The sequence below is a fragment of the Haliotis rubra genome, unplaced genomic scaffold, assembly GCF_003918875.1.
Source record: "Haliotis rubra isolate DU_JTF1 unplaced genomic scaffold, ASM391887v1 Scf123, whole genome shotgun sequence".
Taxonomy (NCBI): Eukaryota; Metazoa; Mollusca; class Gastropoda; order Lepetellida; family Haliotidae; genus Haliotis; species Haliotis rubra.
Window position 1 is genome coordinate 572,384 of NW_025765148.1, and position 72,089 is coordinate 644,472.

Here is a 72,089-nt window from a genome sequence, read left to right on the forward strand (position 1 = left end):
CCAACGGGGGAGGAAGGAACAGCCGTGGTAGAGCAGCTTAGGACTTTGATCCCTACGGGAATCCTACATCAAACTGGATCATCTAGTCGAACTGCTTCATATCCACCCACTACTTCGCTGAACTGCTCAGAGCATTATGGGACCCAGTCGCCTCACCGTGATGTTTATCATTCACGTTCTTGTTTGCCTCATACAGTGGATACCAGGGTGCGTACTGACTCTAGCAGGTTGATTGGGTCTCGGCCCTCAGTTCGTCTTCACTCACCACCGGCGTCTCCTACGAGACGTCGTTACAGTTCGTTAGATAGACGTTTCCCCCCCCACCGTTCGACTGTTTTTGACTCATCGGTTGCTGCTCCAACTCAGATTTTACCGGAATCTTGGTTTCCATCTAGAGACACTGGATCTGGGCCGGAATTAGATATGATGCTAAGAGCTGTTACGGCAGCGTATCAACAGTATCAACCTTCTCGTGCTGCTTAGTCGTCATCTACTCCTGTCGGGTCTCGTTCGACTGATCATGCTGTGCGCGTGGATGAGATCTACTATTCTTCGAGCATACACCTTTGCAGGCTTGCCCCCTCCTACCTCATCCAACCCGCACGAGACTCATGCGCTAGCATTGACTATGGCGTTACACAACAATTGTTCCCTGTCTTAGATCATGGAGGGTTGTTTTTGGCGTTCAGACAGTGTCTTCTCATATCACTACCTACGGGTTGTTTTGGTGACGGACGTCCGGGGGTTGCACCAGTTCGGACTACTCGTTTTGGCACAACAGCTCACCTCGGCTCATCAACGCAGATAAAGGAAGTCCTGTGATCGGCGCTGTTTCTTGTAATTACTGAATAAAAAGATCAGCTTATGTATATCTTTTGTTCTCTTTGTTATGGGTTTAAGAACTACCTCACTTGGTTGGATACTAAGGCATTTAGATACCGCCACCAATTTTATTTAGTGGTTGATTTACTTGTGTCGCGATGCAGAGGTGTTTGACATTCTCGCTTACCTATCTCTACTCTACGGAGTAATTACGTCAGTGAAGTGGGTCCTTCCCGAATTCCTGTGGATTTCATTGACTCCTAAGTTGCCAGACTCATCCTTTGACTAAGTTTATGTAAAGGAGCAAGGGTCAATTTGATGTTGTTTGGAACTGAACGTTAAAACTTGGAGTTTTCTGATTCAGTTTGTTTGTCACCCTCTAATCGATGGTGGCTGATGGGTTGCCTCGAAGCAGGGGCTGTTCCGATTACTGGTTGCAAAACTGTAATTCATGGAGGTACCTTGAAAATCATGGTGACGCGAGGTCTACTTGCTGAGCTACGTCTCTTCATTTATGAAGATTGCGGCCGAACACCACATCGCTCGGGAGCACCAATCTCCATGGGAGTCATTGTGCTTAGTAATCCAAGGGGTCAGGAGACCCATGACAAGAATAGGAGATGCGTGCATGCGTAACAGGCCTCCCTTGTGCATCGCTATCTACGGTTGTCTTCAGGAGTATACAACTCTTGTTGTTCTTTTCTGTACAGACTTAGGGTAATCTGCGACCCGCGGTCCAACCGTGGGATAAGTGCAAGCCGTGAGATAGGATAAGTTTAAAAATTTGGAAATTTTAGCTATATATTGTATATTTATATACTTATCTTATCTCAAGCGTTGGATTCCCGCCCACCTCCCCTCTACTCAGATTACAGTGACGGCTCCGAGAATGAGAATGTTGAGTGAGCAGTAGTCATGTGGGTAGCTGAGGAGCTTGTCGCATGCCTCGCATGGATTGTGGTAAGTTGTCCATTGACGAGAGCGGCACGAGATACATGGGCGAGTGAACAAGAGAGGCCAAGGGAAAAAGTTTAGAGTCGTTCCACTGAGTGTCGAAGGAAGAGAGAGAGGTGCAAGCCGTGAGATAAGATAAGGATATAAATGTACAATTTATAGTTAAAATTTTCAAACTTTAGATCTTGCGGAATACAAGATTCTTCCTTTGTAATGACGTAAGTGTGCAATCTGAGATCGAAACCTGTTTATTCATGACTGGCAATAAACCACCATGCTTGGGGGATTTTACGGGACACTACAATCACTCCTCGCTGAGTTTGCACCCGATGGAGTTGGCTCCACAGTGATTGAATTAATTAGGGTCAAGCGCTTCATTTAGTGCCTCAGAGTGCACCCGTCTTGTTAACAAGAGATGGCAGGCTGCCTCGCATACAGGTTACATCTATCTGTGACTGGTTAATGTCCATGCGCCAGCTGTAGGCAGTATGTAGGCCCATTATAGAACTTAATGTTATGGGTAGGAGATCCACATATTTGAGAAGGGGTGGGGGTGACGGACAAGAGTCGTGATATTTTGTTGTAGTCACGAGTAGTTTTGGGAATTGGTTAAAATCTCACAATTGATGATTGGTTTATTGCCAATGAAGAGTAATTGAAAAAAGTTGGTTAACATGATTGTTCAGATTTTCCTGTTTAGGTTAGTATTGCAGATATGTATAAAGAAAAACCTTTGGTTCACTGATGCTTTTGTCTTTTATTTTGAAACTGCGCAAATTGCGAATTTCAAATCCAATGTAAATTGATGCAATTTGTTTCTTTAAAGTAAGGATTATTTCAGTTAATTGGAACACCACTAATCTCAAGTGGAGATAAGGAATGTTCCCTCCCCGGACAACATACATGATGTACGCAAACATTTCAATAGCTTTGTATAGTATTTTATTCATTTATTTCTGTCATTGACATCAATATGTATTTGCAAAGGAGGGAGTATTGAACCTCCCTTCATCCCACTACACAACCCCTCCCATGGAATCACTATTGTAGAGGGGCGGTGGGGTAGCTTAGTGGTTAAAGCGTTTGCTCATCATGCCAAGGTGCCGAGTTAGTTCGATTCCCCAAATGGGTATAATGTATGAAGCCCATTTCTGGTATCCCTTGCTGTGATATCGCTGGAATATTGCTAAAAGCAGCGTAAAAGCGAACTCACTTGCTCACCACTGTAGATTTTGAGTGTTTTTATTTTCCTGCATGCTTGTTGTGTTACAACCATCACAGTCTGTTAACCCTTTGTCAGTGTCGGAAACACCGTCCTGTTTGTAACATGCAGTAATGTGCCATCAGTATGTAAACATGCAACACATAGAGAGTTAATGCCTATTGCTTGTTCAGAAGCATGTCAAACATCAACAGTAACACTGTTATTGGATTGACGCTCCATTCCGATTGCAAAGTGTCAAAATAAAATACTCTTGGCAAGATGTGTTTGTATATTTCCTATGTGACCCCCCTCCCCCCTCTCCCCCCACACTATTGTCATATGAGCGAAATATTCTCAAGCACGACGTAAAACCCACTTTCACCTCACTCTCCCCCCACACAAACGACTAATCCTCCGATTGCTCAGGCCTTGTGCCCGTGGACTGGCTCCTGATTTTAGTGTATAGTGTTTGTCTGAGTGTTAATGGGAGGTGCAGTGAGGTTTACCATCTTGTTAAAAATATTGTGCCTACTGAGCAGTATGGAGCCCATTTCGTGTGTTGTGAGTCTCGGTATTGCTGGAATATGGGTTAAAAACTTGGCACCAGAATAGTGATCATCTTTAACATGTTATAAGAGCCGTTTGACATAATATGAATCAAAGTACATCATATTAAATAAAGAGTTTTATCTTTAACATGATCATTGTTTATTGTATTTTTACAGGTTCCGGGGAAAACAACCATGTTAAATACCATCGCTGGGAGAACAATTGCACAGTCAGGGGAGATAACTCTGAACCAACAGAAGCTCACCAAACTTTTGCGGCAAAGAATGTGCTATGTTCTGCAAGATGATCTCTTCTTCTCCAAGCTGACGCTGTGGGAGACACTCTATGTAAGTTTGTATAACTGTCCCACACTGCAGGTCCTCTCAATGCTTTCGTCACTTGACAAGGGATGCTCTGGAGGCCCTATGGCCGCTCTCACTCTCTGCAATGACTATGTTGTGTGACTTACACAGAGGCTACATTGCCCACAGACCCGTGAAGGTACGGGTTAGAATATTGCTCTTCAGTAACCCATGCTTGTCGTAAGAGGCGACTAACGGGATTGGGTGGTCAGGCTCTCTGACTTGGTGGGGCAGCCTAGTGGTTAAAGCGTTGGCTCGTCACACCGAAGACCCGGGTTCGATTCCCCACATTGGTACAATGTGTGAAGCCCATTTCTGGTGTCCCCCGCCGTGATATTGCTGGAATATTGCTAAAAGCGGCATAAAACCATACTTACTCACTCACTCACTCACTCACTCACTCACTCACTCACTCACTCACTCACTCACTCACTCACTCACTCACTCACTCACTCACTCACTCACTCACTCACTCTGACTTGGTTGACACATTTCATCGGTTCCCAATTGCGTAGATCGATGCTCATGCTGTTGATCACTGGATTGTCTGGTCCAGACTCGATTATTTACAGACCGCCGCCATATAGCTGGAAGAGCTCAGTGCTGTGTTTCAAACTGAAAAATGCCTAATTATCATGATCACCTGATTACCCAATTTTCGTCATTGATTCACTGGTTTGCTTATATAATGTGACTCCCCTCCTGATGAAGAGGGAAAGCAGCAAGCCGTCTGTCCAATGAATGTCCAGGTTATTACAATTTGCTGTTCATAGTATCAGCATCTGTGGTGATGGATTTGTCCTGATTATTATGAACTGGCTTTCAACACCAAAATTACGGTTGTGGATTTCACCATGGTAATACTGTTTGGGTTTTCTAGAGACATACCTGAAAGGATGTGTATGTATACTGGTGGAAGATACTGCAGTGTAATATCTTTACGGCAATATTACACTAGTGTAATACCGCTAGACGTATGACGTCATAATGGTTTACAGTTATGACATCACAATGCTAATACCTCGGTCACAATGGTATTAGACCTTGCAGAAAGCTGAGAGTCATCACACTGTAGGCAGTTTTCGTTTGTTTGAATTTTGATACCAACTCATTAACTCGTTTTATAAAAATGGTATTACACGGAAGGTCGTTTGGTATCCTCTATGTACTACACAGTTGGGGCTGCTCAAAGTTGTACAAAGTTGTACTCACCTGAAACAACATTTACACCTCGATTAATAGAATTTCAACTCATTTGTATAAAAAGACCAAATAACCATAAAGATAGCTTGATATTGAAAACCCAAAGAAAACTATCTATATCCAATGTAAATAGGTTCTGAGATCCTCAAAGTATTATCTGAAACCCTTTCTCTGTTATTTCGTTATGTTTTTATGAATGTCAAGTGTTAATGGGCCAATGGAAACACTTGTTCATTTTTAAGGGCATGCAACCCACCGCTGATAAACCGTTTTCTGTCTTTGTCAGTTTGCGGCCATGATCCACCTGCCTGACAAGATGCCTCGCTCAGAAAAGTTGTCAAGAATTGACCAGATCATTGCTGCCCTTGACCTTGAGGATTGTAAGAATACAGGTGTGTACGTGGCTGTTGATGTCTGTTACATGAATAGGGACTGTAAGTAGGTCACGGCACTTCGCGAGACCTTAGTACTTCCGATGACAAACAATGTTTCATACCTTTTTGAATGGTCTCATTGTTGTCTGTTGACAGTAAGGAATCGTTAATCCCTGCAGGAATAACAAATTTCCAGTGTAACCATCCCCAAATTAGCCAACTTAGCATGGTTGTACACTTGGTCCAGTCTTGTAAAGTCTTATTGGGCGTTCGCATAATTTGGAACTAGAACTGGTTCTCGTATATATACTCTTGTCACAGGAAATCTGATACCAGAAGTAATCTGGGCCCCGTCTCGCATATCGCATGTTGGCGTGCTCAAAGGGACCAGGGAACTAGCTAGGAATAGTACCGGAAGTAGTGCTTCGCGAGACTTAAAGGCCTTATTGGTGCATATTGCAATACTGGAGTCACAAGACTGGAGTCATAACTGTCTCTCTCTGTTCCATGTAGTGTTGCTATTGAAAGGCTATTTGTATCATTCATCTTGTTGCTTTAAAGGCGATGCATATATATTTTCATGATCAACTTTGTCTTATGTTATTTATGTCCAGTGAATGAGTAGGTAATGTTATTCTGAACATGATTTTACAAGCAGATTATGAGAAAATGATTATAAAATATAGGATACCTTGATTTACAACTGTTGTATTGCAATACATACGATATATGTTAACATACTGAATCCCCACATGGGTACAATGTGTGAAGCCCATTTCTGGCGTCCCTTGCAATGATATTGCTGGAATATTGCGTAAGACGAGTAAAACTCACTCATCTTATCTTTGAGCCTCTGTTGTAGATAAACTGTGATGGCCTGTATGTTTGTTTATTAATAATAGTGTGCTCAGCTAATGCACTCTGTCCTGAGTTTGAATATTGACTAATGTTCTTGTCCTGAGTTTGAATATTGACTAATGTTCTTGTCCTGAGTTTGAATATTGACTAATGTTCTTGTCCTGAGTTTGAATATTGACTAATGTTCTTGTCCTGAGTTTGAATATTGACTAATGTTCTTGTCTTGAGTTTGTATATTATTGACTAATGTTCTTGTCCTGAGTTTGAATATTGACTAATGTTCTTGTCTTGAGTTTGATATTGACTAATGTTCTTGTCCTGAGTTTGAATATTGACTAATGTTCTTGTCTTGAGTTTGTATATTGACTAATGTTCTTGTCCTGAGTTTGAATATTGACTAATGTTCTTGTCTTGAGTTTGTATATTGACTAATGTTCTTGTCCTGAGTTTGATATTGACTAATGTTCTTGTCCTGAGTTTGAATATTGACTAATGTTCTTGTCCTGAGTTTGTATATTGACTAATGTTCTTGTCCTGAGTTTGAATATTGACTAATGTTCTTGTCCTGAGTTTGAATATTGACTAATGTTCTTGTCCTGAGTTTGAATATTGACTAATGTGTCTGAGTTTGAATATTGACTAATGTTCTTGTCCTGAGTTTGATATTGACTAATGTTCTTGTCCTGAGTTTGTATATTGACTAATGTTCTTGTCCTGAGTTTGATATTGACTAATGTTCTTGTCCTGAGTTTGAATATTGACTAATGTTCTTGTCCTGAGTTTGTATATTGACTAATGTTCTTGTCCTGAGTTTGAATATTGACTAATGCACTCTGTCCTGAGTTTGATCCTGAGTTTGTATATTGACTAATGTTCTTGTCCTGAGTTTGAATATTGACTAATGCACTCTGTCCTGAGTTTGTATATTGACTAATGTTCTTGTCCTGAGTTTGAATATTGACTAATGCACTCTGTCCTGAGTTTGTATATTGACTAATGTTCTTGTCCTGAGTTTGAATATTGACTAATGTTCTTGTGACTAATGCACTCTGTCCTGAGTTTGTATATTGACTAATGACTCTGTCCTGAGTTTGAATATTGACTAATGTTCTTGTCCTGAGTTTGTTTGAATATTGACTAATGTTCTTGTCCTGAGTTTGAATATTCTTGTCCTGAGTTTGATATTGACTATGTTCTTGTCCTGAGTTTGTATATTGACTAATGTTCTTGTCCTGAGTTTGTATATTGACTTATGTTCTTGTCCTGAGTTTGTATATTGACTAATGTTCTTGTCCTGAGTTTGTATATTGACTAATGTTCTTGTCCTGAGTTTGTATATTGACTAATGTTCTGTATGATTCAGCTATTGGAGATCAGATCCAGCGAGGTTTGTCTGGAGGGGAGAAAAAGAGAGCCAGCATCGCGTGCCAGCTTCTAACGGATCCTGACATCATGCTGCTAGATGTATGTAGGCACGGTGATACCAGACATTGTCTTCTGTCTGTCTAATGGAGTGTATAGGCGATGGACAGTTTCTTGTAAGCTGTGATTGGATGATACAAAGCAAACAGTGGACTGTATAAAGTAAATAACTGTTGCCAAGATTTTCATGGCCAGATAAGGTTTATCATCCATATGAAACTTTGAAGGTGTAGACCTTCTCCATGTTTATTTATGCTTGTACGTTTGTTTGTTGTTTAACGCCACCCCAGCAATATCCCGGCTGTATGGCATATGTCTGTAAGTAATTGAGTCTTGACCAGACAATCCAGTGATTAATCTCTGGAGTTGGTGAAACATGTATGTTCATGACTAATAAATGTAACAGATTCTGCACAAAATGTGATGATGATGATGATGATGATGATGATGATGCTGGTGATGATGATGATGATGATGATGATGATGATGATGATGATGATGATGATGTGTCCAGGAGCCGACATCAGGACTGGACTCCAGCACGGCCTACACGTTGATGCAGCTGTTGAAGAAGTACACGGCGGAGAGCAACAAGGCCGTCATCGTCACCATCCACCAGCCAGCCAGCCAGATCTTCCACATGTTCAGCAGGCTTCTTCTGCTGGCCAAGGGCCAGGTAAATTCCTACACTTCTTTCTAGTAGTGGTTCCTCCTTCAGGATGGGCACAATGTGTTAAGCCCATTTCTGGTGTCCCCTGCCGTGATATTGCTGGAATATTGCTAAAAGCGGCGTAAAACCAAACTCAGTCAAACGAACAATAACTTTAGCACCACCAACATGGAGCTGACGTGTCTGGATGTACCCTGGTTGCTGTAAAAGACAAATGCTTATCACTCTTAAAACAATGCTCAGTCACTCACTCAATTCAAGCTGCAGCACAAAATAACAATAATAACAAATAGGGGAATATTGTAATGCATTGTGGTTCTTGAGTAGTCTTGAACATGATGAAACTTTCAATGATGGGGTGCGGTGGGCGAGCTGGCTAAGACGCCAGGCTAGTGATCCAGCGAGGTTGAGGTGTCGGGATTGAGCCCACCTCTGACCGGGTGTAAAAACCTTGGAGTCAACTTTGTGTGCAGACTCTTTCAGTGTTGTCACAACCCCTAGTGTACAGTACACAACCCTGTGCACTTAAAAGAACCCACGAATCTGTTGGTATATGACCAGATGGTGGCCACATGAATACATGCAAACACCTAGTTGCGGGTACAGTGAACTTCGACAAAGTACTGTGACTGTGTCCCAGTCCACCCAGCTGTGAATGGGTACGTCGTTAGGATGAGAAAGCCACAATAACTCAGTGCGCCTTGTGGCTGCAAGCGTTATATACTCCCCAGGTAGTTGAGATTGATAATACGATGTGCTGTTGAGATTGACAATACCAGCGCCTTGAGGATGCACTAGTTGCGTGGATATGTGTGCTATATTAATATCCTATAGTAACTTTTAACAATACTTGGTACAATGGGTGTTTCCTCTTTCAGGTTGCATATTTTGGGGCTGCAGAGAAGACTCTCGATTTCTTTGAAGGAGTTGGTCTGATCTGTGAACCTCACTACAACCCAGCGGACTTTATACGTAATTACCCACGAGAACTAATAAATAAAAACAAACAATTTTCCACTCTGGTAAAGTTTATCCCTTAAAGTTTTTGGCTTAACAGTTTTCAAAAGTCAAATTTCAGATGTGGAACAAAGCTTGTGTCTGTTGATGTAAGTGGTATTGATATATGACAAGAACCTACCATTAAAGTAAACATAAATATGTGTTAACATGTTTATTTAAGGCAAAAGCCATGTTCGTGACGGCATGTTATGCATATTCTCTTGTTGCTATGGTTACAGTGGAGACTGTGAAGAGGGATGAAGCAACAATGCAGACCATATTGAAAGCAGCTGAGGACAAGAGGTAGGTAACCATGGTAACAGAGTTCTGATTACACTTTTGATAGTAAGGCAGATGTTGAATTAAACTGAACATTTGTCAAGCTTGTACTTGTAGGTGATCGCAATAATACCACTCACATGAGTCTGTGTTAATGTGTGGTAGTTGATACGGTCTTAGCGCTACAATAGTTTTGTGGAAAGGGACCTTTTTGTGTATTGGGTGTCACGGCAAGAAAATGTAATTGAAAAAATAAACATTAATGGTTGTATGAAACATTATCTACATTCTGTAGGGGAAATTTCTCATGCTTCACTGGTCGGGTCTGAAGTCATACTAACACTGCCAGACTTGGATCTGAAGTCAGACTAACACTGCCACACTTGGGTCTGAAGTCATACTAACACTGTCACACTTGGGTCTGAAGTCATACTAACACTGCCAGACTTGGATCTGAAGTCATACTAACACTGCCACACTTGGGTCTGAAGTCAGACTAACACTGCCAGACTTGGATCTGAAGTCAGACTAACACTGCCTGACTTGGGTCTGAAGTCAGACTAACACTGCCACACTTGGGTCTGAAGTCAGACTAACACTGCCACACTTGGATCTGAAGTCAGACTAACACACTTGGATCTGAAGTCAGACTAACACTTGACTTGGGTCTGAAGTCAGACTAACACTGCCACACTTGGGTCTGAAGTCAGACTAAGACTGCCACACTTGGACACTGCCAGACTTGGATCTGAAGTCAGACTAACACTGCCACACTTGGGTCTGAAGTCAGACTAACACTGCCACACTTGGGTCTGAAGTCAGACTAACACTTCCTGACTTGGGTCTGAAGTCAGACTAACACTGCCACACTTGGGTCTGAAGTCATCTGAAGTCAGTCTAACACTGCCTGACTGAAGTCTGAAGACTAACACTGCACACTTGGGTCTGAAGTCAGACTAACACTGCCACACTTGGGTCTGAAGTCAGACTAACACTGCCACACTTGGGTCTGAAGTCAGACTGCCTGACATCTGACTAACACTGCCTGACTTGGTCTGAAGTCAGACTAACACTGCCACACTTGGGTCTGAAGTCAGACTGAAACTGCCACTTGGGTCTGCCAAGTCAGACTAACACTGCCACACTTGGGTCTGAAGTCAGACTAACACTGGGGTCTGAAGTCAGACTAACACTCAGACTAAACACTAACACACTTGCCACACTTGGATCTGAAGTCAGACTAACACTGCCACACTTGGGTCTGAAGTCAGACTAACACTGCCACACTTGGGTCTGAAGTCAGACTAACACTGCCAGACTTGGATCTGAAGTCAGACTAACACTGCCACACTTGGATCTGAAGTCAGACTAACACTGCCAGACTTGGGTCTGAAGTCAGACTAACACTGCCTGACTTGGGTCTGAAGTCAGACTTTGATGTCATACTTTGATGTGAAGTCATGTACCTATGAGCAGGATACACACATGCACCCAGATGCCCCTCCAATCCTTGGTGGTTGACCGGATGATGGACTCCCTGCCATGTTGTTGCAGGTGTAGCCTCCCCATGGGCGGGACCTGCCTTCAGGATGTAGGTGTACGGAGATCTCAGCCTCCTGGCCACTACAAGCTTCCCTGGGGAGGAGCATTTCTTAATGTAACTTAACGTGCCAAAATGCTATATCTATTTAACTGATTAATCTTATTCTCCTATGTGTATGCATTTTTTATTGCTTCCGACATATATTGATAGTGTTTAAATTCCAGAATTAATGTGTGAACACCTTGTCAGTGAATATGAGTGAATGATCAATATGTATGTATAGTACTAATGTGAAAGGAGGACAGGTGTTGGTAGAGAATAGCATCAGGGTCTGTTGTTGTTGGTAGAGAATAGGGTCAGGGTCTGTGGTCTGTTGTTTGTTGGTAGAGAATAGCGTCAGGGTCTGTTGTTGGTAGAGAATAACGTCAGGGTCTGTTGTTGTGTAGAGAATAGAAGGTCAAGGGTCTGTTGTTGGTGGTAAGAGAATAAGGTCAGGGTCTGTTGTTGTTAAGTAGAGAATAGCCTCAGGGTCTGTTGTTGGTAGAGAATAACATCAGGGTCTGTTGTTGGTAGAGAATAGCGTCAGGGTCTGATGTTGTTGGTAGAGAATAATGTCAGGGTCTGTTGTTGTTGGTAGAGAATAACGTCAGGGTCTGTTGTTAGTGTAGAGTAAGGTCAGGGTCTGTTGTTGGTAGAGAATAATGTCAGGGTCTGTTTTTGTTTGTTCGGATAGAATAGCATCAGGGTCTGTTGTTGGTAGTAGAGAATAACATCAGGGTCTGTTGTTGTTGTAGAAGTAGAGAATGTCAGGGTCTGTTGTTGGTGTAGAGAATGTCAGGGTCTGTTGTTAGTGTAGAGAGTAATGTCAGGGTCTGTAGAGTAAGGTCAGGGTCTGTTTGTTCAGAGGTTCAGGGTCTGTTGGTGTTGAGAATAAGGTCAGGGTCTGTTTTTGTTGAGGTAGAGAGTAAGGTCAGGGTCTGTTGTTGGTAGAGAATAACTTCAGTGTCTGTTGTTGTTGTAACGTTGGTCAGGTCTGTAGAGTAGAAAGTCAGGGTCTGTTGTTGTTAAGTAGAGAATAACATCAGGGTCTGTTGTTGTTAGTAGAGAATAACGTCAGGGTCTGTTGTTGGTAGAGAATAACGTCAGGGTCTGTTGTTATGTAGAGAATAAACGTCAGGGTCTGTTGTTGGTAGAGAATAACGTCAGGGTCTGTTGTTAGTGTAGAATAAATGTCAGGGTCTGTTGTTGGTGTAGAGTAAGGTCAGGGTCAGGTTGTTGTAGAGAATAACTGTCAGGGTCTGTTGTTGTAGAGAATAACGTCAGGGGTGTTAGTGTAGAGTAAGGTCTGTCTGTTGTTGGTAGAGAATAACGTCAGGGTCTGTTGTTGTGTAGTAGAAATAACAAAGGGTAGAAGAATAACATCAGGGTCTGTTGTTGGTAGAAATAAGAATAAGGTCAGGGTCTGTTGTTGGTAGAGAAATCCAGGAGTAAGGTCAGGTTGTCTGTTGTTGGTAGAGAAGTAATGTCAGGGTCTGTTGTTGGTAGAGAATAATGTCAGGGTCTGTTGTTGGTAGTGTAGAAAATCAGGGTCTGGTCAGGGTCTGTTGTTGGTAGAGAAGAAGTCTGTTGTTGGTAGAGTAACGCCTGTTGTTAGTGTAGAAGAGAATAAGTCAAGAAATAGTCGTCAGGGTCTGTTGTTAGTGTAGAGAATAACGTCAGGGTCTGTTGTTGGTAGAGAATAAGGTCAGGGTCTGTTGTTGGTGTAGAATAAGGTCAGGGTCTGTTGTTGGTAGAGAATAACGTCAGGGTCTGTTGTTGTTGGTAGAGAATAAGGTCAGGGTCTGTTGTTGGTAGAGAATAACGTCAGGGTCTGTTGTTGGTAGAGAATAACGGTCAGGGTCTGTTGCTGTTAGAGAAAGGTCAGGGTCTGTTGTTAGAGTAGAAAGAAAGGTCAGGTCAGGGTCTGTTGTTGGTAGAGAATAGCGTCTGGTCTGTTGTAAGGTCAGACCTTGTTTCGCTGATAGACTGAAGTCAGGGTCTGTTGTTGCTGGTAGAGACTGAAGTCTCGGTTTGTTGTTACTGGTAGAGACTGAAGTCAGGAATTGTTGTTAATGTCACAGGTTCACAGAGGAATGGCCGTTAGACCTGAGATGGACTGCTGGAGACAGACACAAAACCCTCGATGCTGGCTCTCTGTCCATGATATACGAGTTTGAGACAGGCAGCCTTGAGGGTCAGAATGGCTTTGTTCCTGGGTCAAACACTCATGATGGCGCTGTTGTGGCCATCAACTACTCAAAGAGAGGTAAGCTACAGCTGAAGGAGACTTGATTATTCACTTTCTGCGTGGAGACAAGAAGTTGTTGAAGAGAAGAAGTTGGTAATTCTTGGTACTTACTTTGGTCACATGTAAAAACCTTTGTCTGAAACATTTGCAAATCCTGCAGTGAACCTCCACTGGACCAATTCCACTGAAGCTTCCAAATGCTTATGCCAACCGTTGATGTCTCCCAATGTGTTGAGAAGATTTGAAATTCTAATTACTGTGTTTCTATATAGCAGCCATTTTGAAAAATCCATACTGGCTTTTTCCCTGAACTTTTTCATTCAAATGTGATGATAATTTGGTTTGTGAGTAGTTGGGACCGACAAATTGGTTTGACCTTTGCACTTTGACAATGCTGCTAAATTCTCAGACACGTAAAGATCCGGATTAGAATTGGTCATCAGTAACCCCTGCTGGTTGAAGAGGCGACTAGCGGGATCGAGTGGTCAGACTCACTGACTTGGTTGACACACGTCGCCCCTAATGTGTTTTCTGGCAGATATGGCCAGCAATGATGTTTCTGTTGATATGTGGGGTGGTGGGGTAGCCTGGTGGTTAAAGCGTTCGCTCGTTACGCCAAAGGCCCGGGTTCGATTCCCCACATCGGTACAATGCGTGAAGCCCATTTCTGGTGTCCCCTGCCGTGATATTCCTGGAATATTGCTAAAAGCGGCGTAAAATCCAACGCACTCACTCTGTTGATATGTTCTTTATATATTAACAAGGATTAAACATGCGTAGTCAGAACAAAGACTCAAAACAGTTGAACAATGTTTGAGTAGGTTCTTTGTCTAAAATAAACAACAGAGATAACTAATTGTATTTTCTGTTCCAGATCTAGAAGATGGACTTAATGTGGAATCTGTTAAAACCGAGGTTGTCTCCCCTGAAAGTACGTCGCGTTGGCCAACTTGTTTCTGGACTCAGTATAAAATGCTGAACTGGCGGACATTCAAGCAATCTCGGGGCCGCATCCTGTCTAAGTACGCCATTTCAAACGCCTTGATCCTGGCCACCGTGGTGGGCATCCTGTGGTTCCAGATGGAGCGCACACACAAAAACATCCGGGACAGGATGGGCATGGTAGGTCCTGAGTTATGTGGTGTATTGAACCTAAATTTATGATAAGACCTTGGATCATTTGGCTCCATCTTTGAAGTCACTAGGAAGAGGGTGGGTGAGTGAGAGAGCTTAGTTTTATGCCACTCTTAGCACTGTGCCAGCAATATCACGGCGGAGGACACCAGAAATGGGCTTCACACACCGGGGAATTGAACTTGGGTTTTCGACGTGTCGAGCAAACGCTTTTACCACTAGGCTATCACACCGCTCCTTAGAAAGAGGGATTATCTCAGCATGTTAGAGAGTCTTGGGGAAGAATTATATGTCAGAATGTAAGCATGTCACGGTATGTTGCCCAGATTCCAGGTTCAAAATGTTGCCTGGCAACTTTCTCAGTAGACGACATACTAGTAATATATTGGGTTGTCATGCTTGGAGACTTGTGTTTCAAGTTGGTGCAGCCTTATTGACCGTTTCTGACAGTATCAGTCTCTGGTACAGATTAGATTACTTTACATGCATCCCTAAGAATGATAACTCAAAGTGTTTCTTTATGTTTTGAGTTCCCTGATTATTTGGGTGGTCACGGTACATAAATGTATGCTTGTTTAAATGCTTTACTCATTCATTCAGAGAAGTCTAAACCTGGCCATGCTACTGAGAAATGACAATTGGTAGCATTGTTGTAGTTACATCAGAACTGCCCATTCAGGTTTGACTTTGCTGTGCTTGAGTGAATACAGTGCTCACTTGTACCGAGAATTTAGAAGCTGAATGGCAGATTAAAAAGATCACCTAATGCAACAAACTGGAGGGTTTGTTGGGTGATATTCATGGAGGCTCAGATGACCTAGTTTAGTTGCCAAAAGTTTGCTGTTCAGAGTTGCATGCTTTGTCATGTGAAGAACCTGAGATTGTTGGGTAGGACCCCATGTTCAGTTGTCCCGACCGCATGTTCAGGTGGTGGTTGGGTAGCCTTGTGGTTAAAGTGTACAATGTGTGAAGCCCATTTCTGATGTGATATTGCTAGAATTTTGCTAAAAGCTGTGTAAAACTAAACTCACTCACTCACTCACTCACCCATGTTCAAGGGTTATCAAAGTAGTAAAGGTGTAAGACTGTATCCTTATAATCCCTCATTCCACACTGAGCTGACATGGCACGATGTGACTGGTGTTAAAAGAGGTATAAAACGCACTTATTCGGTGTATAACAGTGAAGTAAAAGATCTGGTTTGAATGCCGTAGCACAGGATAAGGATGCATGTTGATACTACCCTTGTTTCGCTCTTCTGTACATAATCCACAACATGTTTATTTCAGATTTTCTTCGTTGTGATATTCTGGGGTCTCTCTCCTGTCTTTGATGGGATAACATCATGTAAGAAAATGGTTCATTATTATATCTGTTCCCATGGTTACAACACTGATGAAGATCCGGGTTAGAATTGGTCTTCAACCCATGCTTGCCGTAAGAGGCGACTAACATTATCGGGTGGTCAGACTTGCTGACTTAGCTGACAAATGTCATCAGGTCCATTTTGAGTAGATTGATGCTCATGTTGTTAATCCCTGGATTATCTGGTCCAGCCTCGGTTATTTACAGACTGCGATCATATAGCGGAATATTGGTGAGAGTGGCGTCAAACAACAAATACACAAACAAACAAATCCATGGTTACAACGACGAGAGTTTCCTTGGAAATACTGGTGGTGGAAAATTCATCTCTCTGTAGTTAGTCCGAACTTAGTTTAACAGATATTTCACACTTTCACATATCAACTACATAAATTGTAGAGATAAATGAGAAAATACATTTTTTCTATTTCCGACAGTACTATAGCCAGACTTAAGCTGGTTTTATAGTGCTAGCCCATTGAGATACCATGCCACAGTTAAGCATGAATACCCCACCCAGACACATTATACTGACTCGAGCCGACCAGTCCTTGTTGTACCCATTAATGCTAAGCGCCAGGCAGGTACCAACAAGTACCATATTTGAGCGCTCTTTTGGTATGATGCGGTCGAAGCCGGACGCTGTAACCACTACACCATGGAAGCGGTCTCATGTTTGTCATGGTGTATTTGATATAGCAGCAAAGTAGGAATGCTGGGTTAGAACTGAATTTAAGAGGCAACTGACTGTTCACATTAATAGAATTTTGTCACAAACTGAAGAAAATATTATGTATATATATTAGTCCCATTATCAACTTCACAATTATATTTCATGATATATAAGTATGCTTTCATACTTTGATTAACTTGATGGTCTTATGTAAATGAAGTGTTTATAAAATCATGCACTATTGATTTCCACGTTCATGGTAAACTGCTCACATGGTGAATTTGAAGTTATTGTTAGCAGACATGTGTAGCACAATATAATACACACTGATCCCCCTCACTTGAATCCATTTGTTTAGAACTATGCTCATGCTGTTGATCACTGGGTTGTCTGGTCCAGACTCGATTATTTACAGACTGCCGCCATATAGCTGGAATATTGCTGCTGAGCGCGTGTACAACTAAACTCACTCACTCACTCTCAGGCTCATGACCATGAAATCCATAACCACTCAGAATGACTCTTCTAACCACGAACTGATCAAATTTCAAAATTACACATCATCAAAAGATTGAGCCTTCCATTAATAAAATGAGACTACAGTTGTAATAGTCCTTTCCCTAGATTGGCTTCACAGTGTACTAAGATAGGACTTACATCCATGTGGTATGAGGTGTAACACTGTTTGAATCAGTTTAAAAGATGAAAACTTTGTGTGCGCAGTCCCGTCCGAACGGCCAATCATTCTGAAGGAGAGGGCAGCAGGGTCGTATCGACTGTCAGCTTACTACCTGGCCAAGATGACCAGTGAGTTGCCGCTGGTCATGATCTTGCCGACCGTAGCAACCACCATCATCTACTGGATGGCGGGGATGAAGGGTGTGGGCGAGTACTTCGCAACGGTGGGGATCATCATTCTTAACGCATTGAATGGACAGGTAAACATATTGTCTCTTATTCCTGTGGTGTTCTTGTCAGCTTCATTCATGGGCTTGAGATCCAAGTATTTGAACGCCATAGCAGTCAGTTGCTTTTGACCCGTGAAGGTCTGCGGTAGAATTGATCTTCAGTAACCCATGCTTGTCGTAAGAGGCTACAATGGGGATCAGGTGATCAGGCTCGCTGACTGGCTTGACACATGTCCTCGTATCTCAATTGCGTAGATCGATGTTCATGCTGTTGATCACTGGATTGTCTGGTCCAGACTCAATTATTTACAGACCGCCACCATATAGCTGGAATATTGCTGAGTGCGGCGTAAAACTAAACTCACTCTCTCAGTTGCTTTTCTTTCACCAATAACTGTTATATAGTTGGCTGTTCAGGTTTTATATGATTGAAGTCTTATTAAGAAACAGTCATTAATGGAGACAACTACATGTATTTGGCAGATGCTACCCCTTTCATACGATTTACAAGATGGGTATCGAAACTGCACCTACCCCTGTGACATTAATACTTTCTTTTCTGAAAAATGAAATGTATTAACCTGCAAAAAGTGACTATTCTGTTACAACTATAATGGTATTATTATAATGTGAACCGTAAACCAAGTAAAAATGCCTTATCAAAATTGTTCTAATGGAACCTGTTTGTTCGAAATATTCTAAAGATAATTTATAACAAAGTCATTTAAGGAACTGGTTATTTATGACAGCACCATGGATAATGGAATGTGGGGAATGGGTGGAACCCAGAGAAATCTGAAAATTGAAAATGTACCAACTGGAATAAATTTACTTTGATGCTTGGTACCTTTTGTGGGATTAACGTGGGTGGGATAAGCGAGATTATTTTTCGCAATCTTTTGAACAGGTTCTGAAATATTTGTATAACTGTTATAAGAGACAATTAAATGGATGGGGTGGTGTTGGCATCAGTGACACGTGTTATTGCTGGCATCAGTGACACGTGTTATCGCCAGCGTCAGTGACACGTGTTATCGCCGGCGTCAGTGACCGTGTTTTAGCGCATCAGTGATGCGTGTTATTGCCGCATCAGTGACATAATGTTATCGCCGCGGCCAGTGACATGTGTTATCGCCAGCGTCAGTGACACGTGTTATCGCCGGCGTCAGTGACACGTGTTATCGCCAGCGTCAGTGACACGTGTTATCGCCGGCGTCAGTGACACGTGTTAACGCCGGCATCAGTGACATGTGTTATCATGGGATGTTGCTCTCTGTATCGATGACATCTGGCCCACACTGATTTACAGGTTGCCGTGGAATGTTAGACAAACGTATCATTTCTGATGAAGAATTCAACTTTTACAACTTTATGTTTATTGCATCGAGTGACATTTTGTTGATATTCTTAAACTGTTATCAAGCATAAGTGATTTTGATTTGTTTCAGGGAATTGGTCTGTTAATTGGTGCCGGGATCTGGAACATGCAACTGGCCTTGACCGTCACATCGACCTCCATGCTCTCCATGCTGCTCCTAGGTAAACATGGCCACCATCATAGATCATCTCCATCACATTGACACCATATGTTACCTTGTTCCACCCTTGGTGTTCCAGGGTAGATTAGGTCTCAACAAACCCATGCTTGTTTGTAGTCTGGGTGTCTGAATGGTTCTTCACAATATCAGTCCGACCAAAGACGTTAAAATATGGTACTTGTTGGTCCCTGCCTGGCGCTTGGCATTAATGGGTACAAGGACTGGTCAGCTCGGAGTCAGTATATTGTGTCTGGTTGGGGTATTCATGCTTCACTGCGGCATGGTATCTCAGTGGGCTAGCACTATAAAACCAGCTTAAGTCTGGGCTAGTACAAGCCGCCACACATACACATGCATGCACGTCGTCATATGACTGAAAATATATTCTCAAGCACCTGACCTCATAATATCAGTCACCTGATTGTCTGGTCCTGACTGCATTTTTTTCAGACTACCCTATACAGCTGGAACACTGAGCGTAATGTTGATCAGTAGTATTGCTGGTTATCGCTCACAATATCGAGATCAATAATTGGAACTGAGTAATCAATCAATAATCAATTTTAATCGTAATCCTCACCACAAAACTCATTCGGGCAATAATGGGACACAATCATAACATTGTGCAAACGGGACAGGCACCGATTAACACTCCGATCAAGACAATTGAGGATACTTCCACGCACATGAATCTGTTGTTTATATTGCAGTATTCTAAGTGAGGATACTTCCACACACATGGATCTGTTGTTTATATTGCAGTATTCTAAGTGAGGATACTTCCATACACATGAATCTGTTGTTTATATTGCAGTATTCTAAGTGAGGATACTTCCACGCACATGAATCTGTTGTTTATATTGCAGTATTCTAAGTGAGCAGTTGTTTATGTCGATCTAACAAACATAACAATAAGAAGCATACTTTCTGATGTTTAGTTTGGTGCTTTATTTTTAAGAATATTGAAAAGTCTTCCAAGACCATCAATAATTGCTGATGCAAGGGAGATTGATCAATTGACCGATTATTTGATCAATCACTCCAGCAGTAATCAATAGTGTAGCAAACATTCATTCATCATAGATCGTTTCAGTCACTAGTTGCAAACACTGCATGCCTATATGCACACACATGCACAGGGTCGGTGAAGTAGCCTGGTGGTTAAAGCATTCGCTCGTCAAGCCAAAGATCTAGGTGCAATTCCCCACTTGGGTACAATGTGTGAAGCCCATTTTTGGTGTCCCCTGCCATGATATTGCTGGAATATTGCTAAAAGCGGCGTAAACTCGCTCGCTCGCTCGCTCACTCACTCACTCACTCACTCACTCACTCACTCACTCACTCACTCACTCACTCACTCACTCACGCACGCACGCACTCACTCACGCACGCACTCACTCACTCACTCACTCACGCACGCACGCACGCACACACTCACTCACTCACTCACTCACGCACTCCCTCTTAACCCATATAAACAAGAGGTACCCCAACTGTTCTTACAAAGCAACACAATTACTAATACAGGAAAATTTAGAAAGTTATCAACATACAGTTACTTGACAAGGTGTCGTGGTGATCATTGTGATTGTATTATAGTACCTCCTGTTTTTGTTTGACATGGATGATAATGAGCGAATTCATATGTAAGAGTGACAGACTATATTGCGGAGTCATAATTAACACCTTAATTTTAGGAAAAAGGAGCACAGTTGGTCCAGTTGATTTGGTACAGTTGCATCCCATAGATTTGCCTGAATGATTGACAAATCCTGGTTCACTCTGCCAGTGTTTCCAGGTTGCACTGACATTCCAGGCGTGAAGATCTGTGTTACAGTTGGTCTTCGGTAACCCATGCTTGTCGTGTGAGGCGACTAAGGGGATCAGGTGGTCAGGCTCACTGACTGGGGTTGACACATGTCATCGTATCCCAGTTGCGTAGATCGATGCTCATGATGTTGATCAGTTGATTGTCTGGTCCAGACTCAATTTTTTACAGACCACCTCTATTTAGCTGGAATATTGCTAAGTGCATCATAAAACTAAACTCACTCACTCACTGTTTAGACCTTCTTCACACATCAGACTAGATCACAGTAACTGAAATGTGTGTCAAAGCTATATCACAACTCTCTCGCTCACTTATGCAGTGTTCACGGATGGTGTTTAGAAGTAACAGGACATTGGGTCCTGTAAGTTTCAGATGTCTGTCTGACCCACTGAAAATTCACAGGACCCACGGTATAAAAATTTAACACACATTTCAGATTAAACATTTCTTGTATTGGCATTGAAATTTACAAACGTAAAATTTATAAACAGCAAACAAGTGTGACATATCACACATAACAACTTCACTCAAAGTTATTGTGAACCATACAGTCGGACACTGGGGCCGGCAAATTGTAGACTTCCATTGGACCGTCGGCAAGCTACCGGATCTGCCTAAGGGTCTGACGCTATTTATGAACACTGACTTATGTGGTTAAAGTGTTTGAACATCTCTGTTTCAGGAGGTTTCTACACCACTACATTTCCACCCTGGTTGTTCTGGGCTCGATACATCTCGATCTTCAGCCATCCCTTCAGTGCCCTCTCCATACTGGAGTTCTCTGACACTCCACCCATTCCGTGAGTACCTCCCTCAGTGCCCTGTCCTTACTGGAGTTATCTGACGCTCCTCCCATTCCGTGAGTGCCTCCCTCAGTACCTTCTCTGACACTCCACCCATTCCTCAGTGCCTCCCTCAGCCCTCTCCATACTGGAGTTCTCTGACACTCCACCCATTCCGTGAGTACCTCCCTCAGTGCCCTGTCCTTACTGGAGTTATCTGACGCTCCTCCCATTCCGTGAGTGCCTCCCTCAGTGCCCCATGTATACTGGAGTTATCTGACGCTCCTCCCATTCCATGAGTGCCTCCCTCAGTGCCCTGTCCTTACTGGAGTTCTCTGACACTCCACCCATTCCGTGAGTGCCTCCCTCAGTGCCCTGTCCTTACTGGAGTTCTCTGACACTCCACCCATTCCGTGAGTACCTCCCTCAGTGCCCTGTCCATACTGGAGTTATCTGACACTCCACCCATTCCTCGCGGAGTGCCTCCCCTCAGTGCCCTGTCCTTACTGGAATTATCTGATACTCAACCCATTCCGTGAGTACCTCCCTCAGTGCCCTGTCCTTACTGGAGTTCTCTGATGCTCCACCCATTCGGTGAGTACCTCCCTCAGTGCCCTGTCCTTACTGGAGTTATCTGACGCTCCTCCCATTCCGTGAGTGCCTCCCTCAGTGCCCCATGTATACTGGAGTTATCTGACGCTCCTCCCATTCCGTGAGTGCCTCCCTCAGTGCCCTGTCCTTACTGGAATTATCTGATACTCAACCCATTCCGTGAGTACCTCCCTCAGTGCCCTCTGTCTGAGGGAGTTCTCTGACCCTCCACCCATTCCGTGAGTACCTCCCCTCAGTGCCCTGTGTATACTGGAGTTCTCTGACCCTCCTCCCATTCCGTGAGTGCCTCCCTCAGTGCCCCATGTATACTGGAGTTCTGTGACACTCAACCCATTCCGTGAGTGCCTCCCTCAGTGCCCCATGTATACTGGAGTTCTCTGACTCTCCTCCCATTCCGTGAGTACCTCCCTCAGTGCCCCATGTATACTGGAGTTCTCTGACGGCTCCTCCCATTCCGTGAGTACCTCCCTCAGTGCCCCATGTATACTGGAGTTCTCTGACTCTCCTCCCATTCCGTGAGTACCTCCCTCAGTGCCCCATGTATACTGGAGTTCTCTGACACTCCTCCCATTCCCGTGAGTACCTCCCTCAGTGCCCCATGTATACTGGAGTTCTCTGACACTCCTCCCATTCCGTGAGTACCTCCCTCAGTGCCCCATGTATACTGGAGTTCTCTGACACTCCTCCCATTCCGTGAGGTGCCTCCCTCAGTGCCCCATGTATACTGGAGTTCTCTGACACTCCTCCCATTCCGTGAGTGCCTCCCTCAGTGCCCCATGTATACTGGAGTTCTCTGACACTCAACCCATTCCGTGAGTACCTCCCTCAGTGCCCCATGTATACTGGAGTTCTCTGACACTCAACCCATTCCGTGAGTGCCTCCCTCAGTGCCCCATGTATACTGGAGTTCTCTGACACTCAACCCATTCCGTCAGTACCTCCCTCAGTGCCCTGTCCATACTGGAGTTCTCTGACCCTCCACTCATTCCGTGAGTACCTCCCTCAGTGCCCTGTGTATACTGGAGTTCTCTGACCCTCCTCCCATTCCGTGAGTGCCTCCCTCAGTGCCCTGTCCATACTGGAGTTCTCTGACACTCCTCCCATTCGTGAGTGCCTCCCTCAGTGCCCCATGTATACTGGAGTTCTCTGACACTCCTCCCATTCCGTGAGTACCTCCCTCAGTGCCCCATGTATACTGGAGTTCTCTGACACTCAACCCATTCCGTGAGTACCTCCCTCAGTGCCCCATGTATACTGGAGTTCTCTGACACTCCTCCCATTCCGTGAGTGCCTCCCTCAGTGCCCCATGTATACTGGAGTTCTCTGACACTCAACCCATTCCGTGGAGTGCCTCCCTCAGTGCCCCCATGTATACTGGAGTTCTCTGACACTCAACCCATTCCGTGAGTGCCTCCCTCAGTGCCCCATGTATACTGGAGTTCTCTGACACTCAACCCATTCTGTGAGTGCCTCCCTCAGTGCCCCATGTATACTGAAGTTCTCTGACACTCAACCCATTCCGTCAGTACCTCCCTCAGTGCCCTGTGTATACTGGAGTTCTCTGACCCTCCACCCATTCCGTGAGTGCCTCCCTCAGTGCCCCATGTATACTGGAGTTCTCTGACACTCAACCCATTCCGTGAGTGCCTCCCTCAGTGCCCCATGTATACTGGAGTTCTCTGACACTCCTCCCATTCCGTGAGTGCCTCCCTCAGTGCCCCATGTATACTGGAGTTCTCTGACACTCCTCCCATTCCGTGAGTACCTCCCTCAGTGCCCCATGTATACTGGAGTTCTCTGACACTCAACCCATTCCGTGAGTACCTCCCTCAGTGCCCCATGTATACTGGAGTTCTCTGACACTCCTCCCATTCCGTGAGTGCCTCCCTCAGTGCCCCATGTATACTGGAGTTCTCTGACACTCAACCCATTCCGTGAGTGCCTCCCTCAGTGCCCCATGTATACTGGAGTTCTCTGACACTCCTCCCATTCCGTGAGGAGTGCCTCCCTCAGTGCCCCATGTATACTGGAGTTCTCTGACACTCAACCCATTCCGTGAGTACCTCCCTCAGTGCCCTGTCCATACTGGAGTTCTCTGACCCTCCACTCATTCCGTGAGTACCTCCCTCAGTGCCCTGTGTATACTGGAGTTCTCTGACCCTCCTCCCATTCCGTGAGTGCCTCCCTCAGTGCCCCATGTATACTGGAGTTCTCTGACACTCCTCCCATTCCGTGAGTGCCTCCCTCAGTGCCCCATGTATACTGGAGTTCTCTGACAGCTCAACCCATTCCGTGAGTGCCTCCCTCAGTGCCCCATGTATACTGGAGTTCTCTGACTCTCTCCCATTCCGTGAGTACCTCCCTCAGTGCCCCATGTATACTGGAGTTCTCTGACTCTCAACCCATTCCGTGAGTACCTCCCTCAGTGCCCCATGTATACTAGAGTTCTCTGACACTCAACCCATTCCGTGAGAGTACCTCCCTCAGTGCCCCATGTATACTGGAGTTCTCTGACACTCAACCCATTCCGTGAGTACCTCCCTCAGTGCCCCATGTATACTGCAGTTCTCTGGCCAGCTCAACCCATTCCGTGAGTACCTCCCTCAGTGCCCCATGTATACTGGAGTTCTCTGACACTCAACCCATTCCGTGAGTGCCTCCCTCAGTGCCCCATGTATACTCAGTGTTCCCGTTTCTCGGTAATTACGGATTTTTACCGATAAACATTGTGAAGATCCGGTATGTTCAACTGCCGTCCGTGGCTGCCGCCGTAAATTTTTGTATTGCTTAAAGTTGCCATTTATCGGCGGCAGATTTAATAAACTTGCAGATAACATCTTCGTTTATTCTTTGTTCTCTTCAGATCATTATGCAAACGTATATTGAAAACTAGGGTGGCAATCCCACATCTAAATATAGACTATATAGTTTTTCACAGTTGTAAGAAGCGATTTTATTGGATAAAGATTGGTTTCTAATGGCGGCTTTTCGCCACAGTCTGCTATAAGGGTGCGTAATTGGTCAAAATCTGACCGTGACCTAAAGCAGCCAATCATATTACGGCAATGGATTCCGTCCCGTAAGCGAAAACTTTTAGATTTAGACAGAAGTTTTGGGTAAAAATAATGCTATTCTGAACATATTAAGCAAGAAATCGCTACCTATCGTAAATTATGGAACTTTTGGACGTATCGTGCTAGGGTTATGACCTGTGACAAATATGCTTCATGTATACATACATTTTCGCATTAAACATCGTGTCCGGCGTGAAGACTGAGGCGGCGTAGAGCCGAGATGTCAGTTGTCAGTGACTTGACTTACATTACATGATCGCACAAAACATGGAAAATAGTAATTTTATATGTACAGCTTTTATGAATGTTGTTGATTTTATTCATTAGTTTATTCAATTTATTTAATGAATTCCTCGAAACATGGTTACTTTGCTCTTTGACAATGTTATTGTGGACCAGCTGCGAAGCATGTGTCCGAGAATCGTTGTTTTCAACTTCGTGAAATGCAGATTGAAATTCACCACGGGTATATAAACACTAATTATTTGCACATTTCACAGTCATTTAGATAGCGAATGACATTCTGAACACATTTATCGAATTTAGTTGGACCGGCTTTCATTTTCTGATTGTGACAAAATCACGAGGACGAGCGGCTATAGATCTATATGCCAAATGCGAATACTTTTGTCAGGGCTTGTAGGTCTAATGAGCATTCTCGAAAAACAAGCAACTTTCGACGGCAGACTTTTCAACACATTTATGTACAGTATATGCCCCTGTGATTACTGATTAATTTGTCTCTCGGATAAAAACTAGTTCAGCGAGATTTTCCAGACCCGTCGGTAAGCCGCCCGGTAAGTTCAAAACCACGGGAACACTGATACTGCAGTTCTCTGACACTCAACCCATTCCGTCAGTACCTCCCTCAGTGCCCTGTGTATACTGGAGTTCTCTGACACTCAACCCATTCTGTGAGTGCCTCCCTCAGTGCCCCATGTATACTGAAGTTCTCTGACACTCAACCCATTCCGTCAGTACCTCCCTCAGTGCCCTGTGTATACTGGAGTTCTCTGACACTCAACCCATTCTGTGAGTGCCTCCCTCAGTGCCCCATGTATACTGAAGTTCTCTGACACTCAACCCATTCCGTGAGTACCTCCCTCAGTGCCCCATGTATACTGAAGTTCTCTGACACTCAACCCATTCCGTGAGTACCTCCCTCAGTGCCCCATGTATACTGGAGTTCTCTGACACTCAACCCATTCTGTGAGTGCCTCCCTCAGTGCCCCATGTATACTGGAGTTCTCTGACACTCAACCCATTCCGTGAGTACCTCCCTCAGTGCCCCATGTATACTGAAGTTCTCTGACGCTCAACCCATTCCGTGAGTGCCTCCCTCAGTGCCCCATGTATACTGGAGTTCTCTGACACTCAACCCATTCCGTGAGTACCTCCCTCAATGCCATGTGTATACTGGAGTTATCTCCCCTCCACTTGTCACCTGTCAACTCACAGCTGTTTCCCAACATTTCAGATGTGCCAACGTGACGGTAACAGAGTACCCAAGATGCGGACAGAACGGAACCGAGTTCATCACAGCAGAGATGCTGCTGATCGACTCTGGCACAGTGCTGCCGATATACTTATACATACTGGCACTGCTTATATTCACTATCATGTTCAGGATTGTTGGTTACTGGGTGCTCCGCTTCCGCAGCAAGCCCCACTGATCCTTCAAAACGTATTTGTTATGAAAATATACCTTAGAAAAGAAGACTAGTTTTGAACAAAATAATGGGGCACTTTGGAAATTCTGCCTTGTGTCTCTGATATGAATATTTTCAGGAAACTTTGCTCATATGTCTCAAGAGATATGTTGTACCTATAGTTTCTGGTCATGGTATTCAGTTACCATTATAGCCGTCATATATGTTTCCATAACATCTAGGAATCTGACCAGGAGTCAACAACAGACAGACCCATTGCCCGGTGTGATCTTAAAACTGTTTGTTGACTGATGTAGCCTGTACTCAACATCATTACAGTTTATTTGGTTTTGTAACTCATTCTGAAGATCATCACAGTTAATTCGGTTTTGTTACTCATACTTATGATAATCTTAGTTCATTGATTGTCGTAATTTATACTTATGATAATCTTAGTTCATTGACTGTCGTAACTCATGCTTATGATAATCTTAGTTTATTGACTGTCGTAACTCATACTTATGATAATCTTAGTTCATTGATAGTCGTAATTCATACTTATGATAATCTTAGTTCATTGATTGTAACTCATACTTATGATAAAGTTCTCATAATTCATACTTATGATAATCTTAGTTCATTGACTGTCGTAACTCATACTTATGATAATCTTAGTTCATTGACTGTCGTAACTCATACTTATGATAATCTTAGTTCATTGACAGTCGTAATTCATACTTATGATAATCTTAGTTCATTGATAGTCGTAATTCATACTTATGATAATCTTAGTTCATTGACTGTCGTAATTCATACTTATGATAATCTTAGTTCATTGACTGTCGTAATTCATACTTATGATAATCTTAGTTCATTGACTGTCGTAATTCATACTTATGATAATCTTAGTTCATTGACAGTCGTAATTCATACTTATGATAATCTTAGTTCATTGACTGTCGTAACTCATGCTTATGATAATCATTGACAGTCATAACTCGTCTGTACATCTAGAATGTTGTGAGGGGCCTTGACACAGGCTCATCTGTTGGCTTTAGGTTGTTGAACCAGTGATGCATTTGCCCTGCAGAGGAACCTGACAAAACAGGACACTGATTAATCCAGACTTCTGTCAATTCTGGACCAGACTAATGTTTCAGAATACAGAAATAGTATTATTTCTTTAAGCTTTACCCTTTTTCTATATGTCCTGCAACAATCTGGCAAATTCCGACTTGTTTGTAGTCCTAGCATCCATACTGAAGGTCCCGAGGAAGTCTGGTTTACACAGTTATCATACTCGGAATCCTTTAAGTGTTGTTGTTATCTTGTATTTGTTGTTTTATTGATGTTGGTTTTTTTATTTGTTTCTTGATTATTGTACCCGTAGAGGCATCCTCGATAATCTCCAGGGTATACGTTACGATCACTCTCCACTATACCCTGGATGCATCCGCTATCTTTGTTGACACTGGCAAGCTCGGATGTAACTGTGGCTTAGCCGATTGGCTACTGTGAGAATGTGGAGCCAGGAAAGGAAGGTAAGCCAAGCCGTGGATGCATCCAGGGTATAGTGGAGGGTGATCGTAACGTATACCCTGGAGATTATCGAGGATGCCGTAGAGGAAGAATGTGTTTGTTTTTACACATGAGGCCAATTCTTAGCCGTTTTGTCACTGTACTATTTCTACATATTTATTCACCTTCACTCTTCAATTTGCTTGCACACCTGCCATTAATGTTGACAATCAGCATGAATTATGGGCATTTTATAACTTCTGTTGCAAGATCTGTCTTTCTCGATATGCCATGAATGTTTTTAGTTTTTGTCGGCCCCATACCTGTCGTGGTTTGACCAAAGTGGTAAAAGTCTGCATTTAAAGGCCCTGCATTACTTGGGTTTGTCATTTTCCAGAGGGAAACTGGTTTAGGCAAGCAGGGTTGCCTAAGACACAATTTTGTAGCAGTGATTCCGCGATTCACTTGACAAATGTTTGATAGCCTTTTGTTGTGTATGTAATATGGCATTGAACAAAACTAAACAGTCAGAATGACAAGACAACTGTCTGGAAGTGGACAGTTTTAACAAATTGTCAGAATTTCATTATATACTACTCACACCTTGCTAAGGATCACAAAAATTCACAACTTTACTTAAACATAGGTTTATAATTTGAAACTGTATCCATTTAAAACTGGATAAATAATAATATGGTAACCCTTCTTTAGGCAAACAGCCACTTTATGCTCACCTTATGCACTTGATACACGAGTAACCATAAAAATGGTTTTCATGGCACCAATCAACCATTTTGCAAATCATGGCAATACCTGTCAATAGCAGGTATGGGATCCACAAGATGCAGTGACATACTGAAACCTAGGATCCATACTTACAATAAGCTTAGATATTATAACCAAATTAGACCCCCTCTCATAGTTTTCTGTTGAATCAATGATTTGATCCTTAGCAAAGTGTGAATAGTGTAGTTTTGCCTGGCCTTGTCATTATGTGTGTACATGTAGATATAGCATGTCTGATCTTAGGATGATTGTGTTAATATAGATGTGGCATGTCTGATCTTAGGATGATTGTGTGTACATGTAGATATAGCACGTCTGATCTTAGGATGATTGTGTGTTCATATAGATATGGCATGTCTGATCTTAGGATGATTGTGTTAATATAGATGTGGCACGTCTGATCTTAGGATGATTGTGTTAATATAGATGTGGCACGTCTGATCTTAGGATGATTGTGTTAATATAGATGTGGCACGTCTGATCTTAGGATGATTGTGTTAATATAGATGTGGCACGTCTGATCTTAGGATGATTGTGTTAATATAGATGTGGCATGTCTGATCTTAGGATGATTGTGTGTACATGTAGATATAGCATGTCTGATCTTAGGATGATTGTGTGTTCATATAGATATGGCACGTCTGATCTTAGGATGATTGTGTTAATATAGATGTGGCACGTCTGATCTTAGGATGATTGTGTTAATATAGATGTGGCACGTCTGATCTTAGGATGATTGTGTTAATATAGATGTGGCACGTCTGATCTTAGGATGATTGTGTTAATATAGATGTGGCACGTCTGATCTTAGGATGATTGTGTTAATATAGATGTGGCACGTCTGATCTTAGGATGATTGTGTTAATATAGATGTGGCATGTCTGATCTTAGGATGATTGTGTGTACATGTAGATATAGCACGTCTGATCTTAAGATGATTGTGTGTACATGTAGATATAGCATGTCTGATCTTAGGATGATTGTGTGTTCATATAGATATAGCATGTCTGATCTTAGGATGATTGTGTGTTCATATAGATATGGCTTGTCTGATCTTAGGATGATTGTATGTTCATATAGATGTGGCATGTGTGACCTTCGAATGATTGTGTGTTCATATAGATGTGGCTTGTCTGATCTTAGGATGATTGTGTGTTCATATAGATGTGGCACGTCTGATCTTAAGATGATTGTGTGTTCATATAGATATGGCACGTCTGATATTAGGATGATTGTATGTTCATATAGATATGTCACGTCTGATCTTAGAATGATTGTATGTTCATATAGATATGGCACGTCTGATCTTAGAATGATTGTGTGTTCATATAGATATGGCACGTCTGATCTAAGAATGATTGTATGTTCATATAGATATGGCACGTCTGATATTAGGATGATTGTGTGTTCATATAGATATGGCACGTCTGATATTAGGATGATTGTGTGTTCATATAGATATGGCACGTCTGATCTTAGAATGATTGTATGTTCATATAGATATGGCACGTCTGATATTAGGATGATTGTGTGTTCATATAGATATGGCATGTCTGATATTAGAATGATTGTATGTTCATATAGATATGGCATGTCTGATATTAGAATGATTGTATGTTCATATAGATATGGCACGTCTGATATTAGGATGATTGTGTGTTCATATAGATATGGCACGTCTGATATTAGGATGATTGTGTGTTCATATAGATATGGCACGTCTGATCTTAGAATGATTGTGTGTTCATATAGATATGGCACGTCTGATCTTAGAATGATTGTATGTTCATATAGATATGGCACGTCTGATATTAGGATGATTGTGTGTTCATATAGATATGGCACGTCTGACCTTAGAATGATTGTGTGTTCATATAGATATGGCACGTCTGATATTAGGATGATTGTGTGTTCATATAGATATGGCACGTCTGACCTTAGAATGATTGTATGTTCATATAGATATGGCACGTCTGATCTTAGGATGATTGTGTGTTCATATAGATGTGGCACGTCTGACCTTAGAATGATTGTGTATTCACATAGATGTGACATGTCTGACCTTAGGATGATTGTGGTCATATAGATGTGGCATGTCTGGACAAAAACATATTCCATCCTTTCAGAATTGTCCCACATCAGATGGAAGGAAGGAGTGTTTTAGTGTACAGTGATCGTACGGAAGCTTCTAATTTCATGTCATTTTAATGATTGTGGCCCCAAGTGGTGCTGAATGATTCCGGTTAAAAATAGACACGCCAAACTCTGATACCGGTTACCACAGATATGGCAAGCTCCATATGTTAGATAAACACGCAACCCCTTGATTTTGGGAGCAATATGTTCGAGGGTATTTATCTGACAATAACTGGAGAGATAACTCTGTATTAGTGCGGATGCTGAACACTTTGAACTAGTGTTTTGAACTGAGTCCCTGTTGTTAAGTTTTGTCAGTTTCCATGGTTACAGGTATGTATGTTTATCTGCCTGCAAGAAATTGATGTTATTCCTTTGTTGGTGCCTTACCAATCTCATCAAAATCCAAACATGGCTCTCAGAAATCACAGGATGTGTAAAATGTTCACCAAAAGATACGAGTATATAGTTGTCACTCTCCAACTCTCCAGTATATTTGTTATGTAATGTAGTACAAATGCATATTATCTTATGCAGCATCAGCAGTTTTCTACCTACTTACTGTGAGTTGTTCAACTGGCAGATTAAGACTTTAATATCACACAAATTCCTCTGGAGGTTATCTCAAGTCTTCACTCAGAGTAAACTATCCGATTTTAATGAGATTGGTACTTTACAAAGTTTTGAAACAAAGTGACACAAAAAGCAACCTGTACAAACCAAAACTTTGCTATAAAGTACGGACCAGATAAACGGGTTTTATTGAACAATTGTACAACAGTGGAGCCCTTGTACTCGAGACACTCTTTTTGTGGAAAATCAAATGGGACAATCCACATCTTGAAATACAGACATGAGGATTGTGACACGATTTTCTGTCCCGTTTGATTTTCCCTAAAAAGAACGTCTCCAGTAAAAAGGGCTCTGCCACTGTTGAGACAGTTCCTCCTGTGACCTGTCATAGGAATTTTTAAAGTCCCATTCACTCAATCATCTGGAGAAATATCAGTATATCAGGTACTGAAAATTATTTTTTTGTCCCCAAATGTTTTGTATCTGGACTTTGTTTTGAAAGTCTGGTGATATATTATTTATTGACATGTACTGATATTGCAATATCTTGTCAATTGTGCTTTTACCATTAACATAGTGAGCAATGAAACTCACCGATAGTCATGTACATTGAGAACCATTCATTATTTAATTGATGCTTTGAAGATGCCATATATTCATGATATTCTATGCATTAGGCATTCAGCATGTAGACATTCCTATAGCAGAGGAGTCATGACAGCTGGTGGCAGCAGGACACACACCATTAATAATACATTTGTAATAATCCTGAAATAATTTCACATCTGTCATTTGTTAGTAGATTCTTGAATTCTGTTTTTGTTTTGAATACAATAATTTTTCCAGACACTACTGGTTAAAACCTATTTTTTTCTCTTTTGAAATTATTATTTATACAGGGAAAGAAACCTTTCAAAATTTCCTACTAGACTGCAGGACCAGTGAGTGGACAATAATTAGTGGTCCTGTCTGTAATTCACTGGTCCAAAATACATTCGTAGAATTACTTAACTGTCAATACAAAATTCACTGGCCACCAGGGTCCCGTTCCTCAAAGCGATCGAAGCACTACGACTCTCGTAAGTCTATGTTAAAGTATGGGAGTTACGATCACCTTAGCGCTACAATCGCTTTCAGGAACGGGGCCCAGGACCCTCCACACTTATCATTTAGAGATCCTGATTAATTTTTACTAGGCAGGGACCAGAGGACCAGCATATTGTGCACCCTGTCTATAAGTTGTTTGATGGGCATGCAGCAAGTCAAGAATACTGTTGTTCAGAAACAATTCTTCTACTTTCAGACAAAACAAATGCTATATGAAATACACACTGCCATTTTAGAAAGTGGTCAAATGTAACATGTTATATTTGGGATCACACTTTCTTAGTAAAGTGGGCTTCGAATCCCCACATGGGTACAATGTGTGATGCCCATTTCTGGTGTCCTCCGCCGTGATGTTGCTGGAATATTGCTAAAAGCGGCGTAAAACCAAACTCAGTCACTCAGTCAGTAGTAAAGTGGGTGGTGGGGTAGCCTAATGGTTAAAGCGTTGGCTTGTCACGCCGAAGACCCTGGTTCGAATCCCCACATGGGTACAATGCGTGAATCCCATTTATGGTGTCCCCTGCCGTGATGTTGCTGGAATATTGCAAAAAGCGGCGTAAAACCAAACTCGGTCAGTCAGTCTTCGTAAAGTACAGATTCTTGTACTTTCTTTGGGGTTGAGTCCCATCCGGGATTCGAACCCACATTCTCAGAGTCAGGCACCTAATCGCCTGCTCACAAAGTCAGACGCCTAGACCACTCAGCCACAGTGGCTTCCACAAAATGGAAGTCTGACAACAGGTAGTCTAGACTGTAAAAAAACCAGTACAAGAATCTGTACTTTACTAAGAAAGTGTAATCCCAAATATAACATGTTACAAATGATATATGTCTTAAACTGAGTTGATAATGTTTAATTCTCTCTTGTGACATCTCTTGTGTTGTCAAACATGAATATATATTGTAAGGTTTTGGAAGCAGTGTTGTTTCAACCCAGATTCCTAAAATTCATACACTTAATAAGTTCTTGTTTAGTGTTAAACCACTGACCTGGCTACTTCAAATACGAGTAAGGAATCATAAATAAATGGCTATTCTTTTCTATGGTTTCATAATGGTTTGAATATGCTGTTTTTACCCAACCGCTATTTGTCAGTTTTGGACATGTGTCCAGTAATAAATCATTGTAATATATTCATTATTGTGAGTTCCCGGTATACCATATGTCATGAAGTAACTATAGAAAGTTACATACTCACATTGTGATTAGGGATTTGTACAGATTATCTTTCATCATCCTTGAATCCATGTGTATTTGAATAGTTGCACATGTCTATTTGGGTAAGCAATTTAAGAGTTAACCATGAGTGCTTCAGTTTTGAGGTGTTGAAAGTAGATTAGCAGTCTGTTGTAGATTTGATGCTGATTTTCGGACCAATCAAGATGCAGGATTCTGATTTGTCCTGGTTGAATGTCAACTGAGTTCTTCTCTGTGCATGAAATCGTGCAGCTTGCCTGCTGTTGAACCAGTGACGCAAGGTTGTGGCTTGTGATGCATGCGTTGTCATGCGAGACACAGTGGCATTTGTGCAAAGCTATGAGCATGTTTATTGCACAGAGGGTTATTCAGGCTGGAGCCAAGCCTTAAAACCCGAGCCACACCACATCATGTCAATATAATCACAGGATGTTTAGGAATGGTAGTATATACAGACTTGAGAAGTGATGAAGATGATGCAGTTAATGTTTTTATCATCATTATGTTTCTGATAAATTTGGTATTGTAAAATATTTGAAGTTTTCATACCATTTAGTTAAGTGAGCATGAATGAGTGATTTTTTATGGAAGATGTCTGTTATATGCTCCCCTACAAATGTTGTAGATGGTATATTTTTGTAACCAACAACATAGACATATCAGTTATCACGCTCATGGCACAGATCTAAATAGTGCATATGGTCATGTCTACAATAATTAACCATTGTTTGTCAACTATGTTGTCAATTGAAATAGGGCAAATAGCAGCATTTGGAGTATTGTGGATGCCCCCATGTTTGTTTAGGGCAAACTAAGCTCTTCCTTTTTTGTTAATGATGAAAATTGTTTTGTGTTGAAAAATACAGTCTCTGAATGTGTTTACTTAAGATTGCATCAAACATGAGATTTTGTCGAAGGTTGGATTGCATCAGAGGAAGGATTGTGTTGAAGATGTGATTGTGTTAAAAACAGGATTGTATCAAGGATGGAATTGTGTCCAGAGTGGATTGTGAGAAAGTTGAGACAGTCTTGAAGGGTTTGTGTCACAATGGAACACTATAGGAACAAGATTGTGACACCAGGTTGGATAATATTAATGTATTGTGTCAAAAGATGGGATCAAGGGTAGATATGTGGCAGGGTTGTGCTCCTGCTGGTGATAGCTTTAGAGTGTGTGGTAACAAGATATACGTCTGTACTCGGCATTTGCTCTTGGTGACGATAGTTTCAGCTGATGAGTTGATGAAACGTTACCAGCAGAATAACAAAGTGTGGATGGTGATGAAGTCATCTGGAAGGATGTCAAATGGGTTGTTTTTCAAACTGAGTTAAGTGAAGACCATACTCATTGTACGTGTTATTTGAAAGTCAATGTAAATAGGACCCATAAAGACTTTCATCTGCAGGACATTTTGAATTGTAGTTGGTCAGGTTGCAGTGTGATGCATGTATCTGATTCCATCTGTGTCTGATGCTGCTCGGCTTGGGTAGCGTTGTACAAAGCAACCTTAGTGCCATGCCAGTCGTAAGTCTATGTTAAGGTATTGGAGTTTCGATCACCTTAGAGCTAAGATTGCTTTGTACAATGGCACCCAGGGCTGTACGCTGACAATCCATCAGTTTGTTTTTGTGGAAAAGAAATCCCCAGTGTGTTCAAACTGAAAAGATGTTTTTGTTCTTTATTTATATGTATAGCAAGCCTCATCTAGGCAAATCTAATGTTCCAAAGTCAAGGTTGGTTATTACAATGTTAGGAGGTTGTTTGACCCAGGAGTTGTTTGGTAGTCTTGTCTCCCAGATTTGATTGGATCTGATTTCCAAAATGGGATTTTGTGGGTATAGTCTCCCAGCCATGTTATGGCTGAAATAGTGCTGAAATAGTGCTCAAAGGTGTGTAGAACTCACAAACTTCTACTTATGTGGATCAGCATGAGTGCTGGTCCCTGCCCAACTTTGGTAACCTTGGTAACACAACAACATAATTAACTGCTAACCATTTGGATTTTGTTTGAATCATGTTGTTAACCACATCTGCCAATTTAGAAAAAGTGGAATGACTTACGGTAGCAATTCTGTTACTGACATATCGATCTGAACATTGTCCTGTGTATTCTTCTTCCAGTTGCCATAAACTTACAGAATATCACGTCAAAATGTTTGTCTAAATTCATATTTTGTCAGTTTTGTGAATAATGTGAAGGGACAAATAGGTAAACAATATCCTGAGAGTGCTGATGTAGCAGAAACCTCTCGATTTTCTAATAACATTTTTTGTCTTATTAAAATAATGATTAGCTGTTTCAATATTTAACTTTTGCCTTGGAATTGGAACAGAGTCATCCTTTGATAATTGTTATTTTTACTTTATCCCTGTCACCTTGAGCTCTCACCCACAAGAATAAGGCACCCACTGTGATGTCCTTTTTGTATTGATGTAAACACAACATCTGTGAATATGCAGACTTACGGAAGTGCCAAATATTTGCATCAGTGTTTGTGTTGACGTGTGTATGTTGGTTTTCTGGGTGCGTAGAACCAGATGAATATTATTGTTGTCTTATTTTAGTATTTTACCACAAAATAAAGCCATACTTTTTATCTCTGTTATCAACAGAGAAAAAATTGCATCTATATATATTTTAACATTTAAGACACATTGATGTATATTTCAAGTCCATTTAAAAACTCACACCGGTTGAGCATATTCTGCTGTTTGTGTGATGACCCAATAATCTCGTCCTCTTTGTATTGTGATAGAGATACATTTGGCATCGTACTTTGTTTTGGAAAGAATTTAAGTTGTCCTTACAGTCTCAATTATTGATTGGACTTGATGGTTGGGATCATGACGTTTGAATCAGGCTCCAAGTGGAGCTATAGTGGGTCCAAATGTGTACCCTTGGTTATCAAGGACAATCCAACTGTTAATAGTGATATGTACCATGTATGTATCAGAGTCATCATGCAGTTGTAGAGATGATAACCTGCCCTCATTTCTCAAAACAAACTTAAGTCTGAGTTTTGACTTAAGTTAGAGTTTTTAAATTTGAGAAAACCAGGATACTGCATTTCCCCGAATGAACTGAAATCGATATTGAACCCAAACACAGTAGATGCTTTGAGTTTGGTGGATAGATTAGTTGTTTGGGCTTCTTTTTTTTAAAATGTAGTTGAGTTAAAAATTCAGCTGTTTCAAATTGTCAAACTCAGTTTGAAATTTGAGTAAAGACTGAAGTTTGTTTGGAGAAATCGGGACCAGATCTTAGCAATGTTTGCTTTACACAATGATCACTTTAATCCAGTTACTAGTATTCACATTTGTAAGCCTTTACACAACTGTGCTGCCTCTCTGTGTGAAGATGTGTGGCCTGAATCCAGGAAACAGGTGGACACATGCACCTTTGTTTGCTGAAGATAAATCATTAATTGTGTTGTTCAAGCTGTAGCATGTTGACAATCTTCTCCCAAGAGGGAGCACCACTGAAGGGGGATTTGTGCTGTTTCCTTTGTTAACATTGCAATTCCCGATGTGGAGAAAAAAAAGCCAAATTGTTTCAGAAAGGTGGCATGTAACTGAAGAATCAATACTTCCTTCATATAGATCGGGGCGGTGGGGTAGCCTGGCTTGTCACGCCGATTCCCCACATGGGTACAATGTGTGAAGCCCATTTCTGGTGTCCCCAGCCTGATATTGCTGGAATATTGCTAAAAGCGGCGTAAAACTAAACTCACTCACTCATTTAGATCGGCTGTCAAATTTCATTCACTTTTCACGTGGGGGGACCATCTATGGCAGTGTTTCAGATCTTGATACAGAGAAGTAGTAACAGATTAATAGATCTGGGTTTATTCACAGCGTCCAATTGTTTTATTGCCGGTTCACATATATCAGCGTTTGGATGTATCTCAACACGTTATCAATATTTGGTTGTATTTATGTTCTTGTACTTATTAGATGCCGGTTTTTGTCAATCGAATAAATGTTGAATTTAAGAGAGAGATTTGTAATTGTTGCCTATCTGAAAGCCAGACCAAAGTTGCTGTTTTACAGAAGTTCATGCCGTCAGGGTACTCTGACATTCAAACAACCAAGTCAGTTGCCATGACTACCCAGTCCTTGCATTGTACAACAAGCGTAGTGTTAGGAATTATTTAACAATATTCCACATGGAAAGAATACAAAATGTGCGCTATACACCAATACATTTACAATTTTTGTGGAAAATGTTGTTATTAACTTGCCATACTTTAGTTAAACACCGCACTCTCCAACATTGCAGCTGTCTGATGGCGGTCTTTAGATATTCGAGATTGGACCAGACAATCCACTGATTGACATCACAAGCATCGATCTACGCAGTTGGGATACAATGACCAGCATCAATCAGGTCATCGAACCTGACCGCACGATTCAGTTTGTCGCCTCTTAAGACAATCATGGGTTTTGTACTGTAAAGTACTGACCTCTAGGGCGTCATTATGACTCAAATACTAGAGCATTCTCAACAGTCTGTATGAGCCAGTGTTTCTACATCAGCAAACTATAATTATCGATAAAATATATGAAGGAAAACAGCACATAAGGAAAATACCATTTTTATTGAAAATCGTAAAAGCCTCAACTGACATTTATTATATTGGGCCTTTTCTCTCGCTTCTAATAGCTCTTGACAGATTTCCATACAGCTGTGGTCGTCTTTTCGATCCTCCTGGAAGAAACACACAATATTTGTATCTACTTCGTGACAAACACGTGTGAAATCGTAATTGCATTGAACTGAGAGAGATTTCCGCTTCACGCCGGTTTTAGCGATATTCCAGTAATATCATGGCGGGGCACACCAGAAATGCGCTTCACACATTGTACCCATGTTGGGAATCGAACCCGGGTCTTCGGCGTGACGAGCGAACGCTGTAATCACTACTCCACCGCCCCGCATTTAAGTAACGTGTTGAGTTCGAATGTAAATCCCATCATTGCACAAGTACCAAGCCATCAACAATCAAGTGGACATGGCGTATAAAATTGGCGCTTATGATTATTGACCTAAACAACGACGTGTGTGTGTGCGTGCGTGCGTTTGCGCGCGTGTGGTTTGCGTGTGTATGTTTTGCATGAGTGTGTGTTTTGTGTGTATATGGTTCCTATGCCGATTCTGTTGTGCTCATCCACTGAGTTACCATGCCTCATTTAACGCTGATACCCAATCAGGCATATCAGGTTGGTTCCAAATTCTATAAATACACTTAACAAAACTACAAGTAGAATAACAACAAATACTTACAGTTTTCCTTTCTTAAATGTCAGTTTCTTGGAGGTTCGTTTAACATAACACGTCTGCCCCATGACATTGAAGTAGATCCACCCTATGGTGTTGGCAGCCGTCTTCTCGGCAGAGCTAGATGATGAGGACCTAGCGACATCTTTGAGGCAGGCGTTGAAAGTGTCGTCACAGCTGCAGTGTAGTCTGCAATAAAAAGTATTACAAGTAAATGAGTGAATGGTTGTACAAAGAACCTTCCACTTGTATCCGTCACACGGACGCCATACTGTTCCGGTAAAGTCAAGCATTACACCCGTGAAGACCCGGGTTGGAATTGATCTTTAGTAACCCATGCTTCTAAAAGGCGACTAACAGGATCAGGTGGTCAGGCTCACTGACTTGGTTGGCACGTCATCGTATCCCAAGTGCGTAGATCAACCAAACTAAAACAAGCATTAATTGAGGTCTCGAATGACTTGTGGAAGCGAAATACACCAACTCTCAGTGAGTAAGGGTGGTTTTACACTGTTTTTAGCAATGCTACAGCAATATCACGGCTTGCACATAACAACAAAGGCTTCTCGCATCATATCATGTGGGGAACAAAACCGTGGTCTTACAGGGCGGATACCTCATATTGAAGCGGGGCGTTGGGGTAGCCTAGTGGTCAAACCGTTCGCTCGTCACGCCGAAGACCCGGTTCGATTCCCCACATGGGTACACTGTGTGAAGCCCATTTCTGGTGTCCCCCGCCGTTATATTGCTGTAACATTGCTAAAAGCGGCATAAAACATACTCACGCACACTCACTCATATTCAAGCAGATAATGCTGTCTCACATTGCATGACAAATATTGTCGTTTGTATGATGTAACCATGGCGCTCATTGGTCTGTATGATGTAACCATGGCGCTCATTGGTCTGTATGATGTAACCATGGCGCTCATTGGTCTGTATGATGTAACCATGGCGCTCAGTGGTGTATTTGATGTAATCATAGCGGTCATTGGTCAGAGCACTCGCTGTCTTCTATTTCGGGGGAACCAGAATCCCAAGAAAGTCATCAATATACGTACATTTACAGTGAGTGAGTTACAATGTTAGGTCACATCGGTAGTATTTCAGCCATACCATACATTTACAGAGTTATGTATGTGTTGATGAGGGCTCCTGAATCGTTCACCTACCTTGTCCATGGTACAGGGATACAGAACGTTCCTTTACATTTCAACGCTTTGACGATGTCATATGGACAGTCATTGTCGTGTGTCCGGCAGCAACTGTCCGTCCTGCTGAGCGACCCCAGGTCATTGTAGCCACTGGCTTTGTTGCCGCCTCCACACCACTTTGTACCTGTGGTCAGGATGAGTGAGTGAGTGAGTTTGAGCGGTATTTAAGTTATGTGTATATTACGTTCTTTAGAATGAAAAATTGGCTTTCCTTTGCATGTGTTTGCGACGGGTGACATTTTTCGAATGTGTTCGAATCATCGCTACTTGATAGAGATTCATAAACGCGTGCTTATGACAGTGTATGAAATAAGGCCTGCCGACCACCCGAGACGGTCTAGATTTCTGACGGACGGTCTACATTTACAGCTAACCAGCCCGATGGTCTGGTAAACTTTTTAAATGTTCCATACATCTGAATAAATTCACCATATTTGTTCTGGATAAATCCATTTTGGGCTGGTAACATTTTGAGCTTACCAGCACTGATGTCTGGCTGGATTTTTGGCTTATTTCATACAATGCTTATATGATTAAGTCCTATGTTCCTATGTTTGTGGAAAGAAGTTTGAGTATATAATAAGCCTTTCATTTAAATAACAGGACGGTTTGATAGTAGAGGAAGTCCGAAGTGATGTAGGTCTCAGATATTTACATATTTTCTAAAAACCTTTATCAATGACACTAACGTGACACCACCAACACACCAAAAACAGAATAATAAATAGTAAATGCTAAGAAACATATCAAAGTAAGATGCAAAGCAGGCAGTGCCTGACTGTTTTCCCGTCTGTCTGTGTGGAGACGGAACAATGCTGAAATATTGAAAAGGTCATGGTAGCCATGACCCGGAATGGCCCGTATGGTCACGACTGATGTCCTACCTGGGTAGATAGTTGAGATGGACCACCGCTTGTGGCGCACGTTAGGGGTGGGCACACACGTCGTCAACAGTCTATTGAGGCTGTCGGACCTGACCTCCTCGACGTTACCAGCTTGTGGAAGATTCCTAGAAGGAAACGTGTCTGTATTTACCTACGAATGCTGTAATTCATTGTTGATCATGTTCCACTTACATACAGAGACCACAGACGTAGACGTGACACCCAGGAGCACGCGTACACCGGCAACAAAACCCATTCAAACTGGGATTCGAACCAACACCCACAGGTTTCTGGTGTGCTCGTGTTGTAGTCCCACGGGCAGGTACAAAGTGCTTGTTTTTAAATTATATATATGAAACATCCAACCAAACCACTTGGGATTATCCGTACCTCTTGCAACCATGTGTTTGGAATTGGTAATGTATGTACCGTGGGCGATGAGACGTATTAGCGTGAAATCCCGAAAGGCTGGATGGATTGTTTACAGTGTGTAACCCAGGTCAGCTAGTACGCCACTCTGTTGGTACAATAACCCCTCAACTCATCACATATGCAACTCATCATTGTCAAGGCTGAGAGGACATTTTGCTCGAGTAGATAAAAGACGCGGGGGAGGATGGAAGATCTGAGGGTAAATGACAAGTACAGCCAAGAACGACAACTCTGCTTCCCTGATAACAGCTGCTATCCACCGACTCATAAGTCATAAACATGATGCCCACGTAAAACATAAATACGATTAAACAAATCGGGAAATACCTCAGTATAGTTTTAAAGTTACTCAATTAAATCCGTATTATTAATATTTTTTCAATGTAAGCATGCCTAATTCTATACCAAAATTGCCATTTATGTTGTATGGGCCTGAGGCCTTAAAATTAAATAAATTCTGTCTGCCTGTCTGACTGTAGATGTAAGAGTAGATCTGACTGTAGATGTAAGAGTAGATCTGACTGTAGATGTAAGAGTAGATCTGACTGTAGATGTAAGAGTAGATAAGACTGCAGATGTAAGAGGAGATAAGACTGTAGATGTAAGAGTAGATCTGACTGCAGATGTAAGAGTAGATCTGACTGCAGATGTAAGAGTAGATAAGGCTGCAGATGTAAGAGTAGATAAGACTGTAGATGTAAGAGTAGATAAGACTGTAGATGTAAGAGTAGATCTGACTGTAGATGTAAGAGTAGATCTGACTGCAGATGTAAGAGTAGATCTGACTGCAGATGTAAGAGTAGATCTGACTGTAGATGTAAGAGTAGATCTGACTGTAGATGTAAGAGTAGATCTGACTGCAGATGTAAGAGTAGATCTGACTGCAGATGTAAGAGTAGATCTGACTGCAGATGTAAGAGTAGATCTGACTGTAGATGTAAGAGTAGATCTGACTGTAGATGTAAGAGTAGATCTGACTGCAGATGTAAGAGTAGATCTGACTGCAGATGTAAGAGTAGATCTGACTGCAGATGTAAGAGTAGATCTGACTGTCGATGTAAGAGTAGATCTGACTGTAAGAGTAGATCTGACTGTAGATGTAAGAGTAGATCTGACTGTAGATGTAAGAGTAGATCTGACTGTCGATGTAAGAGTAGATCTGACTGCAGATGTAAGAGTAGATCTGACTGCAGATGTAAGAGTAGATCTGACTGCAGATGTAAGAGTAGATCTGACTGCAGATGTAAGAGTAGATCTGACTGCAGATGTAAGAGTAGATCTGACTGCAGATGTAAGAGTAAATCTGACTGTAGATGTAAGAGTAGATCTGACTGCAGATGTAAGAGTAGATCTGACTGTAGATGTAAGAGTAGATCTGACTGTAGATGTAAGAGTAGATCTGACTGTAGATGTAAGAGTAGATCTGACTGTAGATATAAGAGTACTGTAAGATTTGACTGTGTTCAGGAAGAAGGAGGTGAGGTGAAATTGGGTTTTACGTCGTGCTTGAGAATATTTCGCTCATATGACGACGTGCATGCGTGTGTATGTGTATGTGCGGCTGCTTGTACTAGCCCAGACTGAAGCTGGTTTTAGTGCTAGCCCACTGAGATACCATGCCGCAGTGAAGCATGAATACCCCACTCAGACACATTATACTGACTCCAAGCCGACCAGTCCTTGTTGTACCCATTAATGCCGAGCGCCAGGCAGGGACCAACAAGTACCATATTTTAACGTCTTTTGGTATGACGCGGTCGGGGATCGAACCCGCGACCTTCCGCTCTCCGGGCGGACGCTCTAACCACTACACCACGGAGGCGGTCTCAGGAAGAAGGAAGACGTGAATCGTTACATATAACTGAGCAGAGATGTGAAAATAGTATTATGACAGAACAATATGACAGAATCAACTAGGGCCTGCTCTTACCTTACATCTACACTTGTACAGGTCAACTGTCCATTGTCTCTACATGTCTTCAGGGCAGAGATTCCATCGGACCAGTACGTCTCCCCTTCACAACCGAGACACTGAGAAATGTTCAACACCAACACGACTACCAAAACAGCCCTCATCCTCCTCAAATGTCCACTGAAATGCTGTCCTCTCCGGGACGTTCACCGTCCACGTCAGTCTGAAAGTCGTGCTGGGACAACTCGTCAACAGTCACAACAGGTCGCACAGACGGACGAAATGAACAGTTCTGCATGGTTGAGTCTGTAGAGATTGACTCACGTCCATCTCCCTTTCTGTTCTATAGGGATTGACATCCTTCACTAAATCAGTGTACAGGTGAGCTGGACGGGTGACCACTAATCCCCCAGTCTACCTGAATCAAGTCGCTGGTTATTGAGGAACATTGTTCCGTTAACCCAATTGTGTATCTGATGTTTGTTTACCAGTGGCCTGCTTAACACAGTACCCATTTTATTGGGTCTTTTGTGTGATAATAATTGAGATGCATAGACACGACATTCCAAAAATGATCAGTTCATCTTCTACACCCAGTCTTATACCTACCCAGTCTTATACCTTCCAGATGTACAATTCCCTAATGTCATTGTATTAACAACGGAGCATATGATATGTTTGATGAACAGTTTGATGTTTCCTCTTGTGGCATGGCATCAAATGGAACCATTAACTTCTTTGAGAGGCATTTAGAGGTTGGAGAAATGAGGGAGAATAACAATTTATGGGTGAGGATCTTCCTTATTGCAGTGAGAGCGACGTTTCCTTGTAGGTTCAAGCAAGCTTGATAAAGATAACAGAGTGAGTGAGTGAGTTAGTATTTATCATCACATCGGCACTATTTCAGCCATATCGTGACGAGAACAGTTTATAATTATATTAAAGATCAATAAAGTTAGAAATTAAAAAACCTGTTGACGAAGAATAGTAAAACTACCAGTGTATCACAGATATCTATTTAGAACCAGCAATTAAATCTAAAATATTGGAACTATAAATGACAATACAATATAAAAACAGGTTATAGATTGCCAAAGACTGAAGGTAGATAACCATACTAGGGACGATAAAGATATTAGAACCTACACCAAAACGTCGCAATAAAGAAGCTGTTCATCCATATGTTATTATCCTTCCTTAAACCGAACCATTGAACAAGCAGCTTTAAAAACACACCAATCCTTTTGTGGGTGTACAGTCCATCGTTACATCACGTGGCTGCAGGGTAGGTGTTATATACATGGTTTACCTATGGACACGTACTACATAAATCACATTACACAAGGGTCAAGATGGCAAGTATGCATTGTGACCTTTCAGATTATAACGTTTGATCGGTCGACGGCCTCAGAACAACGGTCGCTTGTTAAAAGACGGAGTCATGATGGCCTCAGGCAAATGTATTGAACTGTCACAACAGAGTTTGCTCGAGTGACTTCCATTCAAAGTATTGACGCTCTCTGATCGAAATGTTATTGGGATTGGGATAGCTAATATTGCTGAACTCACGACTCCATTGTTCCCTCGCTCTGTGTTGCCGGGGGTGTTAAATGTTGCATGACGTTCTGTAGCGTCAACAACAGACACAGCCAGTTTAGATCTGTGTCATAGTAGAGTTACTGCATGTAGGCTCGTGTGAAGTAAATAATTGATACAACCTTCTCGATTAGCAGAGAAATCGGATACTTTTAAGCTAAAATAAAAAAAATCCTTCTTGATTTAACGGGCGCCCGATGCCACATGTTTTATGAGTGTTTATCTGTTTATCCCCCTAAGTTAGTGGAGTAATTCTCTCTCTCTCTCTCTCTCTCTCTCTCTCTCTCTCTCTCTCTCTCTCTCTCTCTCTCTCCCTCTCTCTCTCTCTTCTCTCTCTCTCTCCTCTCCCTCTCTCACTCCTCTCTCTCTCTCTCTCCCTCCTCTCTCTCTCTCTCTCTCTCCCTATCTCTCTCTCTCTCTCTCTCTCTCTCTCTCACACACACACACACACCCATATATATATATACATGGTGGCTGAAATAGCAGTAAATTGTTCATTTCCGATCAACAGTGATTCATTTTTATAATTATCGCCATTGGCGGATCTAGAGGGGGGGTTCGACCCCCCCCCTCAAATTCCTGGATCCGCCCATGATCGCTGAGTGTACATTTCTGAGTGAGTGAGTTTAGTTTTACGCCGCACTCTGCTATATTCCAGCTATATGGCGGCTGTCTGTATATAATCGAGTCTGGATCAGACAATACTGTGATCAACAACATGAGCATCGATCTGCGCAACTGGGATCCGATGACATGTGTCAATCTGTACGTTTCTGAGAAAATGTAATTCCAGACAGAACATATGTCACATGGGCCACTCTGTAACTGCCACTCTGTAACTGCCACTCTGTAACTGCCACTCTGTAACTGCGGCTCTGTAACTGCCACTCTGTAACTGGTACTGTGTATTCCATGCCTACGGCCATGGGGACAATGTACACTGGTCAGACAGGGACACAGTTAAGTGATCTAGACACCCAGCTGTCTGGTCAGACAGGGACACAGTTAAGTGATCTAGACACCCAGCTGTCTGGTCAGACAGGGACACAGTTAAGTGATCTAGACACCCAGCTGTCTGGTCAGACAAGGACACAGTTAAGTGATCTAGACACCCAGCTGTCTGGTCAGACAGGGACACAGTTAAGTGATCTAGACACCCAGCTGTCTGGTCAGACAGGGACACAGTTAAGTGATCTAGACACCCAGCTGTCTGGTCAGACAGAGACACAGTTAAGTGATCTAGACACCCAGCTGTCTGGTCAGACAGGGACATGAAGTGATCTAGACACCCAGCTGTCTGGTCAGACAAGGACACAGTGAAGTGATCTAGACACCCAGCTGTCTGGTCAGACAAGGACACAGTTAAGTGATCTAGACACCCAGCTGTCTGGTCAGACAGGGACACAGTTAAGTGATCTAGACACCCAGCTGTCTGGTCAGACAGGGACACAGGGACACAGTTAAGTGATCTAGACACCCAGCTGTCTGGTCAGACAGGGACACAGTTAAGTGATCTAGACACCCAGCTGTCTGGTCAGACAGGGACACAGTTAAGTGATCTAGACACCCAGCTGTCTGGTCAGACAAGGACACAGTTAAGTGATCTAGACACCCAGCTGTCTGGTCAGACAAGGACACAGTTAAGTGATCTAGACACCCAGCTGTCTGGTCAGACAGGGACACAGTTAAATGATCTAGACATCCAGCTGTCTGGTCAGACAGGGACACAGTTAAGTGATCTAGACACCCAGCTGTCTGGTCAGACAAGGACACAGTGAAGTGATCTAGACACCCAGCTGTCTGGTCAGACAAGGACACAGTTGAAGTGATCTAGACACCCAGCTGTCTGGTCAGACAAGGACAGACACGCAGCTAAGTGATCAGACAGGGACACTGGTCAGACAGACACAGTTAAGTGATCTAGACACCCAGCTGTCTGGTCAGACAGGGACACAGTTAAGTGATCTAGACACCCAGCTGTCTGGTCAGACAGGGACACAGTTATCTAGACACCCAGCTGTCTGGTCAGACAGGGACACAGTGAAGTGATCTAGACACCCAGCTGTCTGGTCAGACAAGGACACAGTTAAGTGATCTAGACACCCAGCTGTCTGGTCAGACAAGGACACAGTTAAGTGATCTAGACACGCAGCTGTCTGGTCAGACACAGGGACACAGTTAAGTGATCTAGACAGTTAAGTGATCCCACCCAGTGTCTGGTCAGACAGAGACACAGTTAAGTGATCTAGACACCCAGCTGTCTGGTCAGACAAGGACACAGTTAAGTGATCTAGACACCCAGCTGTCTGGTCAGACAGGGACACAGTTAAGTGATCTAGACACCCAGCTGTCTGGTCAGACAAGGACACAGTGAAGTGATCTAGACACCCAGCTGTCTGGTCAGACAAGGACACAGTTAAGTGATCTAGACACCCAGCTGTCTGGTCAGACAAGGACGCAGTTAAGTGATCTAGACACCCAGCTGTCTGGTCAGACAGGGACACAGTTAAGTGATCTAGACACCCAGCTGTCTGGTCAGACAGGGACACAGTTAAGTTATCTAGACACCCAGCTGTCTGGTCAGACAGGGACACAGTTAAGTGATCTAGACACCCAGCTGTCTGGTCAGACAAGGACACAGTTAAGTGATCTAGACACCCAGCTGTCTGGTCAGACAAGGACACAGTGAAGTGATCTAGACACCCAGCTGTCTGGTCAGACAAGGACACAGTTAAGTGATCTAGACACCCAGCTGTCTGGTCAGACAAGGACACAGTTAAGTGATCTAGACACCCAGCTGTCTGGTCAGACAGGGACACAGTTAAGTGATCTAGACACACCCAGCTGTCTGGTCAGACAAGGACACAGTTAAGTGATCTAGACACCCAGCTGTCTGGTCAGACAAGGACACAGTTAAGTGATCTAGACACCCAGCTGTCTGGTCAGACAAGGACACAGTTAAGTGATCTAGACACCCAGCTGTCTGGTCAGACAGGGACACAGTTAAGTGATCTAGACACCCAGCTGTCTGGTCAGACAGGGACACAGTTAAGTGATCTAGACACCCAGCTGTCTGGTCAGACAAGACACAGTTAAGTTATCTAGACACCCAGCTGTCTGGTCAGACAAGGACACAGTTAAGTGATCTAGACACCCAGCTGTCTGGTCAGACAAGGACACAGTCAAGTGATCAAGACACCCAGCTGTCTGGTCAGACAAGGACACAGTTAAGTGATCTAGACACCCAGCTGTCTGGTCAGACAGGGACACAGTTAAGTGATCTAGACACCCAGCTGTCTGGTCAGACAAGGACACAGTGAAGTGATCTAGACACCCAGCTGTCTGGTCAGACAAGGACACAGTGAAGTGATCTGATCTAGACACCCAGCTGTCTGGTCAGACAAGGACACAGTCAAGTGATCAAGACACCCAGCTGTCTGGTCAGACAAGGACACAGTTAAGTGATCTAGACACCCAGCTGTCTGGTCAGACAGGGACACAGTTAAGTGATCTAGACACCCAGCTGTCTGGTCAGACACAAGGACACAGTTAAGTGATCTAGACACCCAGCTGTCTGGTCAGACAAGGACACAGTTAAGTGATCTAGACACCCAGCTGTCTGGTCAGACAAGGACACAGTTAAGTGATCTAGACACCCAGCTGTCTGGTCAGACAAGGACACAGTTAAGTGATCTAGACACCCAGCTGTCTGGTCAGACAGGGACACAGTTAAGTTATCTAGACACCCAGCTGTCTGGTCAGACAGGGACACAGTTAAGTGATCTAGACACCCAGCTGTCTGGTCAGACAAGGACACAGTTAAGTTATCTAGACACCCAGCTGTCTGGTCAGACAAGGACACAGTTAAGTGATCTAGACACCCAGCTGTCTGGTCAGACAAGGACACAGTTAAGTGATCAAGACACCCAGCTGTCTGGTCAGACAAGGACACAGTTAAGTGATCTAGACACCCAGCTGTCTGGTCAGACAGGGACACAGTTAAGTGATCTAGACACCCAGCTGTCTGGTCAGACAGAGACACAGTTAAGTGATCTAGACACCCAGCTGTCTGGTCAGACAAGGACACAGTTAAGTGATCTAGACACCCAGCTGTCTGATTTTCTTCTTCAGTAGAAGCCGTGGTGGGTCACTGCTTTAGATCTTTGATTTGTGAGCGTAGGCTCAGTGTGAGACTGTATACCTCTCACTCTGAGACTGTATACCTCCTTCCCTCCCTCTCTCTCTCGCTCATTCTAAATTGTTTCTTAAGATTTGTCTTTGATTTGGCGGAAAACGCCAAACGGTAACAACTATGACTGGTCTCTCTCCCTCTCTATCTATCTCTATCTCTCTCTCTCACACCCTCCCTCTCTCACCCTCTCTCTCTCTCTCTCTCTCTCTCTCTCTCTCTCTCTCTCTCTCTCTCTCTCTCTCTCTCTCTCTCTCTCTCTCTCTCTCTCTCTCTCTCTCTCTCTCGTCAAATCGATCCTTTCACTGAGCATGACAACTGGATCATTTCACTGGGAGCATGACAATCTGGGGCCTCAGTTAGTTGACGTGCACCCAGAACCCAGCAGAGATATTTATGGCAGCATACACAACGTGATTGTCAGACATTAATGAAAAGTGGAAAGCATATTTCCACTGGTTTTCTTTTCCACTGGTGTTAATGGTAAGATAACACCCATAAATTGCCGTGTAGTTTAGAGATACACATTAAGGCGAAAGTTCATAGGTGTTAACTTCGGTACCTTCAGTAGGACGTGAAGATAAAGGAGTAAGAGAATCCCCCTCAATGTGAGTGAGAGGCATGTATGTTTAATGTGAAAGTAGACGCGGAAAGGGAAAATACAGCGACCCAAAGTCAAGGTGGCTCGGCTATCCAACGGCAGCACATTAAGATGTTCCCGCTGAATCTGTGTTTTATTGTAAGTTTCATTTGTCCAGCTCAGCTGTTTTGCTTCAATGAAGCATCAGTCACAGAAGATAACCGTTATCTGGAAAACAACTTATTTGGCATCATTAAGGAAAGGGTGTCTGCTGCACGTGAGTGTGCCTTCGAATGCTTTGTTCATGCTGGTTGTGCCTCATTCGGATTCGAACCTAATCTTGACGCCTGTCACCTTCACAAAGAAGACAGTTCCACATCGCCCTCCGACCTGGTGACGAAACCACCGTGGCAACATAGTGATATTTCACAGTGGCCTACGGTATGTATTCTCATGTAGGAGTGTATCACATACTGAACAACATTAGAAACGCACCACACTAAAATGCACCTACGATGCTCAGATATGATGGGTACATTTCAGTCTGACGGGGATATTTCGGATTATATGGGTGGTGCGTTTCTAATGTTGTTCAGTATATATTGACCATACGTGTATGAACGTGGATCCAGGGGGCGGCAGGAGGCTGTCAAAATATCCTTATCATGTTGACGTATGCCAAAGGCATAACCCATATACTGACATGTTCAGGGATGGGATACGCTCATCTTTCACGAACACCTGGTGTCCTTACTATTTGATTATGTTACCTAAACACATGCTTCTGAGATCGGCAAACAATACTGGACAACAGACATTCAATGACAATGCCCATGAGTAACTGATGGTTCTAGCTAACGATACATAGTTTACCCCGATATATTTCAATCCATTTGCTCATTTATTTAAGTGAAGTAATGTCTACTTTTCAATGGGAATGTGTATAATTGTTGAACATATTTTGTTTGTTTCAAGGAACTAATGGGCCCGTGCGCAGATCACATTTGTTCGCCAGGAAGCCGATGCATTGTGCATCGTGTGACTAAAGCGCCGCTGTGTTTGGAAGGTAGGTCGTTTTTCTTTATCACTGTGTTTCTCGGAAGTCCAATAACAGGTGTCGATAAACCAAGAGATTGGATTTAATTTCAGCATCGGCGTCAAGAGAGACGTCACTAGCTCTGTGTTGTGTGGCAGGTTTGTTGATTGTTTAACAGACTTGCAAGTGTTATTTCTTGTTATTGTTTTGATAAAGAGTGAGTGAGTAACGATTTTAAATCACATCGGCAATATTTCAGCCATATCGTAACTACAAACAAGTAATAATTTCATAATAAATTAAGGTAAATTATAAAACCCTGTCAACGAAGGATAGTAAAATAACTAGTTTATCACAGATTTCAATTTAAAACTAGTAATGAACTCTAAAACATTTAACTATATATGGCAATACAATATAAAAACAAGCTATAGATTGCCAACAGGTTTTGGTAAAGAGACTGTAGACTGTGATGGTAAACCAAGATAACAAGGCGACTTCATTTTGGGCGTTCACAGAGACGCCAGTGCACAGCAGCACTGGGTTATGTGGCAGTGCTTCTACTGTTAAGGTTCAGTAGACGGCGATGGTGTGCTGGGTTATGTGGCAGTGCTTCTACTGTTAAGGTTCAGTAGACGGCGATGGTGTGCTGGGTTATGTGGCAGTGCTTCTACTGTTAAGGTTCAGTAAACGGCGATGGTGTGCTGGGTTATGTGGCAGTGCTTCTACTGTTAAGGTTCAGTAGACGGCGATGGTGTGCTGGGTTATGTGGCAGTGCTTCTACTGTTAAGGTTCAGTAAACGGCGATGGTGTGCTGGGTTATGTGGCAGTGCTTCTACTGTTAAGGTTCAGTAGAGGGCGATGGTGTGCTGGGTTATGTGGCAGTGCTTCTACTGTTAAGGTTCAGTAAACGGCGATGGTGTGCTGGGTTATGTGGCAGTGCTTCTACTGTTAAGGTTCAGTAGACGGCGATGGTGTGCTGGGTTATGTGGCAGTGCTTCTACTGTTAAGGTTCAGTAGAGGGCGATGGTGTGCTGGGTTATGTGGCAGTGCTTCTACTGTTAAGGTTCAGTAGACGGCGATGGTGTGCTGGGTTATGTGGCAGTGCTTCTACTATTAAGGTTCAGTAGACGGCGATGGTGTGCTGGGTTATGTGGCAGTGCTTCTACTGTTAAGGTTCAGTAGACGGCGATGGTGTGCTGGGTTATGTGGCAGTGCTTCTACTATTAAGGTTCAGTAGAGGGCGATGGTGTGCTGGGTTATGTGGCAGTGCTTCTACTGTTAAGGTTCAGTAGACGGCGATGGTGTGCTGGGTTATGTGGCAGTGCTTCTACTATTAAGGTTCAGTAGAGGGCGATGGTGTGCTGGGTTATGTGGCAGTGCTTCTACTATTAAGGTTCAGTAGAGGGCGATGGTGTGCTGGGTTATGTGGCAGTGCTTCTACTGTTAAGGTTCAGTAGACGGCGATGGTGTGCTGGGCTATGTGGCAGTGCTTCTACTGTTAAGGTTCAGTAGACGGCGATGGTGTGCTGGGTTATGTGGCAGTGCTTCTACTGTTAAGGTTCAGTAGACGGCGATGGTGTGCTGGGTTATGTGGCAGTGCTTCTACTATTAAGGTTCAGTAGAGGGCGATGGTGTCCTGGGTTATGTGGCAGTGCTTCTACTGTTAAGGTTCAGTAGACGGCGATGGTGTGCTGGGTTATGTGGCAGTGCTTCTACTGTTAAGGTTCAGTAGACGGCGATGGTGTGCTGGGTTATGTGGCAGTGCTTCTACTGTTAAGGTTCAGTAGACGGCGATGGTGTGCTGGGTTATGTGGCAGTGCTTCTACTGTTAAGGTTCAGTAGACGGCGATGGTGTGCTGGGTTATGTGGCAGTGCTTCTACTGTTAAGGTTCAGTAGACGGCGATGGTGTCCTGGGTTCTGGTGTGAACACTTCAAGACCTGCCTGGTTATTCCACGCCAGGTTGACCTAGGAGTTAGGGGACGTTCTGGTTGGCTTTTCTTATGTGTTTAAGCCATGCCTTACTTCATATCCAAGGGGTACTTTTGCCTCATCTATCTCACATTATATGTCAGATTACAAGACGACCAGCAGTTGTGTGGAAGTCACGTTCACCCGGGTTTCTCTGCCTGGGCCTATTTTGCAAGCCTGACCCCTGTTGCAGCGAGAGGCATATTGCTATTACTGTATTTATTTCTATAGTCTATGAGGAGTAATCAAGCACCACCGACGTTTTCGCAATATCACGGCCCTGCTTGAATATTGCTTTTTCTATAACAAGAGATAACTATTTCAAAGATTTATATGCTAACGACTTTTTTCATAATACTATTTTTCATTTTGTTATTACTTTCAAAGGGATAGAATTGATTAGTTTTGTTAAATATGTTTTGTAAATATTATAATTTAATTTTATAATATTATATAGTTTTATAATTGGTAGTTAAATTCACAACTGAAATGGTTAATGGATGTATCCTCAAAGGGGGTTAAAGTGACTTAATCAGAATGTGATTTTTATTACCCCGGATAACCCAAGCTGCCTGTTAGGCGCTAGAAGGTGAAAGTCACATGACTTTATCCAACCACATTATACTATTTTTCATTTTGTTATTACTTTCAAAGGGATAGAATTGATTAGTTTTGTTAAATATGTTTTGTAAATATTATAATTTAATTTTATAATATTATATAATTTTATAATTGGTAGTTAAGTTCACAACTGAAATGGTTAATGGATGTATCCTCAAAGGGGGAATGTGATTCTTATAACCCCGGATAACCCAAGCTGCTTGTTAGGCGCTAGAAGGTTATAGTCACATGACTTTATCCAACCGGGTACCACTTTTCTGCCGGCTGAACAGAGGCAATTTTGAACAAACACACTTGCCTAAGGTGAGACCACATGCATCATATGTGCTTCGTTGTGGGGCAGGACAGAAGTCCTAGAAACTCTCAGTGGTCAAGCTGCCAAACACACTCACCCATCCAAGGACTGTCCGAGCTCGACGTTGGTTAACTTCAACTGATTGGTGACCTGAGCTCTGTGCACAGGACCACACGCCCCACAAATGGATATGGATGAAATGGATGGGATAGTCAGTTTTATATCCTTGAACGTCCAGGCAGAGATCCTGCTTTTCTTGACACGATTGGCTGCATGAATGTTGCGTTTTGGCAAACTCTTGTTTTTCATTACCTGAATTGCCTAATTAATTTCCATGCATGTATTTGGTCGCTAATGTCACCTGCGTTCTGTCAATGAATCCTTTCACAGCTATGGAGAATATCACCAGAGGGCACCAGAAATGGGCTTCACACATTGTACCAATGAATTGAATCGAACCCGGGTCTTCCGCGTGACGAGCGAACGCTTTAACCACTAGGCTACCCCACCGCCCTGTAGTATGACAGTTCTACGGCACTGTAATTCACCTGGTTGGGTCATCAACAGTCCCACATATTAACTATCATAGATATTTAACTATGACCTGCAAGTATATTTTACGACTGACTAATCTGAAAGGAAATTTAAGTTTAACTAGCTTTCACTACCTGCAAAAGCCTTCACGAGGTTTGATTTGTTTCGCCCAACCCTGCCAGACATGCAAAACATGCATGTTCTGAGACCTGATTGAATATACAATGTACTGCAAATGATGAGGTAATTCATGACTTTGTCTTCTTCTTATTTTGGTATTTTGGATTGTGTTCATTCCCAAATTGAAACACGACATTGAGAAATGTATGCGTACTGATTGGCCATGATAAACAATTTAAGGTTAAGATCATCGGGCTGCATTCCCTCATTGCAGTTCATTAAGCATAAAATACATTTTGCTGGGAATGGCGAGAAATGCAATTCAGTTGAAATAGACGCAAGGTTGAAAACATATCGGTGTTGTGATATCTTTCAATAGAAGCGACAAACCCTTTCCACATCCATAAGACATCTCTGCTAAAAGCAGAGTCGATTGTACAATTTGTGACTATATCATGAGTATATATTTGTTTCCACAGTATTGTTTGTAATTAGATTGAGTCTGGACCAGGCATTCCAGTGATTGAGCGTATCGTGCACCCGTCAGAAACATATGCACAGTCTTGTCAATTGTTCACCTGAAATAACTCGGGAACATATGGTATAAGTCAAAATAGGGAATTGCATCGGACATCATTTTTGTCACTGCTACATCAGATTTGGACATTTCATCCACATGTCGACCATAAAACGTCTTGAAAACTTTACTGAGGCCTCGAGTGTTGTAACCTTGATCACACAACTTCTGAGCATGACTGGTATGATGCTCATTAAAATCCCGATAAAAAGAGCTCGCTCGATTGTACTTCAAAAGTTGTGAATTGTCAACACAAATACTGGAGCCTTGTAGAATATTTCTCGACAATCGTCAAATAGTTTGTTCCCTTAAAACCTGAAGCCGATGTACAAACATAAATAACACCTCTGCCCAAATTTTCAGAATACCCAAAACATACCTCAAGGCTGTTGGCGAAATGGGATGACTTCCAATGACCTCTGCTCCCTTTATATTCCTCCTGTTGGTGTCCACATTTCACAAGAGTGAGATACAATACAATACAATACAAATACAATACAATACAATACAATACAATACAATACAATACAATACAATACAATACAATACAATAAAATGCAATGCAATGCAATGCAATACAATACAATACAATACAATACAATACAAATACAATGCAAAATATTTTATTTGCGTCTCACCATTTGTACACAGTCAAACAATAACAACAGGTATGTGAGAGATGATCTACAAACGCCACCCAGTGTGGGTTGTGGGAGACGATAAAACAAAGTATACGTTAAATGATAGAAATTAGGATATATAAAGTAATAAGAAATACAAATCCACTTAAACACATTCATTCCTCATTTACAAACAAAACAATTCACCATACTCAAACATTATAATATATACATCCATACAGATGAGTATATGGCATAAATGATTTATACATATATAAAAGGATAGATATATACATTGTAGAGCATAAAATAGATAAAATATATTTGGGATAAAATATAAATAATCTATGAGCGGTAAAATAACTACAATGGAGCATGTTCTTTGTTCGGAGATTTCAACGCCAGACTCAAAGGGCGCGTGGTTACATAACGGGAGACCTTACTGATGCATTTAAAAACATGTCTAGACGTGTTTTTCACAATTAGTGATTAATAAACAAGTGTTTATGATATAGTCCTAATCGTAGCATAGATCTGGCGTTTTATGGAAATTTGTTCTGAATATGGATATGTATTTACCTTTCGCCTTTCCATTTTTACCATATGCCTTCAAATATACGAGTCAATTAGCCTCATTTGGAGTATTTAAAGGACCACTAATGCAGAGCGATTAATGTTTCCAGACAACAGTCTAATTACGAAACCTAGCTGCAAATTGGTCAGCCCCTGCTCCCTCGACCGTGACGGACACGGGGACTGGGCTGCTGTCCACTGTGGCAGAATTTCTTCAACCTAATCAGTGGGATATTAGGAAGGGGTCTTCTCGTTCACACAGCAGCTTAGAGGATTAATAGTTATGCTGAAAAGCAAAAGGTGTTGGGTAAGTGAGAATGACCCCCTATGATAATAAGGGTGGATGCCCATAAGATGCCGTTATTTGAAAATATCCCCTACAGTTCTTGTCTGATTGTAATAAAGTATCCCAGGCAGTGTAGGCTTTTTCAGATTTTCAAATGTTTGGATGGTATAGTGACTGATCCAATTTGATCCTATTTCTGTGTTTTTACCTCGATATTTAATCATGTAAAAATATGATGTCTATTACGTATGCTATGATATCAAAAACACACATTGGATACATTTGAATCCCTAAACTAAACAACCCAACTTTACCATTGCTAAATAAATCTGAAATTTTACTTAGGTACTTAGGTATATACAGTTTTTAACGAAGTACACAGTAAATGCTTATATGAATTTCTTATGCAACAATGAAGTTCGATCCGTTCGTATCCTCAAAACAGTGTCGGCCCATAAGGTTTTTTCAGACAATCAAACTTGCATGAAATACAGCAATTACTAGTCTCTTGCTGTAACCCTTGTTTGTTGGTAAACCGACACGTTATTTGTCATCATTCACTTGATGGTCAGTTCATGAATTTATAACAGGCATAATTAGTGATAACACCACTCAGATTACCCGACAAAGGTTCCCATTTGGCATTTCTTGTGTCTGGAGTAAATACTCATCATTAGAAATTGAGGTCTGATGTGGCAAATGTATTACATCTTATGTAATATGCGCATGGAAGTGCAGCAAGAGGAATTATCAGCTGAGTTTCAAACCAAACATCGATTAAAGGATTAATCGATAATACGCTGATTGATTAATTGCTCTTATCCTGCACAGCGGATTTGTCAAAAAAGTAGTGTTTATGGATGTATATTTACTAATCTATACTGAATACACCCTGTCGTAAAGTTTCTTTGTAAAAACAACGTCCTTCCTTCAAAGGATTAACCGCCAGTACATTGATTGATTGCTCATTATTGGCAAACTAAATTACTTTTTTAAAGAATGGCGGACCAATAGCATAATACCAATGTGAAAAACCTGAAACGATAGATCACGTTTTCGCATATTAGACTGCTAAAAGACACATGACATGGAACAGAAATCTTTGTCAGCTGCAGATGAATGGCATCTCTTTGCTTTATGTGGATATTGATGGATATTTCCCCGAACAAGGTAATAGCCTGATATCGTTGCTATAACTTTAGTCTGTTTTACATTTTAATATTTGCATTTTGTTTTAATTTGTTTGTTATGGCATTCAACAGAATCTTTTTTTTTTTGCCCTGAAGTGTAATGAGACAGACAACATACACTAGGTCGCACTAAGGGCGTGTGTGTGAAATATGATACACGTTGGCAATCTATAAGATGTCTAGATATTACAGTCATGTTATAAATTCACTTAGTATAAGCAGATCGTGTGCATTTTATTAAGTTTCAAAATGCATACAAATATGATAATAAACTAATTAGGATTATAAGACAAAATATAAAGACGTTCATTGACTTTGTTATTTCAATCCTAACATTTTTTACCACTGGCAGATTGTTAAACTTAAAATGTTTTCATTTGTTTGCAAAATATTGCCATTTAATAACAATCAGATTGACTAGTAGTGAACCCAAGCTCACTACTGTCCCCAAGATTCCCAATGTACTTAGTTAGCCTTACTTTCAAACAATGCTATTATATCAGGCTTCTCACCAAATTCAAGGTCAAACTATTTCTTAAATCAAATTCTACATGTATTTACGTTAACAATTCTATAAAGTCAACATTACTATGAAATCAAAATTTTACATCAAAATCAGCATTTTTATCAAAGTGAATATGTTTTTATAAGAAACCAAATTATTCATCACATGCAGTCTACATAAATTTACAACAAAATCAAAATTATCCAGTAAAAAAGATTTCATCTTCGTTGATCAGTCTATACCTATACTATCAGTTGCGCATGAGGGGGGGCGCAGCAGAGGTAATGAACCAGTCATGTATCCTGGGATATCATCCGGGTACTCACGGGAGAAAAACAATAACAAAATTGAGAGAAACTCTTAGAGAAATTGGACACGGCATAGCAAATGACCTGACATATAACCAAAGGCAAGAACTTAATAAATTACGTACGGAAAATCCGACTAAAATATTTTACTTCAAAGGAGGCAAAATCCTCGAAGATGTTAGACGTGAAAGAGGAAATGACAACACACAACAAAGTCAAGATAGACAAGGTGACATCGCAGACACACGGATGACACATCATGACTCTAGGGACGGCTGGCAAAAGAGACGTTCTCTTAGGTCAAACTCCCGCTCTCAGGCCCCTGATCGGAAGGCTGTGAGATAGGGGTGTGGCCAGGGCCGCGATAGTTTACGGGTGCTTCAAACAAGTGCACCCCAGACTATTGATAACAATGAGGTACACTTTGTATTTTGGAATGTATCAGGTCTGATGACTAAGTTACAGGATCGTGACTTTATAGAATTCATATGTAATGTGACATTATTGGATTGTCAGAATATTGGTGTAAGGAGATTGATTTAACAATCATATTTCCAGATTTTATAGCTATAACAAAAGACGGAGATACAATATCCAACTTTGGTCGCCTTTCAGGTGGGTTGCTACTTCTTATAAGGAAAAAGTTTGAGATTTTTGTAAAATGGACGGAAATCCTTCAAAGTGGAATATTTGTCCTACTAGACAAAAGCATGTTCAATATAGATAAAGATGTAGTGTTCTCCTGTGTGTATATCCACCCAGAATCGTCAAACTGGTATAGTTGTTATCACATGACTGTAGTAACGGTGTGTTATTGTTACAAGAGGAACTACTAGATGTTCTCTCGTACTACGACGAAGTCTATATTATGTTAGGTGGAGATTTTAATGCACGGACGGGTACTGAGCCGGAGTTTGTTGAAGATGATATTCTCGAATATTTAGATAATGATAACTCTTCAGTGTAAAATTTCCTACTCGACCGCTTCAACATGGTACGAACTTCATCTGACAAAGTGTTAAACAACTTTGGAAAATGTTTGATCAATTTATGTAGTGTCGTAAATATACATTTTCTGAATGAAAGATGTGGGTCAGACTTTGAGGTTGGTGACTGCACGTTTATTGGTAATCAAGGTGCAAGCATCGTAGATGACGTAATCTGTTCAGCTAGATTGTTTGAGGTATGCTGTAATTTTAACATAGTGTCACGCACTGAATCGTCACATCTCCCCGTCATGGCTAGCTTACGCACCTCTGTACAGAATGAGCCCGTGCAACTCCATAGTAACAAGATTGCTTTCGAATGTGTTTGGGCCAACGATAAAGCTGACCAATTTATGTCAAACTTGTTGAGAAGCAACTGTTTTTCTTCACTAGAAAAAGCTGTCGACGAAGTGCTACACGATATAGGCAAAAGTGTTAATTACATGTCAGAGGCCTCGGGCATGGCAGCAAGTGATATGAAAAGAGTGTGTTCTCCTCATATGTTTAGCCAACAGTGGTTTCACCATGAGGAAAACTTTCTTTGAGTGGCATTTTTAGAAGTAGAATATGTCTTTCAGTATGTTCAGATACAATAAACAAAACACGTTAAAACTCATCCTTATCGGATGAGGAATATATATTCAGGTGATATGATTTGACTAGAATGAAATTTAAGGGGGGATACAGACGGAAGTCTTTCCTATATCTTTACAAGAATAGTAGTAGATGTAATGACAGTCCGAGATCAAGTCCAACAAAAGCCTCGGTAAAGCTTTGGCTAGGTCCTTAGATCTCGCCCCCATCGTATCTACTACTTTTGGATCCCCAGTTAACTTCCCGACCCCACGTGCCACTTCCTGATCACGTGATAGCTCTATGCCGTGTTGACCTCGATGAAACAGTTTAATGTGAATCGCCTATGATCTCTTTGGTGTTCGTAATAAAGGCTTGCTGGGCTTTTTGTATCCCCTGTTCTATGTACTTTTTTTTCTCGTCTTTGCTGATAGCAGACTTAGGAGACTTGGACCGGATTTCTTGTTTCATCTTACGGTACTTGTCGAGTTCAGAGAGGATTGAACAAAATTTCTCCTCTGAGATCTTACTGTCAGTGAGTGCCGTGGAAATAGGCTCACTTACCGTGTTAAGCTTTGCTTCGGCCAGAACCCTGATCTCGTCGTGTTTCAACGCCTTGCGATGCAGTCTGCGGAAAAAATAAATAAAACACAAACCCTGCCACCCCTACCACCCCAGCTGTTATTTCAATGCCTAGCACTATAGGTGCAGCCACTATGGTGGCTAACAACCCAACACCTGCCGCCCCTAGTCCTATGCTGGTTGCCATAAGGGCAGTATCAGTCCCATCCACGATATTGAAAGCTCTATGGTACTTCTTATATAGGGCTTTTCGCGCGTCGCGGCCTTAACTAGTTGGCGTTTTACATCACATAACTGTCTCAAGCGGAATCCGTCTACGGTTTCCAGTGTCTTCGCTACTTCCTCTACGATTGGGTACAGACCCATTCTGTGTGCATATAATATATCTTATGGGATATTTTCTAATTGAGCTTCATTTAATAGCCGATCAATGTACTTGAGGCTTATAAGGCTTAGATTCTCGTATGTGGAGATACGGGAAGGATCAATAGGTAACTTCTGGTCTATATCAACATGTGAGCAGTTAACTAAGGGGGGTAGTAATCCCAGTGAGAGGTCACCCAATCGTATAATGATATGGCAAGGTAGGGGGATTGGTACTAGGGGGTCATCCCAACGTATTGTTGGCTGTTAACTGCGACCACCTGGATGAAACTAACATGTTGCCCCCCGAGTAATATGGTATTTTAGAAACTATCATCCTTTCACGAGTTGGAATGAAAGACGTGAGCAAGATACCGTTGTTCCTAATTTCGGAGACATAGCCATCTTTGTCTAATGAGACATATGGTGCGGTGAGGGTCACGTTGATCAACCATTGGGGTTCCTTTAAGCCTGCCAGGGGCTGTTGTATGTTCACACCGTTTTTTAAGCGTAAGACGTACAAGACGTTTCCCAAAACTTACTGATCGAATCCCTCCTTGTCTCTTAGACCCCCGAGTTTGATTTTGGGTAGATGATCAGTCATTGCCGCCCGCCTATACACGTTGTCTTTCAAGTGAAGGACGTACGAGGTGTTGGGCCGATGACGATTGGTCATAGCTATAATACTATTATGAGATAGTTTCCAATTGTTTTTCTGATAATAGTTCAGGGGTGCACTTCACCCCCATGAAGTGTATGTTGTCGGGTAGGAAGATCTTGGTGAGTGATATCGTGTCTTCCACGGTCACGATGACCCCCTGCAGACTGGTGTGGGAGTCGACACCCACCTGCACGTAAACAGTGCAAACCTGATACTGGTGCCGTTTCACCGGTGTCGTCTCAGGACGCCGACCTGCGGTTTCCTTTGAAGGTTATGTTCTGATTAGGCTTAATTAGCGTTGCGGATAATCTACTCTAGATGTTTTGATAAGGTGAACTCGTAGCACATGTCACTTCCAATTGATTGAAAAGTTTACAATAACACTTAGTAGAGTGCCAATATTGAACACTGTTCATATCTTTGGTATAAATATCTATGGAATGGCCAAAGGATTCACATTCGATTTCGAAATGGCAAATGCACAGCTCGATCAGAGATTCATCCCTACAGCTCGCGGCAGTCGTTACTTGGTTGTTGGCGGGTTCATGTACAGAGTCAGCAAGAGAAAACGAGACTGGATATCTTGGATATGTACTGCAAAAGACTGATGAAGACCGCTGCCGACAACTTGGAGACTACATGACCAACTTCTGGGTGGAGGGAGATCTGCACATGACGCAATGGAACCACCACAACACAGAACAAACAACCACCTAGAAGGGTGGCATTCACGCCTGAAGAAATACGTCGGCAAGGCTCATCCAAACATTTTCGAGATTGTGTCGTTGCTGACACGAGAACTGACCAACACCGAAAACAAGCTGGTCGAGTATGCGGCTGGCCAGAAGCGTCCGTCCAAGAAGAGGAAATACAGGGATTTGGAGCGACGACTGGATGACATTTGTCCCCAGCTTGAACAAGGAACACTGTCCGTGAGGCAGTTTCCTGATTCAGCATCCCACCTTTTGCATTTTGGTTAAAATCTGTGAAAAAATGTATGCTATAGGTATTTACGATGTATTTATTAAAAATGCTAAAATCTGTCAACTGAAAAAAAACTGTCATCTGTTGTCATCTTCTCATTAGGTGCGCTCTCATCCGCATAATCCGGATTATCCTCCTCTAACAACTCTTTGATCCTGCATTGTCCTCGTAATCCATTATTAATTGGCAAAATGAAACTAGTCTCAGGACGTCGACCTTTATATTTCACTCAACCGTAAAGTTTGGTCGAAAGGTCGGCGTTATGAGCCTGGTCGGCGTTTCACCCACCCGAGTTTGACCCCCTTCACGATTTCGACTTCATCCCGCGATGGTTCCGCTAGGTAGACTTTGATGATCAGAGTGGCGTTCTCCTGTAGGCTCGCCAGAACGTTGACCACGCCAACGAATTCAGACACCAACTGCAATGCCCCGTCTTGTACTCCTGGTTTACTCGATAGCATGTGGGCTGCCATACTGCCGACTGGGCTGATGACTACGCTACGTCTCTGAGCCAGGACGTAAGCCACGAGCAGGGTTCCCTTGTTCACGACTTTGTTGAGGTAGTTGTCTTTGTTCTCTGTGAACACATAGGGGGAGCCGAGCCTAATATTGAGAAACCAGTCGCCTTTAGTGGGTAACAACACCCACTTGTCATCGTCGGTGAAGACGAGCGTATATGGCTTATTTCGGGCGACGGTAGTGCTCTCAATATCTGCTATGTCGAACAGTTTGCCCCCAAACGATGGGTATACTATCCATTTATCTTCACTGGTGCTGATTAGGGCATACCGAGTGTTGACGACCGCTCTTGAGGTATCTACTATATCACCTAGTGTTCAACCGGAGGGGACCTCAACGCGTTTGTAAATGTTGTTTTTCAGTTGCAAGGCGTACAATTTTCCATCTACTCCGGGGTCGTCGAATCCGCGTGTGTCCCCGAGGTCGGAGATCCCCGCATTGATGCATTTTTTCAACCTCATCCCGGGGCCTTGTGCGCTAGTCATTTTATGTGCAGCGTTATGCTGAGGTATCCTATATTTACAGGATTATGATTTATATCTAACACCGATATTATCAGCTCAGGGATGTTGCCCCGGGTTAACCTCTTATACTGCCGCTGTGAAAACGACTCGGTTCTGCCGTCGGTGTATTTCTCCATTTTCACCAGTACGGCTCTCAGTATAGTGGAAGGGTGACCCCCTTGAATGTTGTCCGTTGTGCTCAGCTGATCGAGGTGAACGCACAGCTCTCGGTACAGTGCTAAGTCGGGTAACTTCGTGCCTGTGACGGTAGTTGTTGGTTTTATCTCGTCCGGCGGCATACCGAGTGTCCTCGCCAATGGTCGGCCGAGCCTCAAGGAGTTTCTTCCATTGTTGATTAACACCACTGTGCCATTTGAGTCGTTCATCTTGAGTTCGGCCCCCAGGGGCTTGAAGACCTCATCGCTTAGTGAGCACACGCTGTAGTAGCCGTCAGTTATCTGGTGCGGGCGCCACTGACGAACAGCTTGTTGTTGTTGACGTTGATGTTAGTCCATCGCGGTAGGTAGGTGATATCGCAGAGTGCGACTTCGAGTTGACCCGACGTGTTATCGATCACGTGCATCAGCTGAACGGCCTCGCCGCTCGTTATTCCTGGAAGTGTTATGTACATGTTAGAGTAAGAGGAGGAAGCGGATTCCAACCGAGTCCGTCTCTCGTTTTTTATTCTCTCCTCGATACGATGTTTCATATCACTGTCCTCCGTTTCGGTGAGTTTTATTTTTCTCATGAGCGATGTGCTCGTCGACTTCGTTCAGTTTCCCCATGTTGTTCACGAGTTCTCCGCATACATGTTTCAAGGCTTCGTCTAGGCCTCACAGTTCCCTCAGGGTAAATTTGAGGCCCGGCAAGGGGTTGGCATGGTACGTGGTCAATATTTTTTTCGAGACTGTCTGATGTTTCTTTAGCACGTTGGGGTACGTCCCCGGTATTACTGAGTTCGGGCCTGGCTTCCTCAGGTGGTGTCGGCTATCAATCATGAAATCACTCGTCTCATCGGTAAGAAGCCGGCCGACGCTATCAAACTAAAATCAATAGTGGCAGAGTCGGGTGCACCAATACGGAAAGGTAAAGGAAAACAGATACCCGACCGGGCCCTAGTGAGGTACCTCTACCAGCCGGGGGAACACGAAGGGGACACTCGGAAACGGGCCACCGATCTGATATGGTCAGTCAAAACTTACAACATAGATAAAGTGGACATCAAAGTCGACGAGCCGAACTTGTACTACTTGAGGGATGGGCCAGGAAGAGGTTTTCGTTAGAGAGGAATTATTGATCATACCGTACGGTACAATGTTACCTCCTGTCAACACGTCATAGTGCCACGTGGGGTCGGGAAGTTAACTGGGGGTTCAAAAGTAGTAGTCCATTTCTGTTTTCGTTCTTCATCAACAAACTATCTCTACAAATATATGAAAACTGTAACGAGGGCATCCAATTACATCCAGAAACTATGAAACTTTTTCTACTCTTTTTTGCTGATGATATTGTTATGTTCGCGAGCACAGTACCTGGACTTCAAAAGCTAATAAATCAACTTTAGTACTACTGTAAACAATGGAAATTGAATGTCAATATCGACAAGACAAAGGTCATAGTTTTCAAAATGGAGGGAAATTATCAAAACGGGAAAAATGGTTTTATAAAGGTGAAAGATTGGAGGTTGTAAGAAGTTGCAAATACTTGGGTGTACTTTTTACAAATCGACTAACTTGGTCATTGCACTGCAACAAGGCCGCACTACAGGCTAAAAAAGATTTTAATAGGCATTTTAAGAACCATAAGACCGCTTCCAAATATTAGCTTTGACACCTTTTTCAAAAGGTACATCTATATGCGTGCAAAATATTTTTAGGAGTAAACTCCGACACCCCAAGTGTTATAGTTTATGGGGAATGTGGGAGATACCCTATGTATATATTTAGTTACATAAAAGTAATAAAATATTGGATAAGATTGCTTAAAATGCCAAGCACCAGATTCCCCAACAAATGTTATAACATGATGATGCTTTACGATGACAGAGGTAAAAATAACTGGACCTCGGGTGTCAGAAAGATACTTCAGTCTTGCGGCTATGATTACATCTGGAGAGAACAAAATGTAACAGCACCAGAGCATTTTATATATGATTTTACACAAAGGCTAAAAGATATGTATTTTCAAAAGTGGCACTTTTCACTATGTTTACACAATAAGTTAAACCATTACTCGTCTTTTAAATCATTCTTTCTCACAGAAACATATATTCTAGAAATTAAGAACAGCACTAGCCCGTTTCAGATGTAGTTCCCGTGATCTTCTAATAGAAAAAGGTAGGCATTTAAGGATACCACGGGAAAAACGATTGTGTAAATATTGTACTTATCAGGAGTTAGAAGCTTGTTTGTCCATTGTATGCAAATATCAGAAAAGAATACATAAAGAAATATTTCTATTTGAACCCCCGAATAGACAAATTCTATACCCTCATGGCATCCCAAAATCAAACAGCCACAAAATACCTTGCAATGTATACATACCAAGTCATGAATATGAGATCCTCTGCATTACAGATGTGATATTATTTACTATATATTCATTTATATTGCACCCTCTGCTACTGTATGTTAAATGTACTATAGGCCTACGGCCTCTTCAGTACTGTAAATAAAGATTGATTGAATAACAAAAGCAGTAACCAGTCCATGGGAATTGCTCTGCATCAGTGGCCCTTAAGTTCCACTCCGAACACAACCAAAGCAGCTCCCAAGGAATTTCATGGTGCTATTTTACTCACCTGTTCCACTCCACAGCTCATGTCTATCAACCAGATGTCTGTTCTGTAGAACCAATTCCCAACACAAGCTGCAGTTCTGAATCCAAGCTGGCAGGGGGTGTGAGGTCATGTACCTGTCATACAAACTACAGAGATGTAACGCTAGACGTTGTCAGTGTCAACAACACCTGCATGGCTGATGGGAGCTGGACTCAACCTTTGATTAACTGCACAGGTAAACTTTGTTTAATCCTCCAATACATAACTGTGGCAGTGTGTCTATCAGAAACTATGTCCTAACAGAAATAGCAGTTCATGTATCTATGGACACCTTAGACAATTGGCAATTAACAAATCCAAATAATTTCATTGCTAGGTCCCTACATCAGACTGACCACGCCCAGTACCAGCAGATACACCTTCCAACACATATCAAGCAGCAACCTTCAAAATATCACAGGCGGCACCTCTACCGTGGTATTTCTGGTCAAAACGTGCAACGATGCCAACTTTGCTCTACACACACATCCTAACACGTACACGGATGCTTCTGCTGTGTATGAGTTGGCGATTGGTGGGTATGAGAACCGGAAGTCCATTATCCGTGGATGCCTGGGGTGCGAGATCAGGGATTCCCACGTTGAATCATTTATTGTATCCTGCAACGAGTACAGACCATTTTGGCTCAGCTGGAAGAATGGCGTCATCTCTGTAGGGAAAGGACTAGTTGTCGGGAGCCAGACATTTATGCAATGGACCCCAACTAGCCCCATTGTGATAAATCACGTTAGTATTAGCACCTTTGTTAATAATCCTGGCACGTGGCTCTTCCTAGAACACAAAGAGTCATCGCTGAAGGATCAGTTGGTTACCTAATTAGAATGAGCAGAAATAGCAGTTCATGTATCTATGGACACTTTAGACAATTGGCAATTAACAAATCCAAATAATTTCATTGCTAGGTCCCTACATCAGACTGACCACACCCAGTACCAGCAGATACACCTTCCAACACATATCAAGCAGCAACCTTCAAAATATCACAGGCGGCACCTCCACCGTGGTATTTCTGGTCAAAACGTGCAACGATGCCAACTTTGCCTTACACACAAATCCTAACTCGTATATAACTGCTATGTATGAGGTGGTTATTGGTGGTTACGGTAACACCAAGTCCGTTATCAATGTATGCCTGCACTGTTGGAACAAGGTTTCCTTCTTTGAACCATTTATTGTATCCTGCATCGAGTACAGACCATTTTGGGTCAGCTGGAAGAATGGCATCATCTCTGCAGGAAAGGGGCTGGTTGCCAGGAGGCATCAATTCATGCAATGGAAGCCAACGAGCCCCATTGTGATAAACGTTAGTATCAGCACCCATATTAATAATCCTGGCAAATGGCTCTTCCTTGAGCAGTAAAATAACCAACTTGGAAGAACCCCTCAGTTGTGTGGAATGAGTAAACATACTATAAGATTGGGGTCGGTTTATTCAAATTGAATGGAAGTTTATTATGGACTCCATTGGTTGGATTTGATGACTGGATTTTACAATAACAAGCATGTATTATGCATGTTAATCTTTCCTATTCATTTAGAAGTGGAATGCATAAGAAAAGCATAATTTGTGGATGTCAGCTTCTTTATTGTTTCTTTACTTCACAACAACGAGATCAACCAGCTAAACCCTATCAACTCCCAAGGCTCCCTATGCCAGAGCCACCGTCAAGATTCACCAGAACTCACCTAAAGCCAGGATACTAGTCTGCTCCACAGGATCAGTCTTCTACAACACCGTCCAGTTCCTCTCCAGCAACCTAGCTCCTTTGGGAAAAGAGGGTAAGTCCTACATCAGCGACTCCTCGTCCTCCGTCAAACAGCTGATAAACGCCATCCTCACAGGTACCATGGTCAGCTACGACGTCGTCGACCTCTTCACCAATATCCCTCTACAAGAAGCCATTGACAGACTTCATACCAAGCTCCACACCAGAATAGACCAGCTCGACACCAAGCTCACTACAGACTGCATCATCTGCCTCCAGCTGCTTTGAAACCTCCTACTTCCCTTTCAACGACAAGATATACAGACAGATTCACGGATTCCCCATGGGTTCCCTCTGTCCCCCATCATCACAGAGATCTTCATGACATCCCTCTCAAATGCTAAATTACAACCTCTCTGATGGTGCCGCAAAGATGATGACACCTTCACCCATCAAAACGAACCTGACCAGTTGCTACAACATCTGAACGCTTAGCATCCTAGAATCAAGTTCACCATGGAAACAGAGACCGACCAACAACTCCCCTTCTTGAGGTCTCCCTGCAGTCCCCAGACCATGGACTCAAGACGTCCGTCTACCGCAAGCCAACACACCGACAGTACATCCGATACAAGTCCTGTCATCACCCCTAGTTCACGCAAACCATCGTAGTCACCCTCACCAGACGTGCCAAGTCCATCTACCACCGAGACGCCCTCAACCATGAACTACAACATCTGAAGGACACATTCACATCTCTCAATGTATACCCTGTGGACCTTGTCACCAATTGCAAGACCATCATCAAGACCTTCAACACCACACAGACCAGCCCCAAGCATGCACCATCCCTTATCAGGGTGACAATTCCATACATTGGACCTATCAGCCACAAGATGCCCCGCCTCATCAACAAACACGCCAGCATTGACGTCAAGTGGCAAGACCCTCAAGAATCTACTTAGAGCCAACGACAGAGGATCCTGCACTGCAAGCCACAGCCGAAGAGGATGCATCTACCAGATTCCGTGTAAATCGCGGAAATGCTGCGACCTGTTAACACAAGACTCAAGGAACACCAAGCCTCCTTCAAGAAGATCGGCCAGAAGTCTGCCATATCGTAACATATCTTAAAGAACAATGACCACACCATCAAATGGGAAACCACCAAAGTTTGATCCACCACCAGCTGGCGCCAAAAGAAGCTTCAGAAAGCCATAGACATGCGGAGACAACAGCCGTCATCAACCGTGATCAAGAAATCTACTTTCCATGTGCTTGGGACGTACTTATCTAAATACACCCTCTACTCATCCTATGTTTATCACCTGTGCTTATCATCGCCTCATCAACTCACTGGCCTCTTGTTTGCATTGCTTAGCCAACCAGTAGATAACTGGCCTCCCTTAATCATAAGAAAGTAAGATTCTTTATGATTACAATTTCTTTATTATATATGATGAGACGTTTCGGTGTGAATTCTTTTATCATCCAAAACTGTGTTCCACAGGAGATATCGCTCGTGTGAGATCAAACGATATCTCCTAGGAGATATCGCTTTGACAGTAGATTTTGTACAATGCCCTGACAATGCTATGACGTCATGTACTTGATGACGTCACAATGCCATGACATCACTGCACTGCAAGTGTAATGGCAGTACCATGTTCAGAGATGTACATTTTTCATTGAAAATTAATGAAGAGTGATTTTGGATGATAAATAGAATCTCACCCTCGTGTCTTCTGATATCAAATATATCACTCGGATATTTGTAACTTTATCAACTCGTGTTGATATAATTGATATCAGAAGACACTTGGGTGAGATTCTCTATATACCATACCAAAACGTGGTATCATATATAATAAAGTTGTTATCCTTAAAGAATATTACTTTCGTATTACTCACCAACTTCGAAAATGACAATCAAAGTGACCTCCCGTAATCATGTTTATACTGTATCACTGGTATCCCCGTGTTTGTACTCAATACCCCTAGACGGGGGCGCGGTGGGCGAGCTGGCTGAGGCGCCAGGCTAGTGATCCAGCGAGGTTGAGGTGTCGGGATCGAGCCCACCTGTGACCGGGTGTAAAAAACCTTGGAGTCAACTTTGTGTGCAGACTCTTTCAGTATTGTCACAACCTCTAGTGTACAGTACACAACCCTGTGAACTTAAAATAACCCACGAATCCGTTGGAATATAACCAGATGGTGGCCACATGAATACGTGCAAACACCTAGTTGCAGGTACATCAACGTGCAGTGAACTTGGACAAAGTACTGTGACTATGTGTCCCAGTCCACCCAGCTGTGAATGGGTACCTCGCTAGGATGAGAAAGTCACAATAACTCGGTGGGCCTAGTGGCAGCAAGAGTTGTATACTCCCCAGGGAGTTGAGATTGATAATACGATGTGCCGTTAAAATTGACATCCAGTTTTCGATGGAAAAATACTACCGACCTTGATCATGCACTAGTTGCGTGGATATGTGCACTATATAAATACATGTATACTATGATAATAATCAATTACCATGTTGTTTTAGTGTATTGAGCTGCTGAGCTGGATATCGGCGCTATACAAATGTTAGTATGTATGTATGTATGTATGTATGTATGCATGTATGTATGTATGTATGTATGTATGTATGTATGTATGTATGTATGTATGTATGTATGTATGTATGTATGTATGTATGTATGTATTACTGGCCTCATGTTTGCATTACATATTCATTTCCTCAACATTGTTAAACATGTTATCTTTGTAGTGCCTCGTGTCTGTGCATATATTGCCCTGATACTCCCTACCATATCACCTCGCTCGCTGCTGTCTGTCCCTCTCCTGTATACAACCCGCCCGTTTGCATTGCATAACCAGTAGCGCGTCTATCACAACCCCAAACAATACCCTGTCACTCACACAGAACCGCCTTCAAAGCACCCCCCCCCCCTACTAGGTTAAACTTTATTTGTTAACTTAATAGGTCCCTGTATTGTAACAATGCAGCCTAAGTGTAATTCGAATATTATAGGCCCTCTTTGCTTTACCTCTCTTTATTACCTACTGTCCCATCCCGCACCCCCACCCACCCCCATCTCGCACCCCTACCCCCATCCGCACCCTACCCCCTCCATCCCGTTTACATACCTACTATCATTTCAGTTATTCTTCTATTCTCATCTCTTATTATTAACATGACATTACTTCATTTCTTACTTACCCTTCCTTAATG

The 72,089-nt window shown here is 42.4% G+C and overlaps 1 protein-coding gene across 1 annotated transcript; it reads left to right on the top strand.

Moving 5' to 3' along the window:
• Positions 1-1,737: 1,737 nt before the first annotated feature.
• LOC124266107 (ABC transporter G family member 22-like) lies at positions 1,738-27,538 on the top strand. The gene is made up of 14 exons (XM_046700919.1): positions 1,738-1,782; positions 3,706-3,876; positions 5,381-5,486; positions 7,690-7,790; positions 8,263-8,424; positions 9,297-9,390; positions 9,657-9,720; positions 13,360-13,544; positions 14,401-14,648; positions 15,950-16,007; positions 17,422-17,636; positions 19,055-19,145; positions 21,658-21,775; positions 26,921-27,538. Exons 1-14 carry the CDS (start codon positions 1,738-1,740, stop codon positions 27,114-27,116), a joined length of 1,854 nt encoding a protein of 617 aa, XP_046556875.1. The 3' UTR covers positions 27,117-27,538.
• Positions 27,539-72,089: the final 44,551 nt, after the last annotated feature.

Coding starts and splice junctions, on each gene's coding strand:
- LOC124266107 (XM_046700919.1), top strand. CDS start 1,738: ATGTGGGTAGCTGAGGAGCTTGTCGCATGCCTCGCATGGATTGTG. Junction 16,008..17,421: donor CTTTGATGGGATAACATCAT/GTAAGAAAATGG, acceptor TTGTGTGCGCAG/TCCCGTCCGAACGGCCAATC. Junction 19,146..21,657: donor GCTCTCCATGCTGCTCCTAG/GTAAACATGGCC, acceptor TCTCTGTTTCAG/GAGGTTTCTACACCACTACA.